Below are 72,089 nucleotides of genomic sequence, written 5' to 3'. Positions count from 1 at the left end.
ATATAAGTCAAGAAAGAATATCCAAGAATAACGCCACCTGTTATGACAGGTCTTTCTTTTTCCTACTTTTAAAACTACTTCAGGACATCTTTAATGCTTTCCTTAAATTCAGAACAGAACAGAATTAAGCTGCCCTGTTTAAGAGCAAACGGTGACAGCAGATTGCGAAGCCGTCCCGCAAGTCCTGACCGCTTGTGCTCAGCACCGAGGAAGGCTGCTCAGAGGCCGGATGAATAAGACCTTTTGTTATGCAGCCTCAGTGGTCTCAAAACTGCAGACTGAAACATATGGGTAGCATACCAGCACTGAAAATGGCAGGTCTGCAAATGTGCAGCATCCTCCTGATGGCCATTATTTCCCTATAAGCCCAGTTTTCATACATAAAAATCTGAAGATCTATTTTTATTGCCTTCGAGCTGGACATCGGAAATCAGTTTAATATTATAGAGCTATCAAATCTGCGTGTCTGAAAAGACCATGGTTCAATAAGGATTTGATACTAGTTCACAATTTCCCTGTATCATTTAAGCATCCACCTTCAGGGGATTTTGAGTCCCTTTTCCCCACAGTATACTTGTATTATTTCTCACAGAATCTTGGGAACTCATAGGAGATTTATATATGCATATCAAGATGAGAATAACCACTTTCAGGTAAGTAAAAATGGGATGTATTCTGAAAAGCTGTAAACATCAAGAGAGCTAAGTATTTCTGGGCTGCTTTAGGGCCTTGACTTTGCATTTATTAATATGTGTACCTCAAGAACATTCCTACTTTCTACACGTTGCTTGTATTAGTGGCACAATGCTGCACACTCCCAATTCCTTCAGTGCCATACTCTTGGACATTGAACAGTTTTTCAGGACGCAGAAATCGGGGACCTTCTTTAAAGGATTTCTTTTTAAAGCGTTCCTCCTAAAAGTTACAATTTTGTTGTGCTCAGGCCCATAAATACAGCTTAAGCCTTCAGAGTCTCCTAAATCTGAAATGATTCTGGTGCTCTTTTAAAGAGAAACTGTACAGTTTATTCAGAGTCGGTGATTACTGAACAAGATATTATTGCCACAGACTGAAGTGGTGCAGTACCAGGCCTTACAAAAGCAGACATTCCTGCCTCTTCTGTGACTTCTAAATTTGTATTATTTTACTGACATTTTTCTCATAAGAGTCTCATTTTTGCATGTTACAGAATGTTTACAATATTCAAAGCATTCATTAATGTAGTAATTAAGTATATCCTACAATGCTAATTTGTTTAGACACTATTTAAAAGACATAAGATCACAGTATTTTATGCTCAGTGCATATTTAAGCTGTCTATCCGAGACAAAAGTTTTTATAGACTGAAGTGATTATTCTTCTCATATATTATTTTGTTTTCTTTCTACATATGCAAATCTATACATCTATTTATCTCTTTCCTTTTCAGTGCAGCTTGAAACAACACAAAGAGCTGTGAATGGAAAGACATTCACAAAGGATAGACCAAACAGCAGCGTTAATTCTGAATCACAATCAACACCCCTGAAACAAGTTTTCCCTCTGCCCTACCCCTCATTGTTGAACGTTGGTTATAATTCCTGCAGCTGGCCAGAAAACATATCACACTGAACTCCTGCACATCTGTATCCCTGAAAGAAATTACAAACACGCTCACCATCTTGCTAACGCTCTTCCTTTGAGCCAAGGATATTCTCATGCAATAGTGATACACATATCAAACAAAACGATTAAATAACAAAAAAATAAATTAGTTGAATTCAAGACCGTACAAGTGCTCCGAGACTTTAAAGAAAATAAAATGAGCCATTTCCCCAGATAATGGAACTTTTAATTAATTTAGTCTTAGATACCATTCACTTACTGTGCAATGAATGACCTGCCGTAGACTTCTTTACACGTAATAAAAGAAAGAGTTAAACTTGTGAGTACCAGTACTTAAACAACCTTATAAACTTGTGCAAGACCGGCACGGCCATAAAAAAATCTGTTCATCACTAATAAATCAGTCCCTTTCTTTATTTTAAGAGCACTAGCATAAATCCAAATTATAACAGTTACTGTCTAGATTTACAGTGATGTAACTGAGGTCAGCACCTGGATCCATATGTTTTAGTGCATGGTTATTTCGATGCGTATTTAAAACTTTGGAACCATATAGAACTAATGAGGCCGCCAACAAAGGAGAGCAAAGTTTTGCTTATACTTTGTCTGTATGCCCGATACAGAGCATCTGTGCACAAAGAGAGAAATGGGTCTCTTTATAGCAGAGCTAGTTTGAACTTTATACTTGAAGGCATACATTGAGCAGGGGGAGAGTTGGCGCACAGTATAACAAGAACAGCAGTTTCACAAGATACCACCGAAGTGAATTTCACTCCTGTCCTGCTCCGTCCCTGCACAGGCAAGCGATCACTAGATTGCACAACCGAGAAAGATGTGCGCTTTCAAGAGGTCTATGGACCAGAAAGTAGAGGGCCCTCTAGCTCAGTTCCGGAAGGAACATGAAACAGTCATATTGAACACAGACCAATTCAATCAACACCACAAACTACAAAACGCCTTTGAACATGCACCAATCGATTGCAGAAATGCTATTGTTTCATTTAGCTGGGGCGGTGGAACTGACTATTTGCTGGAGCGCTGCATTTCACTTCACGTTGGACAGGGGAAAGGGGACAGGGAAAGGGAAGGAGACCAAAGTAGTCTTTCTGTCTGTACTCTCTGGTACGGAACAGGGGATGTGTTCTCTGCTGCTGACAGAGACAGTCAGATCACATGTCCTTGAAAAAGCTTCTGAAAAGATGCTTGTGTCTATAACTTATTTCACTGCCCAACATTGTACTGGAAAGCACGGCAGGACATGTAGGCAGAACTTAAAAAGATATTTGTCAATTTGGTTTCATTTAAGTGTTCTGTGTTAACTTAGTAGAATCATGCTGGTGTGCCACTGAGATGGTCCTTCTACCATGAGTTTGCTGTCCAGCTACAGTATTACAACCAACAAATGGGGTTGAAAATCACAATGAAGAACGTAACTGATTTTATGATCTCAGATCACCGGTTAGGTGGTAAGCTTGTTTTGATAGCATCTACTTTCTTTTCTGTGTCCACAAAGTATAGAAGGCACCAAAGCCTGGTGCATTTAATGGGATCCGAGACCACTCCTGGAAAGAAAGGAACGCACATAAAATTATGATTTCTGGAGCCCTTATTTTTGTAACCAAATCAAAACTTCTCTCTGCACCCTGTTCAAAGACATCTTGCCCCGAAGTTTCTTCACACATCTAGAAAAATCTCTGTAAACACAACTCTCGCATGTGGAATGTGTCAGGGAGCAGTGAGCATCAATTGTTTTCAAAAACATTTTTGAAGAAAGATAAATGCCATTTCTTTTGCTCTCAAGTTTACAGATAGGATCATCATATTTTCAGTAGGTTTTGTATGTCTCAGAGTACCACACCCCAGAGTCAAAACACTGCATAAAACACCTTTGACAAACGGCATTTCCACCTTTCTTCCCAAAATGCGTTTTGTTTATATGGGAAAACAAACCACCAAACTCCTAGCCCTTCAGTGCTCTCCTCACCAAGCTGACGTGCACCCTTCCACACCAGATTCTCACAAGCTGGAAGGATTCCAGAGAGCCTCCAAGGGCAAGCTTCAGAAGGAGGCCCTAGTTAAAAATATTGGCAGCACATAAATTTGTCTTTTTAATGGCAACCACTTTACATTGTTTAGCACATTTAGCGGGATTTAAAGATGAATCTAATATAGTCACAAACTCTCGGAAAAAGCCTGTGAGGTGGAGGGAAAAAAATGGTGAGAGATGAAATACATAGTCACTGCCAACAGGTCTTGAGCGAGCACTGCATGAGCAGGTGAAAAAAAATCTAGTGACTGTGAAGAGCTTGATGACAGCTCTGGGTCTGCTTCCCTTATTCAACTGTTTCCACTTATATTCACTTCTGCATCTGTTATATATTTAGGGGTGTTTTTATTAGTAGCTTTGGATCCATTGAAGCAGGTGAGCATGTGTTCAAAAGACAACTAAGAAAAATGAGAAGTTAAAAAGAAAACATGAAATGGTTCAGAGAAACATAGATGAACAAAGCATGCTCTCTGCAAATAGCCGCATCCACACTTTAATTGGGTCTATGCCATTTGAATGGAGACAAAATGAATAAAACAGCTTAATTTTAAAGTAAACCAGGGGAAAGTAATTTGATGCAAATAATCTCTCTTGGCAAGGACTGCCCAAGATGGATAACAGCAAATATACATACATACCGCATCTATCATACAATGATCTTGCTTCCTTAAGCAGTTTTCCCCCATCTTCCCACCCTTCTCCTTTAAGATATTATTTAAAACTCACTTGATAACATTAGCTGATTTCTTCTGTATTTATGTGTAGACCGAGGTCCCAAGTCAGGAAAGCACCTGGTATGCACTTGAGATCCAAGTGCATAGTGGTGGGGAGATCGGTTAATTCCCCACAACTGGAATTTTTCTTGGGGGGGAAGGTGGTGAGGAGGAGGGAGGGAAGTAATGGGCAGCCTTATCTCCAAAGTACTTCTTACCTTTTGGGTTATATGAAAAGATTTTGGTGGGTTTTTTTTACATATAACCTTGTTTTAATACCTTAATTGCTGGTTAGGACAATACACAGCCTTATGTTTGGGGCTATACGCAAAAGTATTAAAATAAATTACAACGATGAATTTCCTTTGTACTGCTGAGAGTACTTACCTCTGACAGGAACCACGAAGGATTCCACAGTCCAATAAATTACAATTTCACGTCTAAAAAGTTTAGAGGTGCTGCAGAACCGCTTAAGCGCTTGACCAGCTCCTCCCTCAAAGGAATACAAAGGCATCCAAACATCTGTATTAAGGTGTAGCTACATGATACATTGTCTTGTCTTCAGTCAGCAAAGCCAGTTTAAGATGTTCCCATGCCTTTCCTCCCCGACCTCAGCCACTCCTTCCTTCCTTTAAGCTGCTCCCTGAAATAAGCCAATTATAGAAAACTCATAAAAAAATAAAATCTTCTTGAGGGCTTAGGCGTTTTACACAGACTAAGATACCTCTTTCTATTTGGGATCACAGATAAAAACATGCTCCACATCACAAGTACCTACATACTATTGGAAGGGAGACAATTTTCTCTTTTAAAACACACATGGAGATGATGTTTATAAAGTAATCCAGAGGAAACTGTCTGGGCCACAAGGACATAAAACCCATGAAACTCTGGTCTAGCCATCAGGGCGCTCAGAGAGAGCCTTTTGCTTTTTCCAAGACTGCTTCCCTTATTACTTTATGTGTAATGCAATAACAAGTGAAAAATTATGTGAAGCAGAAAAAAAAAGAAAGCTCCTTGTGTGAACTATTCTACAGATTGGTGGTTAGGACAGTCCCTGAAAGTGGAGACACATATTTGCATTCCCACAGCTGAGGAAACTACTGCGTGTCCTAAGCCATAATACAAAAGGCAAGTCCTGTCACCAATCTTGCAAGCAGATCAGTGCAGCAGGTGGGCTCCACGGACATCTACCAGACCAAGCCCCCAGGGAAGTAAATGAGCTGCGTGGTTTTGGGTACTGACTGGGTGAAACGCTTCTCAGAACTGGTCAGGACTGCACACAAATGGATGTACAATTCTGTGGTGGTCTGGACTATCTGGATTTTTATTTTAATGTTTCTTTTGAATTCCGGTAGCCTTTCAGGGACAACTTAGGAATTCTAATTTAAGTTGATGCCAACTTACTTCATATTTAGTCTAATAGCTCCTTTGAATCTTCCTGTTACTCTAAATTATAAGACAATACCTTGATCATATCCCAAAAAGGAGATAAAACACATCTGATGTTACTAAAAAAAAAAGTAGATGGATGTTTTCTTAAAATAATAATCATATTGAAGAGAACATACCATGATCTAATTTAATCAATGAAAACAATTCAGTTCTTGAAAGATACACGAATAATAAACACATATGCCAAGAAGAGCAAAGCATCTATAAGTGCAGACTGTTTTTCTGAGAAATAGCAAAAAATACTTTTCTCTGAAAGTGTTTTATAACAGTCTGCAATCCCACAAATTAGGTAGTTGCTTGTTATTTTGTCCAAGCTACAGTCCCAGTGTAAAATTAAAAGTACAAACCATGATGAGATGATAGAGTACACATATGAAATTCACTTACCACTAACTGCATGCTAGCCTCACATGAACAACTGGATTTGTTTTCATTTGTTGTCACATATTTGGCAAATTTACAGATACCTCTGGAGTGTTAAATCCGTCACATTTAACAAAAACAACAGTTTACAAAGTGGATTCTTGGGACGGGGCTAGCACAGCTAAAACGTTCAAACTACTGATAGGTATTGAGCCTATGGGACAAGAATCAGGTCTAACCCAAGTCAAAAGATGCAAAGTATACACGTAGGGCACACTGAGTCCACATTACCAACTGTTTCACCTTAAAGATCTAGTCTTACTGTGCTGCAATGCTTACCAAGATAGACACAGCCTTATAAAAATCACCTCTTCCCTCATCACAGGATGTCATTTTTGCCATAACGTACTTTCTGAAACCCATTCACTTTTAATTTCTTGCCATTGCCCTGCACAATGCATCTATATTCATCTTACATGTTCCAGTTCTAGGCCAAGTGACCAGGTAAAAGTCACTGTAAGAGACTCGTATTAGGCACAAAATGAATTATCCTCCAATCCAGTATTAAATAATTATACAAAATTGAGTGTGAAATCATCCATAAGCATTACAACATAATCTTCAAATGGCACTACTGTGTGACAGTTGCACATCTATAAAAGAAAAGAACAACAAAAAAAGGCTTAGTGGGGAAAAAAAAAACCCCCACACTTCTCTCAACTGTGACCAAATGAAGCTTTTCAATAGGTTTGGTTTTGAATCAATGCCCCGAAGGGGGTAAAAATAGCCACTGAGGTTTTTTTAAACATAACAATACTTGAAGACTTACATATTATAAAAAGCATTTTAAAAAAAAATTTCCTCAGTGAATAAAATAAGGCTTAAAACATATATCAGTTCTTTAAGCTGGAAAGAGATTTTACGTCACGTTGGCTGCAAAAGAATAGGACCTATTCATAGTACAAACTGGACTAAGTGGAGAAAAGGATACAGGGAGGTGAGACGACAGAATGTATAAGTTTGCCCTGGGGTTTTATGCAGTAGAAAAGAAGAAAATACGGTCTATTTAGAGACAGATTTCTCAGCTTCTGTCAGTTCCCCCCAAAACTTGAAGAAATTTGATTTTCACCAGAACATATTTAGGGAGGCAGACAGAAATAATGCATCACAATATCATTATAAAAGTAAATGAAAGGTCAAATACATAATTTTCATTTATTTTGTAGCAATTTTTAACAGAAAAAGTTCTATCTCCTTCAAGAAAGTTACAAAAACAGCTTTTGCTGACAGTGTTAATAGAACTTGCTTGCCCCTTCTATGAAACCATAATTGATCACCTTCATTTTTATGTGCAAAATATTTCACACAGCTGTAGAAATACTGGAAACACTTGTTGCTTTCAGGTTCCTGAAGATATTTTAAACAAGTATATCTCAAAATCCCATTTCATAGAGAAAATAGCTTGGATAGAAGAGATTATCCCAAGACATACTTGCTTCTCATTCAGGAAGGAACCCACCTTTCTCAGTTAAAATATCCAAATACATTAATGGACACCTCTAAATGGCGCTGTTATGATTAAATCTTCAACATTCTGCTGCATGGAAAGACTAGCATTATATTCTTAACAGATGTAGTGTTGGGATGGTTTTATACTCTTCAGAGAAATTGCATAGTATGATTTATCACCCCAAGTGAAACGATACTGAACAGAGTGCTGTCAGTGATGAACGACAATTCCAGCTGATTGAAATTTAAAGAAAGCAAAAGTTGGCATCATTGCACTATTTTAAAGCTTGAAAAAGCAGCCTGGCTTGCTGAAATCCGCCAGAATTTCTATAACGAGTGGCCTTCCTCTATCTGCTTTAAGCAAGGGAATTACACGGTGTAGATTATGGGGCCTGAGGCCACACACAGTGTAATTTTCATCATCCAGAGGGAGAAGGATTTAAACATCAGTACAGCTTTATGCAGACACAAATTTTCCAACTGATAGAGCGTTACTGTACAAAAGCACTCAAAGTTAGATGTTTGCAAATCCTTGCAACTTGAAACCTAGATTTCCAACATATTGGGCCTGAATCTCTCTGCTACAATGAAAAGCTAAGCACAAGGTAACTTACAATAAGAGTAAGATATTTCAATTCTTTAAGAAATAAATAATTTTCCAAGTCTCTGAGTGGCATACATAATCTGTGAGGATTTAAAATCTGCACATACTTAATCCAGTGAAATAACTTTCAGGAGGACTTGAGGTCTTTATTTTTGATACCAGATCAACAGAAAATAAAGCAGCAAGCCTTGTTCACATTATTATAATGTCTCTCAAATGCCTTAAACTTGACTGTTGGCTGTTTTGGGTTTTTTTCAAAAGGAGAAAAAGTAATTTCATTCATTAAAGATCAAATCTTTAAATTTATTGACCCCCCCCCCTTTTTTAACATTTTAACATCAATATTTGGGGTTTGAAGTTCTAGTCAGCATTACGTAAACTGTTGCACTAACAAGTGTTAATGCAGTTCCTGCCTTTCCTCTAAAGAGCTATAAAAACACAGTGCTTTCAGAATTTAGGTAAGGATATAAATCTTGGCTCCAGGTGTTTCTGAACCACTTTCCATAATCTGAAATGAAACTTATCTTGACCAACTCTGAATAAAGTCTGAATGCAGTATAGGTTTGTACTAAGTTAAACTATCTTGAGTATGTAAAATAAACCAAAACTTACTGACATATTTACTTTCTGGAAGGCATGTTAAATGAACTTTAAAACCAGATTTGAAAATCCAGCTGTAAAAGGGGTATTGCAAAAGTGATAAATGAGCGCTGAACACCAACCAGATCACATACTTAGTTGTAAGAACTACAGTAAGCAAGTAAAAATTCCACCCTGAAGTAACAATTCAGTTTAAATTAGCATTTGTAGTTACTCTTCCAATTTAAGTCAACAGCTGTTCTGTCGTTGCCATATATCAGAAAAACACACTTAGTGAGAGTGTAAAACAGGTCAGCGTAACAAATATCAACTACGAACTTTTCAAACATCGTTCCCGAGTGCAGAGTGCAAAACTTCTTCTCTGCCAATCCTAACTCCTTCCAAGCCCGTACCCACTAATCATGTCTCTACTATCAATGAGGTTCTGAATGTCTCCCCTGTCCGTCTCCCCTACTCACTGGAAAATCCTCCTTCGTTATCTTGACTGATTGCTTTGATTAGCAAGCAACTCAGTCACTCACATTACGTTCTATGCTTCAATTCCAGGAAGGGAAAAAGGTTCAGTGATAAACTTCAGCATTGCTTAATTAGAAGGAAAATTAACTTGAATGCTCTATGGACACAGTGCTGGGATAGACTGCCTGAATATTGCTCATATACTGTTTGCATCAGCCAAGACCTTCTTTGATCACGAATTGTTTTCTCTAAGTATTTACAGACACATATATTTCTCTTTATATTTACCTCAGAACAACAGATGGGTAATGGAGATTTCCACTAGAAATGCTGGGAATTTAAGGTTTGGAGCCAGTAAAACATCCACTGTTAGGTAACTCATGGAATCAAACTGGCCCAGTTACTTGTAGAGTGATTATCTTCTGATCATTGTGATTTAGTCTTAATAGGTATTCAATGACACTTGCTTTAGTAAAACTAATGATTCTTCAAATTTTACTTTAAGTCCTTAAACACAAACACTGATTTGGACCTTTTTTCCCTTAAATTATATGAAATATTGTTTATGTTTTATCCACCAATGCACCTTTGTCAGTTACCACAGGTTCTATGCTGCGCTTAGCCTATCAAATTCCAAGTCTAGGGTTCAAATAATTTAATCACCCAGTTTTCTTACTGCTTTTCAGATTTTTATATTAGTTCAGGTTTCTTGGTGCTAGAAAATGGACTGGGTTGCATATGCGGATGTGAACAGGCAGCAGTACTTGCTGGAGTTTCCTCTTTCTTCACAATTCTGAAAACTAGTCAGCAAGACTGAGACCTGCTGTATGCTTGACACCTGTTATTCACATGATTTAATCACAGGAGCGTACCACAACGTGAATAATGTTTTCCAAATCTATGGTAAATATGTACACTACGCTCTTGAGAACTTAATAAGAAGTGTACTAAACATTAAAGGGAGAAAACATGTTGGAGTACTGCACACCAGTAATTTGGCTGGCTATTGCCAGCTATTTCTGAAGGGAAAAACAGAGGAGAAAAAAAAAAACCCAGGAAAAAGGATTTTGTGTTTGGGTTGGTTTGTTTTTTTTTAAATTGTACACAGGTAAATTACGTTAACATATTTCTCATAGCCAATTTTGGGTCTTCAATCTGTTCTGTATTTAGAAATGAATTTACACACCCCTCAGCAATTATCAGAAGTGGAACATTTTCAGTGAGAAAAATGTTTTATGTTGAAAAGTGTCATTTTTTCCATTGCTTAAAATATAATTCTATTAACATGTGTGAGGAAGATGACAAAACTTACATGTTACTAAACTTAGTTTGCATCAGCGAAGATATAACTGCACCATCTACAGGAACAGTCATTCAAAAAAGGAGTTTGCCAGATACGTCACAGTTTTCTGAATACAAGGGAGACTTGCAGTAGCTCTTATGTCATTAGGAAGTAGGTCAGTAAGTGTTAGCAAATTTTGAGTAACAACCCAGTGTAAGAAGAGGTCACTGTTAAAGTAAGGGTTGGAATAGTTCAAGCTACTTCACCAACAGGAGAACATTGCAAAGCCCCGCAGCAGCGCACAGAAGTACAATTCACGTGCAGTGTAAAGCTCATGTAGCTTTCAAGCATGAGCCATACAGAAAACCTAAGTGAAATTACAGTAAACCAAAAGTCTGCATAAAACCCATAGAGGTTTTTTAAATGCTTTTGGAGGTTTTTTTAACAAAAACTCTCATATGCCTTACAGTCTACCTCAGGTTTTTACGAGGAGTCAATACCACACATGCCAACAAGGGTCAGGGTACCCTAAAATGACATCTGGAGATATGAAAAAAAATGAATGTAGGGTTGGAAGCACTGAAGGAAAAAAAAAAAAATCATCTGTCTACACACAGTCAGTCAACAATTCCTAGGGTCACTTCCTCAGGGCCTCAGCATCGAGACCTGCTTGTAGCCAACACCTTCAAATTTGGAAGAAACATCTTAGTGTGGATATACATTAAAAAAAGATCCCTGGAATGGTCAGCGTTGTACAAGATTTTCCACATCAACTAACCACTCTCCACCAACAAAAATCTTTCTATACCTTCTTAAGTAAGATGACACTTTCATGTAGGACAGCTAATCCTGATCTTAGTTTCATCAGGATTTCTAACTATAAGGTTGAGAAATTAACGACTCTGGTTGTGTATACTCACTTTCCAAAAAATATCCTGCCTTGTGATACCATGAGAGAGACTCAGTCCTTAAGCAATTGGTATTTTAAACTATTCTCAACAGTTTCTAAATAGTGTTTGAAACAAAAAATCAGAGATCCTTACATGAAGGCTACAAAAGGGAAAATACAGTTTTTCCACAATGTAAGAAATCCATAAAAGTCAAATTTGAACAGTAAAATGAAGAGCAGTATAAAAAAAATCTTCAGCAATAGCTTTAATTATTAGGTATTTATTTTTAAGCTTCTCAACAGTAACACAACTCAAAAATAGAAAAAAAGAGACAAAGACTCTATTTTCTGTGGGATTCGGACTTTTTTTCCTCAAGACAACACTAAGCTTCAGGTTATTACTAGTAGAATGGTAGTAATTATAAGATGCTATCATGTACTATAAACAATTGTTAATGGACTTTCTCATGCTTTTTCCAAGTTAATTAATCTCCCATCTCTATTCAACAGCAGCAGTTAAACTCTCTACTGAAGTGACAATGATTATCCACTATTTTGTTAAAAACAGCCCTTCACCTTCCTTCTTTTACCCCATTTGGAAATGCAATGTGAAATCTTAGTTCTTCTTAGCTCTCAAGTTTTAGATCACCCTGAACTTTGAAAAGCCTCTGGAAGCATCTGAGTACCTAAAAAGAAGTTGAACCTAAAGGAAACAAACCCTTGCTAAAAGGTTGGAATAGCAAGTACGCGTATTAAGGTAAAGCAGACAAAGAATCACAGAATAATTGAGGTTGGAAAAGATCTTTAAGATCATCAAGTCCAACCATCAACCCAACACTACCATGCCCACTAAACCATGCCCTGAAGTGCCACGTCTACACATTTTTTGAACACTTCCAGCGATGGTGACTCCACCACCTCCCTGGGCAGCCTGTTCCAATGCCTGACCACCCTCTCAGTAAGAAGTCACAGGGGATATTATGGCTAAATAGTGGAATATTTACCATTTTAGAAAAGGGAGGGAGTGGGTTCTCCTGGCTTGCTACAGGACAGTGATATGGAAAGCAGATCAGAAGACTTCTGCTTTTCTCAGAAATTATGAAATAATTGCTTTACAAGTAAAAAGTAGCAGAGCAAGTTTAAGCAGTTTTAAAGAGGATTTTAAGAATCTGAAGATAAATAACAAAGTAGCCTAACAAGGAAAGTTAAACAGACTGCATAAATTATGTTGGACAGATTCTTTCTAGAAAATCTTATTGTCACAAATGTGACCTACCTATACATCAAAGAAGTGCTGAAGCCTCACGCAAGCAGAAGCAGTTTGGACCAGCTGTCCTTCATTATGGGTTTCTAGCTTAGCTGAGGGTTAGACCCTCAAGTCTCTGCTGACAGATGGTTGAGTAATACTTTATTTCGTTGCTTTTGCAAGAAGGGGCTGGAATGATTGCCTTTGCTGACAAGAATCTTAACAGTAACTTGAATTTGCAATGGTACCTGTTTCTCACAGGTCATCCAATGCAATTTTAGCTATGTAAGTAAGTAGCTTTGAATCTTCCTCAATTTCATCAGAGAGACTTCTGAGTAGCCTTAAGGTCTCAGGCAGACAAGTTGTTAGAGCTTAGTACCAGAGAGGACCTGAGAAACCCAAAAGAAAAATAATAAAATGCAAGTCTCTCATACTAAGCAGACACCACGGTTAAGTGAACTGAGTGGTCAGTTCAAAGGTGTTTATCTTTTTAATGGGAGTTTAAATGCAAAATAATTGTCCCTAAGTTAAAATTGTTATTAAGTACCAAGCAATAAGTTATGTTACACCACTGACAGTATGAAAATAAGCTCCATTTGAAGAGTGCAGCACTCAGTTTGAAGCTGCTGGTTCTGCAATTATGTGAGGTAGGCACATTCCTAAGAATCCATCAAGTTTATCCATGTTGTCTTTTTGCACTTTCTTGTGAAATATGTCCAATTTTCTTTACATCATATAAACATTAGATATGCAATACCCTCAAAGGGCTCAAAAGGAGAAGCAGAGCCTTCTTCAGCACCTTCATTTTAAAGGGATATTTAGGTGAGAATTTCTGTTTAATATTATGCTTCCAATATTCTCCATTAAGGATCACAGTTCATATAGAGCTAATGTGCCAAAAAGAACCCAATGTCTGACCTACAAAAGGAAAAAAGGAAGTGAAAAGATAAAATTTTTGGCCTGGATAAATCAGGGGAAACAGGTAAAGAAATAGAAATATATAGATATACAAGGCTGTAATTTAGAAAGGGTTCTGAAGATAACAGACATGCCTGAATTTTTGGAATTTTTATTTCAGACAATTCTCTGAAATGTCTAGAGTGACATTTTGTTAAGGGTCAGATACCATACTGACAGGCTCGCTGTTTTCCAGTAAAAGCTTAGAAAAGCTAGAAGGAAACAAAGTGTAAAAGACAACAAAAAACTGAAGTAAACTTATAAAAAGGCTGTTAGAACAAAAATTGTATGTGTACTATCCTTTTCACAGATTTAGCTGAGCAGCTCCCACTAGAAAGTAGAAATATCAAACCCAAATCTATTCATAACTGTTCTGGAAGAGGTGATTATCCTGTAATATGATAATTTTTGCTGATAATATTCAGGTTGTTAAGATGAGAAATAGTGAAAAAAATATTTACTGACAACACTACCCGAGTGAAAAAAATTGCCGACAAACTTCAATGCTGACACACATAGAAAAGATACACAACAACTCTAAGTTTGCAGTGACGGGTTCTCAGTTGATTTTCCCTATCCAAAAGTGAGATACTGGATGTACAGATGGGTCTAAGAGGCAAAATAGCCCCTCTTTAAAATAGCAGAGACATTACATTTTCCTATGAAGAATCCAGGTCTCAAACAGAAAATAGAAAACAGAAGATAGTAAGATCTATACAGAATCCCAGACTAGCACGCACTTCTTCAAATAACACTGGAAATACTCATGCTAGTTTCCAGCTGACCTGTTTGTGTTCTGCAAGCATTGTTTTCATACTTCAATTTTATTGCTATGTATTTTGTCTCTACTGTTTCTCTCCAGTCATGCAATTTATACAAATACAGTCACAATTTTACTAGTATGTATGGGTTTTTTTATTTTACTAGTATGTATACTAGTACAGCTTCCCTGGGATATTTCCCAGCATTACTTTTTCTAGACCGTCACCTCTCTCATGGTTCACCTTCTGCAAGAGCCTGCAGAAAGTCCACAGTGGTCTCCCTCTTCTGAAAAAGATCCTAAGTGACATCAAATCTCTACCAATACAACAGGACGAGGTAACAAGAGCAACGCTTTTGCCATGGTAGTTGACTGATCCTGTTTATTTATTATCTCTATTTCTTGTAGATACACCGGAACGCAAACCCCATCACAGTAGTAGCTGCCTCGTTCTCAACACAAGGCATAAAAGAAAGTACTGGCAAGCAAAATACTCACATATTCACCTGATACAGTAATAAACATCATTAATTTCTTCCCTACTGAAGGAGAGAAAAAAATGGATCAGCTTAAGCACAATGTTCTTATTCAAAGAAGAAAATGCAAGGGCTTAAAGTAATAGGTATGCTCAAAGCCGTATTAGAGTAATATTGCTGGAAACAGTATTTCTGGCATTTTTTAATGCTCTTGCTTTTGGATTCTTTTTGTTTCAAATAATCACAGAGTAAATGTCCATCCTAAAATATGGGCAGCGTTGATCTTTTTTCATTTTAACAGGAAATATGAAAATAGGACTAGAAAGGTGAATCAGCTTTACTACTGGGTGGCAGAAGCAACGAGCTTACGTGGGATTATGTATTGCATAATTGCATACGTGGGATTATGTATTGCAGACATTAAAATGCAACAAGCAGTTTCTGAAACACAAAAGCACAGCTTCAATTTGTAAAAGGAGGAAAACATTAGCAGGCTGGGTAGGAGGAAAGCAGAGGAATGGAAGAGAAAGAGGAGTAAAACCCCCTTTCAGCTACAAAAACAGTTCTAACTGAATTTACAATAAGGACTATGTGCCATACCTGCTAATAATAAGGGAGATGGAACTATCCAGGCCTATCCACCATTATGTGCAACCATGTATTCGTCAGTGGCATCAGGAAAATCTTTCTTATCGAGAGAGTGGATACACATTTAGAGGTGCAAGAAATATAAAACGGCAATTTCTACAGAGATTTTAAGATTTTTGTAAAATATTCTTCTTTTAAATCCTTAAATTAAATATCCTCCTTTTAACGGTTAGAATAAATTGAACAAATTATAGGGATTGTATCTGCAACAGAGGCTCAGTGTTACAAATAAGGGCCCACATGAAGCATAAAAAGTGAACATAACATCGAATTCGTCTTAAAAAAAATTGAAATATTCTCTTATTGCAGACAGCTTTATAATTTTAAAATTTAAGAAAAGCTTTTTATAATAAGCTGTATAATTTAACATGTTCATCTGAAGTTCATATTTCTAAGATATTGAGATTTTTTTATGTGGGGAAAAAAAAGGCTGATTTTGTCAGCTTATTGGGAAGTTCTTTAATCTTTTCCCAAACACAAAGGCCTTGCTGCGCACTCGCACCATCGCTCCATTATTCAAAGCTGTTCTTATCTTCTCTGTGACTTACAGAACTGCAGCTAACCTTTTTCCTGATAAGACAATGTTGGCTACTGTTATCTGGAAAAAAGCAGCAAATGTCAATCTTTTATGAAAAAAAACGTAGCTTGAAGACTAAACTGTTTATATTATAGCAGACACATCTGTCTACGTTTGCCAATAAACTACACTGACATAGAAAACACGTATCATAATTTATACGCTTTATTTAGATGAACATGCTATAGGTTCTATTTGCAGTAAGAGCCAACTTTTAAATTTGTATAACTAACACTGGAGCAACAAAAAAAGAATGACCCTCTAGTAAATTATCTGACTTAAAAGTTCAGATTCAAAAGCGATATTTTTGCATGAATAGCATGCTTACTTTATATGGAACAGGGTATTATTCCTTAAACCACTCCAAATACCGCTTCAGATTTTAACAGGAAAGCACTGCGCCTATTTTAAAATAGAAATCTTGAGTTAGGTAAGTTCAAGCTTAGCAAGAACTCGTTAGTTTTAAGGTGTTACGAAAAAACTCAAAGGTAAGCAAAGATTATTCCTTACTTGATTTTACCATTTCTGTTAAAAACTAATATTAAACTAAGTTATGCTTTTCTTTCTCCATATTTTTAAAGATATTTGTCCCTTTAATTCCCATAGGAATATACATAAAAGCACACATAGCAATCACTCTGGGATAGGCGGGATCTTACAGCTGCGTAACATGAACTACAGAGATTCAGATCCCACACTCCGTTAACCACGTATGTGCTGCTCTCCCAGCTGTTAAGACTAGAGTTCTCAAACTCGCCCGGTTATCAGCAAGAGCAGTGACAGGAGCACAGAGATCGGCGTGTTCTGGCCAACAAGCTTCCTGGGTCGCGTAGCCTGCGCTGACCTCAACCTTACAGCCCTGCTGACAAGTCAGGGCCTGAGCTACAAAATTGACTGATAACTTCGGTATGCTTCCACAGGCTACAGTTACAAGTTCATTTAAATGGACTTAGAGTGAGAGGACCAAAGATGACCTGAGCTAGCGTACTCTGCTGAGTACATCTGGGCTTTAAGTGTCCAGCTCGCTCAGGTAGACGACAACAAAACTCTGTTCCCCCCACCCCCCAAACATTAAATACATAAGTATAACAGAAATAAATAGTCTTGGCATATCTGATGTGACTCATACTGTGAGAAAAAACGCAGAAGACACTGCAAACAAAGAGCTAAATGAGTCATCAAGACAACTTAAACGAGGTGGATTGCTTTCAAGTTAGCTATGGGTGTGGGTGTGCTGCTGAGGGTCAGCACAGGTCTGAAAGGTCCATTACCTAAAGCCTGAAAACCCACGCTGATATCCATGCAATTTTACATAACCTGTCAAATTAAGTTGCCTTCTCTCATGTACAGGTCTGTGACTTGTACAAGGTTCAAGACAGGGACTGTCACATTCCATCCTCACATTGACTAAAGGTCTGTCTATGAATCATTTGCTGAAGCAATATTACTGTCCTAGCACTGGGACAGTACGGATTAAATAACTTGTAGCACTTTAAAAGCCTGCAAGAAATTACAGAAACAGACTTACTATACAGTAGATAAGGCTGGAGTAGCATGAAGTACACAAACAACGACCTCTGATAAGGACACACAACAGGCTCTCTGAGGAGCTGCAGCAGTGCAGTCTGACTGTCTAGTAAGCTGGTCCTGGTCCTGCCGCTTTTCTCGGGGAACTCCTGCCATTCCTGCGTAGGTGCTCGCTTTAATAGCTGCCTGCAGGGTCAAAACACCCATTTTAAAGACAAAACACAGGACTCTGGAAGAGTTCTCTTTAGATGAGAGAAGGCATAGGCGAGCGAGTGGAGGGGACTAGGGTCTTTAAGCGATACGTGTCCGTTACATCAGTTTAACCATATGGCGACAAGCACCTGAATAAGGAATGGCTGGAACTCCTTTTGCTGTATTTCAGAGGCTTGAAAAGAATTCATTTTGTGTACTAATCACTATTTTAGCAGCGAGCTTCTTACTGCACCAGTGTTTCGCTTACTTCTTTTTTACCCCATTACAAAAGAAAGCACTGGAAGATATTTAAAGATGAATGAAGGTGACCGAATGTTGCTAATTCACTGATCAAAGCAGAGTGTTTTCTGTGCTTTACAGAGCTAGGAACAACGACAGTGTTTATTAATTCTGTTACACTTACTACTACCATTTCTTATTATTACACACCCATGTAGTCAAGACTGTCTTTTCAAGAAAGGGAAAGAAAAATATACAGAACACAAAACTCCAGCTGGCCAGCAACACCTTAAAAAAAATAAAAAAACCAACAATGCTTTAGTTTTCATTGTATTCAAGGTGACTGTGATATCTGTGATGCTAGATCTGACCTCCTATATACCCTAAAATGTTACAGCACTCAAAAATCACCACAGCAGACCTAAAGAAGGTTGGGAAGAGCCTCTCTGAGGAGGTGCTATAATAGGAGACAAAGTACCAAAGTATTCACTCGCCTCATAAATCATAAAAGAGGCAAATTAACCCGTGTTAGTCCCCAGAAAACGGAGAGTGATGAGCAGTAAGTATTGTAACGCATCAATATCCCACCCTGTTATTGCCAAAGAGGATAATCACCCCAAGCTCTCTTCTGGGTACCCCCAACTGCTTAGTCCTGTCTTCTCCCTCTGGTGTTGCCTCGACTTTGTGCCTAGCCAGTTCAGTTTGACTGAAATCTGCCTCTCTCTTGCAGCTGGTCTCCTCCCGGCTGAACTGACCCAGTTCACACTGTTCCATGTGCACAGCATCCTGACGGATAAACCAGTTCATTAAGAGGGACAGGCACAGGGTCAGGGCAGAACCTCATGGGAAAGGCGGCGGCTGCCGGTTTTGGCTTATCAAAAATGATGTGCCTCCAAGAAGCTTCTGCAATGGTGGTTGTCTGATTAGCTGACATATGCCCGAATAAGGCTAGAAAGCAAAAACTGACTTCATGCAGAAGTAAAATACCTGAGATCTTTGACACTCTGTCTGTGAGTCAGAAGGGACCCTAACCCTAAATAGCTGTCCGTGTGGCTGTCAACAAAGGAGGAAAAACATAACAATAAAGAAATTATATTAAAATTTGCATTAAATGTGTCTTGAACAATTATCATAAATTAATATTAGCAATGAACATTGGACCATATTTTTTTAAAACAAACAAAAAAACCCCATTCCATCTCCCCCAACTCTCGATACACCTCACAAATCATGCATGCACTGGACAAATTCCCCCTTAAGCTTGCTTACTGTGTTCTGAAGCATGAAATTTTGATTTTTTTTTTTTAACACAGAGTTAAAAGTGTTCTGATGAAAACGTGGAGAATGCAGAGGGGACTCCCTTGATCCTGAAAGTGGAACAAAACAAAAAAAGGCTTTGAAAAGAAACACCAATTCAGATTCCAAGTCCAGCCACCTCCTCTTTTTCCACCTATCACTTTGAAGATTAAGTTGTAGTCATCATTTTGCCTTGGTCATGGAAAGAGCTATTCCATTGTATTGTCAGTATGATCATCGTATGTTTTAATTTCAAAAGGTTCTCAATATTAGTATACTTTTAATTAAATGCACCCCCTTTGTATTTCGTGTTTCTTGATTGTCAGGCACGTTACATTGTGAACCTAACTTTTTAAGCATTGTTTGAGTAAAATATGTCCTGCTGACATCTGCTTTTTGTTCATACACAGCATTTTTCCTGCTTCCCTTGTAGTTTCATTTTTATCTCATCCAGAAGAATCTCCTGCAACCAGGAAAGACCTCCATCTTCTGGGCATACATTTTTCAAGGCCATAAACATCTCTGTGAGTACTTCAGTTTGCTCTTTATTCCAGACAGCTTCTCTCTCCTTAAGCAAGAAGTGATTCATGATGATAATTATTCTAACTTGTTGCTAAGAAGAAACCGTACCTGTACAGCAAAGCTCACAAATCTTTCCAGAACACCTACAGATCATCGCAGCTTCTCGTAGTTCTAGATCAGTATTAGTTAGTACATATTTATGTCAATCTCTTAAGTTGGGGGCAAGACCATCAGAAAGCTCACTAAATCAAAATCCAAAAGTGTATGAAAGCCATACCTGTAACAAAAATACTTCCACTGAAGTCCAAGGTCATGAAATCAGCCATGAAATAACTAAAGACATTAATCTCTTTCAGTATCCTCCAAATCACTGGAACAATTACTTTTTTTTTTTTTTTTTCATGCTAAAATAATAATTATACCTTTACAGAGAGGAAGGGGTACAAGGATATTTTATACTGAAGATAATCTATGGTCAGTGCATCAACACAGTACTATGCAAGTCAAAGTCAGGTTCAAATGAAAAGTTTTAACAGGTTTTGGTATGACATTCAATCACAAAATACTTAAGAGCAATAAATTGTTTGCTGGTACATCTTCATGAAAAAGACTATATGTAATATACAGAATTCAGAAATGTTTCAACAGTGATGTATGAAAAAACCTACAGAAAACTTCAGCCACTGGTCTTAAATTGTTATATCACAGCTTAAAAAGGAATTTGATAAAGTATTCAGGCTAGCAATCTCCCATCATATCAGCACCTATTTTTCTGTAGTTCACAGAAAAGCACAACTACTTTATCTGAAATTATCACAGCTGTCAACTACTTTTATAACTACAAGAAGCTGGAGCTTAAGTTACTACTAATACATAAGCTCAGGTAAGTTCATGAACTTACCCTTTAGTTCCTTCCATAGGTTCCAATGGAATGGTTTCAATTAAGAGAACTCTTAAAACCAGACTACATTTTTTTCCATTAGCTTTTTTCCTAAGTAATCTTAAAGTGGGCATAAACAATGAACCAAACTGCATAATACTCTCAGGAGGAAAACAAGGGGAATCGCTTAATTTTACAGTTGGAGAAGCGGACATAAAGAAGTTACTGTAAATAACTTATGCAATGATACAGGGTTAAAGACTCCATGACATAAGTCAGTCTGATAGGGAAGGTATAGCACATTCAACTTGATCACCTATGAAAAAAACAAACATGCACTGCTAAAAAATAACTGGATAATCTTAATGTACATTAAAACTCATCTATATTGATGGTAATAAAATGCTTTCACCAACATTAATTATAATGTCTCTTACCACTTTACAGTTAAACTAAGGCTGAGAGGAGGATTTGTTTCATATGTTCATAATACAGTGTGATCATCTATATGAAATATTATTTCAAATGCCTTACATGTGCATACATGTTTATAACAATACAAAAGTTTTCCAAATATATTCCCTGAATATGGGGTTTGCATTTGCCAGTACATTTTATGGTCATTTTACATAGCAACACAGGAGAATGTTATTTTATTTTAGTTTTTTGTTTAAACACAATGAAAAATATGCCTCTAAATCCACAAAAATTGGATGGGGCGGGGCGGGGGGGAACAGAAGCAAATGTAATAAATAGAGCCATTTTAACACTTGAAAACTATCCCAATTCCAAAATGTAGATTCCCTTTAATCCTATTTTCCACGTTTTTTCAGACACACATTTGCCCTTTCATTCAGTCAATTCAAACATAAATTAAACAAATGTGCAATAAACAAGTTTTCATGAAGACGTACATTGGGACTTTGCAAAATAACTCCTTTACTTCTAGCTCGCTATGGGCTCAGAGGAAAAAAAATCCTTCAGCAGTAAAAGACTAACTTGACCCATTCCCCCTCCTGCTGCCCAGTTACTTGTTGCCAGCACAGCATGCTGCTCCAGCTGAAAGCTCAGACACAAATGTTTGTATGCGATGTCATAAGCTGGATCATAGAGCTGATGTGGATAGGGAAAAAAAACAACAAAAAAATCCAAACCAACCAATGTCCCTCACAACGCATTTTCAGAAGAGCATACTTAAGTCACATCAGTTACAAAATATAGTTCATAGCATAGTCAGATGGGAATGAGCAGCAGTGGGAGGAAATCCCTTAAGCTGCCAAAAATTTTAGCTTGGTGAAACTATTCTCAGCATTCATGGCAAGTATTCAAGGCTCTAACTGCAGTTCTCTTAATCCCAGTTCATATTTCAACATGCACTCAATGAAGTGCAGCAACACCAGGTAAGATGAGAACAGGCATACAGGCGTGAAAGTTTATGAAGACCTTGCAGTATGTTTTAAAAATATAATTGTGTCTTTGATGAAAATACCCTGAGGTATAATATTCTTTGATATTGCTTATGCTAAAAATTAATCATTATAAACCTAACATTGGCAAAATTATATTTCTGCCAATTCCAGAGCTTATCATCAAAAGTTATTTTGCTTTGCACCATCTTAAGTATCCTACAAAGAATACAAAACAGTCCTCTATCACACAGAAATCTGCCAAGATACCACAAAAGCAACATACTATCATTAAACAGTTTTTGCAGATTTAATATCTTTCCTGAAGAGGCGTATTTTGCTGTCTGAGGATTATAAGTGAACTACTTAGATTTTTTTTTTCACCACATAGAGTGAGAAAAAGATCCTAGAAAGAAAAGGAAAAGGAGCTTTAGGTGGCACAAAGTGTTTGGAAAGATAAGCATAATGCCAAATAAATAATTTTAAGGTGGAATATATTACAACTGAGACTGTTCAAAACAATGGCTAACTTCCAAAGTCAAAACAAGCAGCTGATAGAAAAAAGCTGTTTTAACCCCTGTTCACTGATGATTAGTAAAGAATTTTAAGCATCTCTAATAAAAATCAAGTAAATTCCACAAATACTAGCAGCTTCTCACATATTTTGATCAACTTCCTTTCCTCTTTCTCCAGAAAAACTAACCTTTGCAAGGCAAGAATGCACTTCTCAAACCTCAGTATGTCCATATCCTTGATTTTAGCTTTTCATTACTACAATAAAATAGAATAGTTCCACAGATCAAACAAAAAAAGCCAATGAGCAAGGGAAGGGGGTGGGGGGTGGAAAGGGAAAAAAATAGACATTAGAAAAAATTTGTGTTTAGTATGAGCAATAGGTTTATAGGCTGGTTATATCATAGGCTGCAATAGCAAATTGAACAACACATAAAATTTGCTGTGAAGCCATATGGGCACCAGACAGCTATCCCCTCAACTCAACACATACTCTTGTTTAAGAAATTAAAAAGAATAGCTCATCTGAAAGAACTATCACCTATCTGATCTTCCACAAGGAGAGAAGAAAACTGCCACTCTCATCAGGTGGAGTGAGTCCTGAAGTCTCTAAACTGAAGACTAAACTGAAGTCACAACACTACATGCTACCAAGCAGCTTGGTCATGGGTTAATATTTGCTGCATCAATCAGACGCCTTCAATGATAAATTCCAGTAACTCGAATCATTTATACTGACTAACTCTTCTCAACTTTGCCGTAACATCAACGAACAGTAAATCCATTGCTCTGGTTCCTACTACGAATATTATCAAATATCATACAGAAAAATTATCTTCTTTAACACAAAACCCTCTTCGAATCCAAGGCAAAGAGGAAATTTTAAAGAGCAGTACTATTTCAAAATATTTTATAATTACTGGTTTAAATCAATACCTTTAACTGTATAGGAATAGACTTTTTTCTACTTTGGCAGTTACGTTGTCTAAAGATTTCCACAAGATGGTGCTGCAGTCCTATATTAGAAAATACCACCTCTGTTGAATTACTCTAACATTCAGAAGAAAACCTCATTTCATTTCATTGCTAAGATAATGAACAGTGATTTGCAAGGTCTTCTTTAATTTAAGGGTCCAAAAGTTCACATCATTTAAGTTTCCCTTTTTTTTTTTTGAAAGAACTGGAAAAGTAAGTTCTGTTGCAAAAGTCCAAAAACCCTCAACTACAGTTTATTTAACATAATGGATCATTGTATGTTCTTCTGTTTGTACGTAAAATAAAGTCAATTTATATTCCATATGGCTATAGAAAAAATCATAATTATTGTTAAAACATATAAATCACTTCTTACAGTACAATGTCAAACACCTGCTTTCACCTACATTTGCAATGTCTGCCAAAAAAAATCCACTGGTTTCGTGATACCAAACTCCAAAAATCTTTTTAGGTGAAGTATCAGAGCACAAAGAAACGTTGATATGACACTACCAATTCACAAAGAGTAATAAATAAATACATAAATCTAATCAAACCTCACACATCTGTGGTTTGATTATATAATGTTTATGGAAGTCTTACATCTACTTATGTCTCTAAAGAGAAATTTTAATATGGCTTCGAATCATAAAAGTGTTGTGTATCTTTGTGTACTGGATGGTCTCCATCTGTGCTTCTGGTCTTAAAATGTGTTGGGTAAGAGCACTAAAACACTCAACACATCTTTTGCAGTCAAAGTCTGTGGACTTACTTGCACATTTTAGTGTTTAGGATCAAACTGACCCCCACTTTGTCAGTGTTAATGGAAGCCATAATGTGTTGGTGCTCTCCAGTTCAGCATGAAAATTTATATTTGAATAAAAAAAGAGAAAAGGTACATATTTAAAATTGTGTATTTAAGTTTTCATTAAGACTTATTCAACACTACAGATGGTAAGATGGTATGCAAGAAAGCCTCTTGGGTGCAATATGCAAGTCCCAGCTGGAATGTTTCCAACAGGATGTAAACCACGGTCCTCAAGCTTGCACTTTAAAAAACATATTACTTAGCAGACTGCTAACAAATGTCAACACAAAATACACCGCTATCATGACTTCACTTTAGAAAAACAGGGGGGGAAGCTATTTGAACAATTTTTAAAACCAAAAATCAGGGACAGAGGGATGGAAATCAATACACATATGCATTAGAAAATATTTATTCAAAGGAATAAAAGCACTGGTGACCATTACAAATTTGATATATTAAAAATTTAATGCTATACAAACATACATATTAGTTCTGATATCCGTAAGTCTACAGAGACCAAGTCTGACGACCTGTGCTTTCAGGTCTTCTCGGAGGTGTTGCTTGAGGTTTTCAACAATTCTGAGGTTTCTTCAATTCTGAAAATAAAATTTTGTTTACACACACACACTTATTAAAATGTGGTAAGAAATAACTGACTGGCCTTTAACTTTCTAATGAATCCAAAATACTAACAAGCAGAACGAAACCTTAAGTTTCCTCTCATCCCCCATTTTCCATTGCAATTGGTTTGTATTTTAAATGCCTATCAAATATCAATAAACCTTAAGTATACATAACGAAGGAAGTAACCCACACAGTAAAATTAAATTACAAAATAGGCTACAGCTTCAGTTTCAGGCACCTCTAGAATAGAAATCTCTTGCTAGAGAAACATTATACAGCAATACATTTCTTCAAGTGTAATAAAAACATTTCTTACAAAAAAAAAATTTCATAACAGATCTCAGTACTAGTATCAAATATACCTTAATACAGTCATCACAATGGTCAACCTGAAATTGGTTTTACTTTTCCTTAAATAAAAAAAGACTTACGATTTTGTAGTCATTTTTCAGGACGAAAAGTTGCAAGTACCAGGAAATTCCTATCAGAAGCTAAATAATATTCCTATTCCTTGTCAACTAGATTCTAAACACTCTTTAATCTCTAGTTAATACTATTAAGAATGCTTTCTATTGCTTTTTAGAAAACAAAACAGTTACTCATCCCACAAATACAGAACTGTAAGTGGATTTATTATCCAGTGGAGTCATAAGGAAATGCCACACCTGATGTAGAGACCTTTGAGGTTTGGAACACATATGTACTTTCTCTATATGCCTTAGTCCAGTACAACTCCCTCCCGGGAAATGAATTCCTGCTGCCCTTTCCTATTACTTACATTTTACTTATCCTTTCCATTCTTTGTCTTGTTGTCTCCTGCAATTTAAAAGCAACAAAGTTACTGAACTCTTCAAAGCTAACATTCTTCAGATGGACTTTCAACCTGAAAAATTCATAGAGAAAATGTGACTTTAAGCACTGTTTACATATCAAAAGGATTTTTATGAGACAGACCAAGATGTAGTTTTGCATAGTTTCCTTGTTTTTCACTAGTAGTATATACAACTAAAACGAATGCTTACTTGTTCCCTTGACCTCAGAAAGGAAATCAACTAAGCATTTGCCAGTTTTACTTACCTTTGAAATGTCTGTCAGACCACGAGAATTAATGGCCATGGCTTTGGGAGATGGGTCTGTGGATAATAGTGAACTGTATCCAGACGACTGATGAAGACTCTCTGGCATCTCCTCCTTCCTCTCTGTATCTATGGAGAAATACTCATTTTTACATCACCTTTGCCTTTTTGCTCTCTTATTGCAAGGTCAGCTATCAAATAGCTTGATTTACAGTATGTAATAACAGAAGAGAATGCATTGTTTAGAGATGGAAAAAGAAAAGCTACCCGTGAGGGTCCAAAATAGGTTTCTCATTTTCTTAAAACAAGGTCAGTGCAGTATACTATGTAGAACACACACAAGATAAATTCCACAAACATTACTACAAACATTACCTTTATCCTGATTACAGCGCAATCAACACTTAAGAAAGTCTAATTACTGGGTCAAACATTTAATAGTAGTTTCAGATAGTTTACATTATTTTTTTGTAAACTGCCTGTTCAAACACATCTTTATGCTAAGTAACCTGTCTTACAAGGAGCAGAAATATAAAGAAAAACATCACCTTCTCGTTTAGCTTAAAATATATATCTAGCTCTTGCTGTCTCCCTAGCTCTCCTCCCGTTGGGATAGGTTTAGCATCCATTCATCAGAAACAGACTTTTCTTTTCCACTAAGAAACCTTTGATAGTCTTTGCAATTTTAGAACACTATTGTCAGGGAAGTGAATTTGGTATTTAGAAAAAGAAAAAAAAGTGTTCCCATATCCTTGTTTTTAGTAAGGCCACCATCTATAGATCATACCTTTGAAACATGCTTAGCTACACTATTCTGTATTTCAAAAAAATCACATTAAATTCTTTTTAATCAATTAAAATTAAAAAGTATTTCTTCTGTACAACTGTGGCTCCTGAAGCGCACTCTCACCAAAAAGATTATCAAAGCATTCTGAGCACTGTACATCTCAGATGGAAGAGTTAAGACTGGCTGTGTAACTTACATGATTCAGTAAATTTTAGGCACACTTTAGCAAAAGAGGAATAACAAATTCAGAAGAATTCTAGAAGTCTGAAAATACGAAGATTCTCTTTTAAAGACCATCAGCCTGCTTGTGAAGTCCTCAAGTGCCAGTAACATACCATTAAACTTCTGAAAGGAAGTAAACTTGTTGCAAGCTTTCTAAGGTCCGTAAAAAGAAGGTGCCATTTCTGAAACTTCAAAATTAAAACAAACTTTGGCATAACCAAGAAACTTCCTTCCTAACATCCATGGAAATGGGATTACCGAGATTCCCCTTTAATTTCAATGCAACAGCCAAACACTGGACAAAAATGCCAAATAAGTGAGAATGGGAAATAGAATATCCTCCTTACTACTGCTGGTAAGAATATCAGCTGCCATAGGAGAAACAGGCCAAATTAATAGAGAATGATGCAAGGTAAGGGCTAAAGAGCTACCATTGAGGAAGAGAGAAGAATTACTGATGGCATGGGGAACGTTTTTAATTTCTTTCCACTTAAGGCTGTTTCATTTACTTCTTGTTTGTTATCAAAATTAAGTTAGAAATGGAAGAAAAAGATTTTGTCTTGCTCTTCAAATAAGAAAGTTTAGCAAAAATGCTTGTTGGCTAGCTGCTAACAGCTTCAAAAGGGATGAAACTGTAGAGAATGTTCAGCAGTGAGTTGAAAAACAACACGGATTATGAATGAAAAAGCCCTGATTTGTCCTGAGCCCCATTATAAAAGTAAAAAAAAAAGCATGATAAATGTGACACGTGCCAGCAAATATATTCCCTTTTGTGCTTACAAGTAGCTTCTTTTTAAAACAATATAACTTCTTCAAAGTGCAGCTTTAACTATAGCACCTTAATTAAAATTGCATCTTTGAGACTTTTAGTAGAGTTATTTGTAACTATTAATTACTATACTATATATTTTCATTAATGCTTTAAAAACTGTTTCAGTAAATAAAGCTTCTAAAGAATAAATTACAAACATGAAATGACTAGCAGGTTAATTTCTAATTTGCAGCATGCATTTAAATTCAGAGGTTACTAAATTGCAGTTGCCTACTTAAAAAACACTACTTTAGTCAAGGTCAGCGAGAAGTGTTTAGCATATGATGTTAATTAAAAAGAAAATCATTAATACTCACCAGGAGAAACTGGAGTCCTACTAGAAGTACATTCTTGGCTTATATTGCTGAACTCTATAGATAATTCTCTCTGAAATACAAGTTACTGTATTTTAGCCAGACACCCTGTTTAAATCATCTTTTGACTGAACAAAAGTATATGTAAGTACTAATTATGTATGCATTTGCTACACCATCCAGATAGTGTATGGTGTAGCAAAATATCTTTACACACCTAAAAAATCGAAAATTTCCATACATACTTTGCATTAAAAAACTAGTCTGTTTCAGGTGGGCTTTTTTAATACCAATATTGCTGTTCATAAACAGGTCCAAATATAGTACATATAACTTAGGTATGAGTAGAATGAACAATCATACTGTTCTAGGCCTGAGCTAACAATTACATCTTGATGTTGGCTACTGTTACCTTAACAAAAATAAGTGTACCTTCTACTTCTGGTTGATATTCAGAAATGAGGCTCCTTGGTCATAAAAAATTATCCTATAGATGAACTGAAATTCATTCCACTTAAATGCTTAGAACTCAAAACGCTATTTTAAGCTAGTTTCCCAGGCTCCTAAATGAGACACAGCTCTTTTAAGAAAGATTCTCAGCTGAACTCAATCTAGCTTAGAAAAGGTTGTTTATAGACAAGGAAACAAAATTAACATTGTACTAACAATGTTTGAGTGCAATTTTCTAATTTCAAAATAAAAAACCCAACACTCATAAACAACATCTAGACTTTTTCCACCAATGAGTTATCGTAATGATTTGAAATCTCAGCCTTTGATAAAGTATATAATTTTATATACTGGAGTAACTAAGTTCACAGAGGAATATTATACCCACATAAGTGAACGAGGGAGAAATAATAGGTACTGTGTGTGAAGAAGCTGAAAAAAACTGTAATAATGGATACCTCTTAAAAATTTTAAAAGAAAGAAACAAAAAGGGTATCTGCACTGACGACTACTGCTCAATTCCTTTCATTGAAATGGATTTGTAGCTTTCAGACTTTCCCAGAGCTAAATGCACAGCTGCTGCTACTTTGGCAGCAGTGCAAGACAGATCTTACTTAGAGTGTTCCTGCTATGTTGGCTAGATGCCAACAGTTCCCTGAAAAATGCAAGAGTAAGAAGAAAGGAGTAATTCTGAATTGCTTCTATATCTGTGAAGCACAACTTGGATGGAATTTCATGAAACAAAGAAGCAGCAATTCTCTGGCCCAAAGGATTATTTCTTGGCAGTTTTCAAACGCCTATTGCAAAAAAGTTAGGGTTTTGAAGACTTTTTTTTTTTTTAATATAAAAACCAGCTTCTTTTGCTTTGAAAAAAGTCAAGCAACAATGCCACACACAAACTAAATTCAAACTTGTTTCTGCAGATGACTTTTCAGAAACATGCAGTACAGAAATTTAATTATCTTACTGGAAATTTTTGAGTGATATTAATGTTATGTATTTTCCAAGTATTTTCCAAATACTATTCCAAACCTTTGAACAACTGCAATAAACATGTTACTGAAATAATAATAAACCAAATTTACAGAAATAAAAGAACAAGCCTAGTCTGAAACACAAGCTTTCCTGTGCTGCTACCATCATAAATGCAACAACTGTCTCTTGAAACAGGAGCAAAACACGTCACAACTGTAGCACTTTGACGCATTTAAAAATGCAATGAACATCATGGACAAGAAACAGAAAGAGGGGGAGAGGTGTGCAAAAAGGAGAAAGACCATCAATTAGGCTAGAAATTTCAAAGAGCCACAAACTAAGAATAGGACTGAAATAAGAATTAACTTTTCCATTAACCTTGTATTTTCCATCAAACGTGCCATCTATTTTTGTCAACATTAGTTATATAGAATAAAGACTTAATCTTCCAAAGAGGATATCTGTATCTGAGTAGAGTTCTGAGAATTAAAAAATAGATATTCAACTGTATCAACAGCAACATTTGCAGGCCAGTGTAAGAAATTCAGAATAATGCAGACCAGAATAAGAAAACACTTAAATGTGTCACTAGCATAATGACATTAAGCTTTCAAAGACAGCATAATTAAGAGTCTTCAAAAGCTTCCTTCTACATGTTTGCTAGGAAATAAGAACACACACAGACATTACTAATGAAAACAGGCTTAGCTACACCTGCTGTTCCTGCAAGGAAACAATTTCCAACGAAGAGCTTTGCTTCATAGAGCATGAGAAAACAACAGAACTTAACAGTTAAGAAAAAAATACCACCAACTCCATAAACAGCACTTCCATTCACATCATACCTTTAAAAACAGTGAAAAAACATGAAGAGCGGAAACCGGCTGACAACATTGTGTCTAGGCAGTTTTTGTTGTAGAAGAAATACAGAATTTAACATACCTTTTTGGATTGCAACAGCAGTTCTGTTTCAAGAAGCAAAACTCGACTCAACAAGTTATTCCAGTCCTTCTCATCTATGACCACCTTTCCCTTCAGTTTCTCTTCTAGAACACACAGTTTATTTTCCATCCCATCTAGCTTATGAAGCTTTTCCTGGCAATCAGAAAGCTGCCTCTTTAGGAACTCAATCTGAGAGTTACCTTCTACAACCTGAAAATATGGATAAGAACACATGTCCTCTAATTTCAAAACAGATATAATTCATTGTTTGATCAATGAAATTAAGTGGAATCTTCCTCAAGCTCAGTAACCACACTCTGCTACATTAGAAAATTATTTTTCTTTCAGAATTGCCATAATATGCCTATTCATGGAACTCAGCTTTTAAAGAAACTGTTGATAGAACTGGCTATTGAAAGGACAGTACAATTTAAGAGACTTTTTTTTTTTTTCAACATTTCCAGTATATTTATTATATATCTATTAGCTATACTTATGGAGTATCCAGCTATCTTTTTAAAACCTTTATCCCTTCAGAAAAGCCCTGTAAGAAAAGTTAAGAACACATGTGGACAACATCTTAAAAGAAAAGTTCTTACTTGTTCACATTGAATTTCCACATCATCATGATCTAGGTACAATTCTTCATTACCTCCCTGTGCTGGAAGGGGTAGTGGAAGAAGGTCACCACTAACTTCATTTCCTGAGTGCCGTTCTACTTGAGGCTTCTTTTGAACATGTTAAAAAAAAAAAAAAAAAAAAAAATCACTGGCGTTATTCATTACAAGAACATTTCAATTCATCAGCCAAGTAACTGACACAAAAGATCTATCCTTTTACTATTTGTTTATTTATTTAAATCTGACAATCTTATCCCAACTCATTGCAAAACACAGAAAGCAACTGCAGGCAGATTAATTTAAAAGATCATATAGACATGAAAGGACTGTAAAACAAATATGTGCAGACTTTACCATATGTACTGTGTACCTTGGTTCCCTTCCATAAACAGCAATGAAGGCAATGTCATCTCTTATTGGAAGTGTTGTCGTTGGACTAGGAGGTATGAATCTCACTGTATGTATTAACATATGTATAGACAGTTCCAACATCAAAACCACCACTCAAGCATTCAGGAAAAAAAGTTTAACTAGGAAGATTAGAACTCTCTCAAGTGTGAGCAAAATAGCTACTAGCTATTTCATTTCCTTTGAATGCTTCCCTTCGAGAGAACAAAATAAGAGACAAATTTTGCCTTTATTTCCAGGTAGGCCAAGTCCTATGATCAGATGCCACAAAACAAAACAAATTACCTAATGATTAAGAACCCACAATTACTAGTTTTGTGCAGCATCTTAACACTTATACATTCCTAGACGTTTTAGTGTAGCTCAAACTCTCCTCTTCTAGGGAATTCTTAACACACTCGCATATCTCTCCATTCAGTTCTACCATTCAACAACCAGAAGTGCCAGATAAGTCATTCCAAATATTTTCTTTGTGAAGTTTTCCTCACTGCTAAAAGCAGTATTTTCCTTCTAAATACAAATCACCAACATTTAATGGGCAGTCAAAGTCCTAAAAGTTTTGTACAGTTTTACTTTGCAGCCTTTCAGCAGATAATATTAGGAAAGCTGTCTCCTCCACCGGCCAAGAGTAGCGTAACGCGTAAGATCAAGGGTTACTCTTGTAAAACCAAAGCCAAGAGGAATGTTATACAAAGGAATCTTTGCTGCACAGAATCAGACAAAAGAGCAAAAAGTGTTTTGAAAGCTATGTTGAACACACTGCAATGTTAGGCCAAACACACTTCAATCTCCAAACAAGATGTATATTCTTTTTCCAACTGCATCTTCATTGTCATTGCTGTCCCTCCAATTTGATATAATTCAAATGGCAAACAACAGTACCAGATCACTACCATCAAGACTTTGAGATCAACTACTCAGTAAAAGAGAGAAGCAATACCCTCTATTTTTCAGCTATTATTTCAGTCAACCAAGCTTTTGGGGGAGTGGAAGGGGGGAACCAAAACCACACTGGTCTGGTCAAGCATTAAAACCTAAATGAAAGCACATATTCCAGAAAGAGCCTGACTTGCTACAAACAAGATTAACCTTCAGACATACAACATAAAAACTATTTTCATACCTGTTTGGAATTTGGAGCACTGCCACTGGGATCAGCAAGGATATTAACACAATTTGACCATACTTCACATTTAAAAGATCTGGCTTTTTTCCTCGTTTGGGATTTAACCTTCAAAGTGAAGAGGAAAAAATATTACACTTCTAACACAGGAATATTTTCCGGGGTGGGGGGTGTGACAAGGGGATGGGATGTCACACCCGATTTTCTGCCATCATTAAGAGGCAGAAATATTGCATGGCACCCACACAAACACGTTTAAACCTCTGCAATACAATAATGTCTAAAAAAAAAAAATTACATATGACACAAATTTGCAGAAAAAACAGAACTGGAAGTGAATGCCGTATTCATACTCTCATTAATGCCTATGTGAGGCTGCATCAAAGCTGGTCATAAATAGAAAACGTGCACCAGAGTTGAAAGACAAACAAATATGAAAAAAATGTAGTTATGCTCCCAAGGAGACAAATGAAGCATACAAAAGTCCTGAAGACTCTTATGAATTCAAAGGAAACAAAATCCTGTAAAATATGAAGATTGAAAATTCCTTTTATGAAAACACAGATTGATGCACAGCATACACTGATAAAAAATAATGCCTTAACAATGTAAACCAAATATGATTAATGAAAATAATCAGATTTGAGATGTATACCACTGAAACAAATAAAAGTGTCATCTTCTAATTAAGTATTACCAGAACTTCAACATATCAGATTTAAAAAAAAAGCAAAACCATCTACCTGCAAAGTCTATCAAGTTACACAAACATTCACTATGTCGAGAAGTGTTAAAAGAAAATATATCACTTACTGCAAAGATATCAAGTACTAGATTTATCTTCCTTCTAATATTTTTTGTTTATACTATGAAGCATTGGCAGTTTCATGACTGTTGTATACTCGATAGCACTTAAGCATCTTACAATGGAACTTCGTACTAATTTTTACCCTATTTTGACCATCAGCAATGCTGCATCTTCAAACTGGTCTTCAGCTTCTACCTGCAGCATCAAGCATATCAAAAGAAACTTATAATAAGGTTATCATTTAATCAGTACCTTATTTGAGTTACTTAATTCCTTATGTTTTTTCACCACACAGTTGATAATGTCACAAACAATCTGCATTTTTCTTTCCGCAAAGCCAAACTGAAGAAACTGCTGTTTTGTTAAAATTGGTTTATATTGAAATTGATCTCGAAGAAGCTGCAACAAAGTAAGACTTCACTTCACTTTCAAAATTACCATAAAATTTGTTGTAGGCATGCTCAGGTTCTTATTTTTCTACAATCTTTACTTTCATTCTGCACTTCAGCAGTTAAACCTTTCCTCATTTGGTTATTTATATAGTCTCAGCTGTTTCTTCTAACTAGACTTTCAACATCACTCGTCCAGAAACATTTCATTCACATCACTCCTGTAAAGTTTAACTCACAGTCTTAAGATTAATGAAATGATTGTAGACATTAATATTGAAAAAGTTAAACAAAAACTTCCCAAAATGAATGCACAATGAAAAGTTGTATTGATCTCAGCAAATGCGTCAGAGGGCTATGTAAGGCTCCCACAGAGCCCCTTTGTAAAGGAGTCTCTGTCCTCCTCAGATGGAAAACTAGTCTGAATAAGCTAGTATCAAGCCACCTTTTATAAAAATGTGCTTCTGCTTCTGGATATTTTTAAGAGTAGTTCAAAATTCTTTTCATTCAGTTAAGAATTTGATTCAAATTTATAAACTGTTAAGTATTGGACTTTATATATTAATATGGCATGGTGTTATAAAATAGCTGTATTTCTTAATTGTGCTTTCACTCACTACAATTCTTGAAGTTTGCTGTGATTTTTTGCTGGTTATGATTTCTTCTAAGGTCACTTCTATAAATCTTATTGTGTAATAAATATTTCAGTATTCTTCAAAACTAACGTAAAATAACAGTATTACTGTTTCTGCAATTGTCTCAAAATTGAGATTCGGCTAACAACATCCATCCTTATTTTCATTAAAATCTAAATATAAACTTGCTACATGGTGACTTACTACTCATCTTAAATCCTAACAGAATTACAGTTCACGCTCATTGACAAAAAAATTCTACTTTCTAGTAAAACTCATACTAGATGTTCAATTTTTATGAGGCCATACTCAAAACTGTGTCTCTTCTGTGAAGAACATGAAGAGAGATACCTTATAAATAGCTTCAATAAAACGCAAGTCACTCTTTGCTGTGAGTTCCACATCGCACTTTACCAAAAGCTCTGCTATGTAAGTTGAAAAAGATGTAAAAGAATAGCTGATGATAGGTAAAAATGCAGCTGGATCACCTTTTACTAACCTAGTGAGAAACAAAAGTATTTTACACAGCAGAAGATAACAAAAGCCTTTCATTACATGAATTCAAACATTTAACTTGAAAGGTGTTTTAATACAGGCAGCATGTTATACCCAAGTATCTCCTTCATTTCAAGGTTTTTTTCCACTTATATCTCATTCAGCAGTCTCTGCTGTTATCTGTAAAATGCTCAAAACAACATTTTTGTGACCCTCATATAATTTTAACATTGTCAAGTTTAAGCCCACTAGTATTTCCAGCTCAACATTCAACACTTTTTTTTTAATCTTTACAGTATGAAATTCCCGAAGAAAGTTTTGCTAGCACTTACAGTGAAATTATAAAGGTGAGAAAGAAAAGAAAAAAAAAGATAAAACCAGCAGAACAAAGAGCAAGATTGTGATATACTTCAAGATTATTCTAAGGATTGCTCAGAACAGCAAAATTGCATCCTTTTATCTTCCAGTTCACATGTATCAAACCCCAACTTCCCACAGACATATGCTCTGCTTACTCATCGCTGGGTGCAATGCTAATATTTATACATATCTTGTTTATGCATCTTGCTGTCAGGTATTAGTATAAATATATTCACACTGCCACTTACACTGTATAATCCACATCTCTTGGATAATTTAACAAGCGAAGTCCGTGTTCTATTTTTCTTAAACTTCCTTTTAGGTCTCCTGTTGCCATTATTCCAAATGCTATTCTTCTTTCAGATTATGAAATAAATGTAACATGGTACATTCGCCTCCTTAAAAAAAAAAGTACATAAAAATTACAAAATGCAACAGAATTATCACTGAAATGCAAAGATTTTTCTTCTCTTTTCTAGACACTATTTCCAAAGTGTTACAAAACAACACAGAGCTATGACTTGACACCAATTAATATCAGTCATTGTCTTCATTCATCCTAAATAGGATCAAGTAGTAATCCTCAATCTGATCAACTATCAAACATCTTTAAAGATGAAGACATCTGAAAGCATATTAAGAATTCAGGGCCAGCTAAATCCACTAAAAATGAGTGAAAACAAGTTTCTTCACTGTTTCAAAGGAGCAGAAACTCTACAACCAGTGAAAACCTTTTGCATTGTTCAGTTTAGAATGCTTCTTATTCTTTTGGACAGTGAGCTTGGGGCCAAATGAAGAAAAGAGCAATGTTTGGATGTGTAAACATCAGAAGGCAGGACTAGCAACTCACTAGAGGCAACACTTCTCTATTTAGACAACCCATTAAATACACTTAAAATTGTTTAGGGAGAAGAGGGTTACAGACTGCCTAGATATTTCAAAATAGTGGCAACCAAAAGGTCCCTGTTTAACTTCTACATTGTAACATACAAGTTGAGAACCCACTTTTAATTTATCATGGGCTTTTCACCACAGAAGAGAGAGACTTGTCTAAGGACTCGGTGCAAATTACAAAAAGGTGTCTTTCTCCCTGCATCACTATCCTGCAAGGAAACTGAAGACTTCAAGAAAGGGGGCATGGGTTTATGAGTATTATTTACTGCATATTGGAACTGTTTGTTCATAAGCAACCAATATTAGCTCTTCTCCAACACGAGACTTTAAAAGCATAGACTGGATGATAGCCCAGCTCTTAAGTCACAACTGAAAGCAAATGGTTTGCGTCTTAGCAATCTGGACAGACTGATAGAAGCTGAGAAAGTCTATTAGCAAAATGCCAAATTCTGTGGGTTTTGAATGGTTTAGAGAAAAAACAAGGAGGGGGGAAAAAGGAACGAAGTTAGTTAAAGTACAGAAACTTGACACCTCACAAAAAGTTCTCCTTCCTCACATCCTTGAGATCTGCTTGTGACTGGCTTAATCCTCTACAGTACTTCCCCCAAAAGCTTCAGTAAAGTAATTATTTCAGCTATAAAGCCTTAGAACAGAAACTTACTGTTCAGTTTTCTGCTAGAACCTGGGAGATAATTGCCTGCCACTGTCTTCACTGAATTTATTTTCTTGCCAGAAAACAAATACTTTGAAACCTACCAATCCAAGCAGTGAATAGGCATTGCCAGACAGCCTATACATGAAGAGATATTCTCAAGATACAGCATTTATATCATTTCTCTTGCTGACACACAAGATTCAGACCAGAAGACCAAACGCTCCAAAAAGGACTATGTCTACTTGTCAGAAATCAACTCCGACAGGTACTCCAGTTTGCAGCTTTGTTATTTGGTCCTACTCATCAAAGCAATGAGTCTTCTTGAAACGAACTTCTTGACCACACACTTCACTTTTAGTTACAAAAAAAAAAAAAATATACAGTTAAAGCTTGCACTCACAATGGTCTGGGTTTTGTTTGTTGTGTTGTTTTTTCTTTTTCCTTGTGCCTCTATGGTGTTTAAATCAGCAGTCTTCAAGAAGATGAAGATCTTCACGTGTTCTGCCCTTGTTAAAGTATTTTATTCTGTTTAATTATCAGGTTCTTCCTCATTAATCATTAGCTTCTGGGTTACTAGTTGTGCTAAATATAAGTACACAACACTCATTGTTAAAGGTTTGGGACACTTTAACCTCAAGTATTTTCTAACTGAGGAAGTTATTCTTCCTGCATTACCTTACAAAGTGATCCAGCCTATGGTTTTGCCAGTTTAACCAGATCAAGACAAGTCTCAAAGAGCCTGACATAAAACTGAAGCTCTGATCTTGCAATGCAAATACTCGTAGAAGACACTTTCACAGGACTTCATTTAATTATATAGGCTGTTTCCCAAAAGTATCAACCATCCCTTCTACACCGGACCTCTGGATGTAAAAACTGGCAAGTACCACCATTACAAACTGAATGACTCGAGAGATCATAAAAATAACAGTTAAATTGGTAGAAAAAACTTTAACATCTTGGGAAGGTGAACACTGTAAGAAGTGGCACATAGCTTTTGCCTGTAGGAATTCACAACAGGACAGTTATAGAACATTGGCTATCCAGAATAAAATCAGGTAAAACAAAGTTTTACGAGATTATAACATAGAACTGCAAGCGGTTTAAAGAACAACTCTCAAAATTGCACGTGGTATTCAAAGAACTAACAAATGCCAAAAAAAAAAACCAAAACAACCACCATACAAGTTACAAAGTATCTTAACATTGTAAATACTGTCTTTGAAACGTCTAACAAAAAATACTTTTGATTTCTTCTAATTGTATTTAGACTCTTCTGTTACACAGGACGAGGGAGGAGGGGGGCTGACACTCTTACGCAGAGATGCAAAAACGTCGAGGACAAATACCGCACTTCGCTGCCGTGCCAGCCGCAACAGACGCGCTCCGAGCACACAGGCACTTGCAAAGGAGGGAACCGCACAAGGAACTGGGCGGTGCGGGCCGGTTGCCCTGGCCGCCATGGAAACACCGGCGGAAAAAAAACAGCCCGACCCTGCCACGGGCAAGGCCGGCTGCGGTCCCGGGGCCGCGCCAGCGCGCTGAGGCGAACTCGCAAGAGCGGGACCCGCGGCCGGCTCCCCACCCGCCCTTCTTCGCCCCTGGACCAGCTGGAGGCCGGGGCTCCCCCGCTCCGCTACCCGAGGAGAGGGCGGGCCCTGGGCTCGGAGGCGTTCCGCGCCACCGGCCCCTAAGGGGGAACAGACCGGCGCTCGGAGACACGCTCACCCGCGCCAGCCACCGCCCCCGACTCCCCCGGCGGCTGCTCCCAGCCGGCGGCGGGCGCAGACCGAATCTGCCGCCGCGAGACGCAACGGCCGCTTCCGCTTCCCGCGCGTCCCTCCGCGGTGACATCACTTCCAGCAACAACAGCAAACGTCAAACCTGCCAGGCAAGGAAACGGGGCGGTGGCGGCTTCCCTGCGTGCCGGAAGGGCCTCCTTAGGTCCAACGCCTCTCCCCGCCGCCGGGGGCTGCTCAGCCTCTTCCTGCCCGGCGAGGCTCACGCACCGACTCGGGCCGGGCTCGTCGCGGCGGCGGTTGGGACCCGAGCTCGCACAGGTACGGGCCCCGCGGGTTTCTCTCAGCGGGGCGGGCGGGCGTGGATGGACGGGCGGCACATCCAATCGAGAACCGGGGCCCTTGGGGCGGCCCAATGGCGTGCGGGGGCGGAACCCGCGGAGCCAGGCTCGCCGCTGTCCGCCGGGAGGGGGGCGGCCGTCCCCCGGCCTGCCCCGGCCGCGGCACCGGCTCCCCTCGGCGGGGAGAAGCGTGACTCGGTGAGGTGCCGGGGAGGTGGCCAGCAGGGCGGCTGCGGAGCTCCTCGGGACGCGGGGCGGCGGGAGGGCAGCCGCGGCCCCTCGGCGGAGAGGCCTCCCCCGTCCGCTGGGGCGGCCTTGGGCGTGAGGGGCTGGCTGTGCCTCTGGAACCGCCCGCGTACTTGCCTGGAGTCCCGTCTGAAAGGCCCTCACGTTAGGGGGATCAGCAGGCCTCGGTTACCAGTGGGGCTCCGGTGATCGAAGCTTCAGCTTCGATGACATTGAAGGAAGGAGCATTTTCCTGTTGGGATAGTTGTGGTCGCAAAGCAGCAGCTGTAGGGCTCGGTCACCATAAAGTGGAGGGCGTTTATAGCGAGAACGTACGTTGTGTTTTGTCTAATAAAGCGGAGGCCAGTGCCAATGCGGAGTTAATCCAGCTTATATTTAGCTTTTAGTTTCCTGTCATGCTTTTCAACACTGCAAAATAATTTGTTGTGCAGTAACAAAGTAACATGAAGAAGACATGATTAAAATTGAAATCAGACTCTGATAGGTAGCAGGCAGAGCCAGAGAAGATCAGCAATTTATAAACAAGCTTGATGTTATTTTTATTGTGATCGTTATCACAGCCAAGCTATCAAGAGGTTTTAGTTATTAGATAAAGTTACGTAATTGGAAGCTTGGAAACATACATTTGAGTGGCCTATTGAATCTGGAGATTGAAAATGTATGTTCAAAATAATTTAAAAATCTAGTTCGGGACCCCAATACTTCAAGGGCTTTATAATAACAATGCCTCATTACTCATCTTGTTCTATGAATGAGTTCTCAAAGCGTGCATCCTGGATTATTACAAAGCTGAAAGTAGTTGCGTGGTGGGGAAAATAAGATGTGATCTAACAAATGGCATATAAGCTGCTGAATAGCTACACGCATATTAAAGCTTGTGGATTTCCAGCAGCATAGAATGGTTTAAATTATGTTTTACTGTTTCTTCTCTGAAATTTCTTCAGTTGGTAGTTAAAATAGAAAATTTTTTAATATAATTTTTTACGTTAAAAAAGACTTTAAAAATTATTTCTGCAGTGATATTTTCTGTATAAGTATGTGAGTTCATTATAAGCAGGCTAGTTTCTTGAATGACATAGTATACTTTTTTGTGTCTCGGAGCCACTTCTAGTGTTAAATAATTTAGAAGTTATTATGTTGTTGGTGATATATAGCAATTAGCTTTTGTGTGGGGAGAAAAGTCCTGTGAGCACCAAAAAGAACTGTTGATGTTCTTGTTAGCTCAGTATTCCTCAAAAGAATATATTTTGTGAGCAGGAACTTCTAGGTAAATATTGCAATAAAGATATTAAAGTAGCAACTAAAATGTGGAAGTTTGATTTAGTGCTAAGTAGGAGAACTTGGTCCTCTGTGACCACTACAGAATTCTTTACAAGTAGTGCATATAGAACAGGAAGATAATCTGAGGAGGCTGGAAAGCTATTATAAAACTGCCAGATGCTTACCTGATAGCATTAAATTCACTTGATAATTGACTGGGCACAGCCTTTCTATGAACTGTTTCTGATAATGCTGCTGGTCTTCCTCTCTTGTCTTTCTGGTTTATTACGATTATGAAACTTGTCACAGTACAATTCCTAATGATCTTCAGAGCCTTGAATTTCCTGCTACTCCTATTATTTTTTTTATTTAAGCTATGCCCAAAAATAATTAGTATTTTCATAAGATTTTTAACAGTTGAGAGTTAACAAATGTGTATAGAAATGTGGCTTTGTTATAATGATATAAATTAATGTGCGAAAAGATTGTAAAAATACTAGCAAAATAAATTCCTTAATTTGTCTTACAAAAAGTTACCTCAACAGATTTCTCCATTTAATAGAACTTTCCTTTCTCTCTACTTAACGTACACAGTTTACATAGAATAGGTTGTCTCATTTCAATCTTTTGTAAAATGAAAGGTTTAATATTGCAATGTTGTAATATTTTTTTCTCACTGATTTCTGTTGCTTTAGTGGTTGAAATAATGATGAGGAATTAGAAGCCCTCACTCCTGGTTTTCTCTGTCCATTAAACTAGCATTTTGCTATTCGGCTATTTTATAATTTTTTTTAGAGAGTCAATGCTATATTTTCAGGCAGATTTCATTTTTGTTTTTACATGAAGACCTACACTGAGAAAGTGTGCAGTTTATATTTGAGTTACATCTACATGTGTATCTATAAATTTACTTCTTTCAAAACCCTAGATTTTTTACATAATTGAAAGATCATTATTATTCAGTCATTCAGATCAACTGATATCTTCTGAGAGAACACAGCCTCTAAATTTGGCATCTGCATATTTGAAAGTGTAATGCCTTTTTGGCATATGAGTTCATACTCACAAGGCTAAGGACAAGAACTGGTTGAAGCCTCACAAGATATTTAGAGATATCTGTTTACTAAGTACTGTGCTTAAGTAATTAACAAGCTTATACGCAGTGCCTAGCAAAATGGGAACTATCTTAATTGAATCCTCTAGCGTGGTGATAGTAGCCCTTCTTGAAATCTTGTATTTGCTCAGAAATGTTCCTTATCTGCTCTTTTCATTCCTTAGGAAAGTCTTCCCTTGTCCTTCCAGCCCTTGGCTGTTAACTGCCTACCTGCAAAAACTGTTTTTTAGCTTGATTCATCACTGCACATGACTCTATGCTCCGCCTGCTCAGCAGGGGCAATAGCAGCAACAGCAGCTAGATTTTGGAGCGGCAGGCAACTTGATGGGTTTATGCTTGTAGTCCCAAACACCAGTTCTGGCACACTTACCACTGATTCAGTTAATAGCTCTTGATTTTATTGTACCAGTGCTTGGTGATCCTCCTTTGGGATAAAGGTTAGTAAATTCATTCTTGTTGGAGAGATTTAGTTGCTCAAAAACAGAAAAAGGTGTCACTGAGCAACTGCAGCTCTGGGAATGAAGTTGCTACCTCTTATTTTAATATAGCTAGGCAATGAAAAATAAATGCAGAGTTCTTCATCGTGTGAAGAAATGTTTTATTTACAGCTAGAAGTTTCATAAAGTAATTGCAAAAACCAGCATGAATTGCCAAGGCCCACTTCCATCAGACCTGTCATCTTTGTGTTGACACTTTTTAAATGGCAGATTGTGGTATAGCTTCCTCATGTAAAGCGACTGTACCGGTAGCCCTAAGGACTTTTAAAAATATTATGCTGGTTCAAGAAAATGAGAATATTTTCTTTGTGCATACATTCGTGCTGCCAATTGTATATCCTATTTATGGTCTGACTCAGTAAGCTTTTTTTTTTCCCCAAACTTGCCTGATAATTTATAGCAGTTGATCATGGTTTAAACTGCCTCTGTATAATAAAAAAAATAAGCCAAATACATAACTGTACAAAAAATGAGAATAAAAATAATGATTAATTAATGTAAAGCCTTGCATATTACTAAATTGAAACAGGTGACTACAGTTTCTCCACAACTGTGGCCTTATCTAGAAATGAATTCTTGAACTTCCCCTGAATGGATACTTATGTAGGTAACTGCTTCACCAGCCAGCTGAACCTGTCTTTTTTTCTACTTCCATCTTGGTTATGCTTTTTTTCTGTAATTTCTCTACTTTCTCCATTTCTTCTCCTGTAATCGCTCATCACATCCATGGCTTGTTTCTTTCTGCTTATGTAGAACAGTTTCCATTCGTGTCCAACCTTTAACAGTGTCAAATCCGCATTTTTAATCCCCCGTCCTAATAGAATATAAATAATTTCAAGTACATGTGAGGTCTTACCAGACCAGGCCACCAGTGTTTCTTTTTTTGAAAGTCAGCATCGGGAACCTGTAGGTTCCTAGTATGATCACTTTAGTGATCTGTCATTGTAGCAAAGGCTGAAAAACAAGATAGATCACCATATATATGCTACTTGTGATGGAATTAAGACAACACTCCCATACTGAATTAGAATGATTTATCAGACTTTAATTTCCCCTCTTGGTAAATACAGGTGGTTACTGAAATTTGAGTCGTGGCATTCAGAAATCTTGATAACTGACTAACATTCAGTATTTGTTCTTTTTATTACCATCTGCAGCAAAGTTTGACAAAAAATAGCAAACACAGTGATAAGTGGGATATAGAAGCCTTATGAAGTTTTTATCCTACTGTTTAAGAAAGCTTGAAAAGATATTCTGGGTGCTCAGAAACAAGGAACTGAATCTTTAATGCATTATCACGGAAGTCGTTAAGCTTTTTCTTAGTCACAGCCTAATTTTGTGTGCTACCTGCTACTCAGGACATTTTTGTTTCTCCTTATATTTTACAGCACTTCGTTGGCTCTAAATAAGCTATTTTTATTAAATTTTAAAGGAAGTCTGAAGACAGTAATTACAAATGTTCTGATGGTTAAGGCTTCTAATTTGCATAGGACAGATAATATTTGGTACTGTTTGCAGAAGCTTCGTGTAAATTTTGTAACTCTTCAAGCATAGAAATTTTTGGAAAAAAATCTGCTAGTTTTTTTATATTTTTTGTTTTCAAAATTTATTCAGTTGCTCCATTGGAGACAGGTTATACTGTCAGCATAACTTTGACAAAATCTCACTTTTTTTTCTATTCAGATCAGTCCTACATTTTTATTTTTCCTATGTGTTGACTCTGTCTTACATATATTTATAAATAGCTGTCAACATTTAATTTGGATTTTATGTCCAGCAGGCTCGCAGATGGGTCAGGGACTCTGGAGAGTTGCTAGGAACCAGCAACTGCAACACCAAGGATACAGTGGACAAGGCTATCTTACCAGAGAACATGGTAGGAGGATAACTACTAACAATGTTTCCAATACAAGCCATCGCAAACAGGCCCAAGGAGGCATTGACATCTACCACCTGTTGAAGACGAGAAAATCTAAAGAACAAGAAGGATTCATTAACCTGGAAATGCTGCCACCAGAGCTTAGTTTTACCATTTTGTCATACCTGAATGCAACTGATCTCTGTCTAGCTTCATGTGTCTGGCAGGATCTTGCTAATGATGAGCTTCTCTGGCAAGGGTAAGCAAAAAAAAAAAAAAAAAAAGGCATCACCCAGGCATAGTAAAAATAATTACTAGATTTTAAATTTGTCTCAACATGTGCTTTTTGTCATTCTAACCTTAGCAAAGGTTTCCTAAGTTAAATGAGATTTGACATAGGGAAAACATGAATATAGTTTAAAAATGTGTTATTCTGGATTTCTAATTACTATCAGGTGTTAGTGGAGATTACTGCATACACAAGTGTGCTTGGTACAAGTATAAGTGTGTATTACTACACAGGTGTTGTTTGATATATCATGGGGAAAAAACAAGGACTTGTCTTCACTTTTGCATTAGCTCAAGGCACATCTCAAATGTTTGTATTATTACTTCTCTGAACTTCAAACAAGTATCTAGCTTGAGCAAACAAACCTGAAGCTCCAGGTAGAAAGGGATGAGAACTCATCTACTGTACCTGTCTTAGAGCAACGTAAGTGTATGGTTTTTGGAAGTGATGGAAGGGGGAAAGAAAAGGTCAGTTCTGCAAATGTGTCAGGTAGAATTTCTGCAGTCTAACAGTTGAAACACATTTTATAACATATGCAGAGTTTGTATGTCCAGGAAATAAATAAAGGAACGTTCTATCAAATAAAAGAGTATAAGATCAAAATTTAATTAAAAATATTTTCTTTGATATTTGGTGTTTTACAACAGTAGGAAAGAGTCATGAAATCATACTTATCTTTAGAGTAGATGGTCAGCAAAACTTGCATCTTCTTTCACAACATGTTCTTATCCCTTAACAGACAGTAAGTAGTATTACTGTAACAGTTGGGTTGTTGTTCAGGTTGGTTTTTTTCCTTTCATTGTGCGCTTCATCTCTTTCTTCCTCATCTCTTTTTTTGCCCCTCTGCTTTTGAATTAATCAACTTCCCTTCCTATCATGCTTTATGAACTCAGCAATAGGATAATGCAATTATAGCTTGTTAGTCACAATTGTTCTGCTATTGGGGACTGTTATCTTGGCAGGAAACAAGGATTCTAGTGAAGATCCTGCTAAGCTTCTAAGCTTATATATATATCAAATAGCTTGGCAGCTCAGTAAGTATGCATTGCATTGTACTCGGTTCTTGGTATCAAAATCACACTAAATACAAATAAATTCCCTAGACCAAAGCTTGAAGATACTAGAGCTACTTAACTGTATGCAGTATATATTCTTAACATATGGGGATGGGGAGAAACCCATATTTTCCTCAGAGTTCATCCTGGGAAATAGCTCAATCATTTTTAGTGTAATCTTCCCAAATACTACTCAGTTTGAAGTATATACTTTGGTAGAGAAAATGTGTCCTGACTTAGCAAATTATGCCATCTCAAATGGCGTAATCTCTGTAGACATTTTAGAATTCAGTATTCTGCCTGTATTGGATATGTTTGAGTTTAGGCTTTGGCAAGTCCTGTGGTTGCAGTTCTGAACTCGGTCCCAATAAGACCCAGGTTCCTGAACTGAAAACAAAGTCTCTCCCGTGTCCTCAGTGGCTATCTGCTGGGTCCTAAGCATTGTGCCTAATTATTTACAAGACAGATGCGTTGAAGCAGAACCACCAGTTCAATAAGGAATCTAAATAACAATTGGAATGCCTAAAAAGTGAAAGTTCAAGGGAATTTCAGATGGTGTCATTGAGGAGACTGAGATGAGAGACAGAAACCGATGAAACTGAGATATGGAGTCAGGGTGGGATAGAAGGGAAAGAAACTGGTGGAAGAGAGAGAGGGATGGGCTTGGATCAAATATTAAGGAGTCTTCAAGACTGGAAAAAGGCCAGTCAGGTAGAAAAGGACAGATTGGGAAAGCAGTGAGTTAATGGCATAATTTTGTGCAGATGTAGTGTCCCACTCACTGCATACCCAGGGCACAAGAAAAGAAACAATTTTTTAAACTGTCATACTGCTGCAGCAGGTCAACTTGTCACAGTTATCCAGTGTTCAGATACCAGCAGTGCCAGAGGTCTCAGCTGTGTGGATGCCATTATGGTGCCACCTACTGGGATATGTTTTGAGATTGCACTCAAATACACCAAAACCCGTGTGAGAAGAAAACAGTAATAATATAAATGAAAACTTTGGCAACACACAAGGGAAAGGCTTCATAACTAAGTGTTACAAGCAACCTATTTCTAATTTTTCCTATAGTTTAAGTATTTGGCTTTGCAGTGTTGATTACATTTTGCTTCTGTAAAATACGTGAAATACAGAAAAGAATTTTGATAATAGACTAATTCTATTTTCATAGGTTGTGCAAATCCACTTGGGGTCACTGTTCTATATACAATAAGAATCCGCCTCTAGGATTTTCTTTTAGAAAATTGTATATGCAGCTAGATGAGGGCAGTCTCACCTTTAATGCCAACCCTGATGAGGTAAGTGAACTGTTGCTGGCAGTAATAAACAGTTAAAATAATTGTGATTGTTGTTTTATAAGCATGGCCATATTAAAAGCCAAGTTTTAATAGGTGCTTGTTTTACTGTAGGAGTGGTTAATAGTAAGTTACAGCCCTATGCTGATCTTTTTTTGTATATGGTACCTGTGTACATCGTTTACATGGCTTGCCTCTTAAGTGCTCTGTACAGCGGTCTGACCTATGGATACCAGAAATTCATAACCATGTATTGACTTAGGGATGAGGGAGACATTCTAACTGAAGTGACAATGGTGAATTTAAAAAGGATAATAATACACTTATATAAATTAAAATGCTAAAATTTGCTTGTGCAGAGTATGAGTTTGATCCCACCTCAGTTAAAGCAGGATGAGGTATAAAGTAACACCAATTACTTCTGTGACAATTATGGTTTCTTGTAAGGGATTTTTTCAATATTTCCACTATCGAGGAGCAAATTTTGAAATATTATGAAAAAGATGTACTGCTGAACTATCCTAAAGACCAGTTTCATTTGATTTCTGTGGATTTTTGTTATGCATAAACATAATCTTTCTTTATACTATACAACAACATATGTTTATTTTCAAAAAATACGCCATGTCAAACTAATGGGTTTCCATTTATTAATTCGTGTAACTAACTGGAAAAGTCAGTTTCTGCTTTCACTCTGTCACCTTTCAAAGAGGAAAAGAGTAGACAGCTTTTGCCTGGGAGATAGGCAGTTAATGCCCAAGTGACAGAGTGAGTCTTTCGTATACAAAACTAGACTCCTGTTTCATGTTTCCTAGGAAAAGAAGGTACACAAGGACTGAACAAAAAGTAGTATTAACTTCCTGCATATATTTATACGTACACAAGGAAGTGGTAATTGAATAAATCCAAAGTACGAAAAAGATTAAGAGTCATGAAAAGATACACTTCTAGTAGCCAGTAGTTCACTCTGCTGATACAATACAAAAAACATGAACTTGGGACCATGGGGTGAAATAAATAAAGCAGTCATATGAATCATTATAATAATGTGATTTTGTATAAATTCTTGTTCTATCTCATATTCTGTTTGATAAAGAAATCCACTACTTTTATTAGTCACAAATTACAGTATTTTGTAATTTCAGTGGTAGAGCTCTGCTTTGAACTGTCACAGGCAGTGCTCAGACATCGGCACCTTGCCACTTGAGTGATTAGCAATGATTTTCAGCAGGATTTTAGTGAATTTAGTAATATATGTAAAGCTTTTAAATGAAACGCAATATTTAGGTAACTTAAATGTGTTTTTAAGAATATATCAAGTTTTAATTGGTAACAGCTTTGTCCACCCAAATTTTTCTTTGTCTTTCAATTTGTTTTAACATAATTTTTCATTTACTACTTTAGTTTATAATATGCTGCTATATTCCAACCTAATGTAAAGTAATCTTGGTAGGTTTAAAGCATTTGGAGCCTTCACAAAAGGCACTGAAAAAAAATTTGTTATTTTTAAAGGAAATTGAGGCCTGCAAATTAGAGCTACCATGTAGTATACCTAAATTAGGTATTACATTTATTATGCTACACTTACTTCTTCTGGGTTCATTATGGTTATATTGTACAGTAGTAGCACAAACAGTCTGCTTCAGGCCTAGTGAGAGATGAGAACCTCAGGGAATCCCCTAAGGGCTTCTGTTTCTCTCTCCCTGTGGAGCACCATAGCCTGGTAGGAATCATTCAGGGCCTGAGTTTCAGGAGAATTCACAAATACTATTGCTTTTATTGTTTACGACTGTGATATTGGCAGAATTATTATTACAAGGACAGTGTGACTGGGATATATGATATGATGTTCCACTATTACAAATTGCGTCTCCGAATTTCCTGCCAAATTCTGCTTTACATTTGATAACAGACCTGATCAAATTACTATAAAAATAGGAATACTTACAGCCACAGGAGCAAGATTCTCCAAAGGACACCGCCCATGTCATGAAAATGGGTAACCAGGCTCCACAGCAACAGCTCCAGAGCTAGCGGTGGCTCACGGGGTAGGGAAGAGCATCTACACACTTTGTGGTAGGATTCTCTGGTTAGCCATTGTTGTGTGCATGGTGTTGTGATATCTGCTGTAATTTAATGTATTGATTGTGTGCATGAGCTTGCATAATTCATAGCAGGTGCTCACATTCTGCTGAAAGGATGCGCCTAATCACATTACACGTAATCTGGAAAAAAAACCCCAAAACTCCAGTGCATGTTTGGTTTCTCATTACTCTTTTTGTTTGTTGTTTTTGGTTTGGTTTTGGTTTTTTCTCACATGGCAGCACCACTGTAGCCAAGATTTTGGAACTTGATTTTTGTTTCTTTGGGGAGAGGGGGAGGTTTAGTGTTAATACCAAACACTTGAATATGAATATTATGTTGTTTACTCTGCCTACATGGTCTCTGCTCTATTTTATTCTAAAAAGTTTATGGTGTATGTGAAATATTTCTCATGCAGTGCTCATTTCATATCTCATATGCTTATGGCTCAGAATTTGTAAGCAACCAGAAGCTATTTCCTACTGTTTTGTATACTGTTTCTAACTCCCTAAAAAATATTTTGTTAAACTTACTACGTGGTGCTATGCCATGTAGTTAAATTGGAGCTGAAGGTGGAAAAGATAATCTTTGGTCAGGAAAGAAGATGTAATTTTTGTTTCATTCTTAATGATTCTAACTGATTCTATTTAATAGCATTTATTTTTATGGATCTACTGGAATCTGGACTGTACCAAAACTCTCAGACTTTAATGAGGTCAAGATTTCCTTCTTGTAGCATAATAACAATAAAGTACAGTAAGACAGAGCTTGTACTAAGCCTGGCTTTCCACTCTTCTGATTGTCTCATTTGTTACCAGCTGCCCTTAGTTTTTGCCAGGGAGGTCAGTTTTCTGACCTTTTCTTGTTTGTAAATGAATTGTTACCCACTTGCATAAAGCCACTTTACCTGACTTTTAATTATAGATAGTCTAGATGATGGAATATTCACTGTGCTGTGTATTTCTAACAAAATTTTTTTGAAACTTACCCTGTTTCATAGTGATCTACTAAGCAAGCCAATTCTGAGATGCATTGATTTAGCTGTCCTAAGAATATTAAAAGTATGTGTATGTTGTAGAGGGAAGAAGTTCTTTTGTGTGATTTATCTAAAAAGTTGGAATGGGCCAGACAGATGAAACCTTTTGAAAACTCTCCATTAAAGGCAGAGAACTTTAGTCTTCTAAATTATTATTTACAGATTCTGCGTAACATGAAAAATATTTCTATGTTCTACTTGTGATTTCTGCCGTCATAAGTGTGTATCACTGAGACTGTATTTTAAAGACATACAGTGAAAGAGACAGTGTTCGAAATGTATGTTCTATATTGTGTCCACATTTGTCACCAAATGACTTGATTCATAACTTAGAAAAAGAATCTTAAAAATGTCTATTAGAAAAATACAACATCAGTACTGTGCATTTTGTACCAGAAGATGCACCATATTAAGATATTGCATGTCCCTAGAAATATGGGAATAATAATACCATACATGCCTAATTATTACTTACTAATAGTGTTAATGTTACTTAGAAGCCCCTATTAGAAATTGAGGCCCTACTATAAGAGATACTGTATGTACAGAATGTAATGACAGTCACTGCCCCCAAAGAATTTATCTAAATAATTAAGCTAGTATTTAAACTTGAATTCCTATATTGCCTTAGGTTTTATTTAAGAATGTTTTAATTTGGTTGGTGATCAAAATTGTCTTTTTTTAATACAGTACAGACTAGAAAGAAATCAGCATTTTATGTTGATACTTATGAAATCCTACCAAAATGTAAAAGCATATAACTCGCAGAATTATAAATCACCTAAAAATTCTAATGGTAATATGCTACTAATGATTTCCGTAGTCACTTTTTAAAACTATTTAAGCTAAACAAGTAGAGCATGTGTACAACCATTTATGTGAAATTTGAAATTTCAAATAGTAAGTGAAATTTGTCTTTATTGACAAATGTATTTGTCATCTATTTTCCCGCACTACTTTTAAATGCACGTTAGGTTAAAAGCTTCGTTGTCTCCCAACTCTGACTTTGCTAACAATTCCATTTAAATATTAAAAAGAGAAATCATGTATATGTGTAGAAAAATATTGATTCCAAAATTTCTGTGCCATTAACTTAGAATATGTCTGGTTTCCTTTGTATGCATATCTAAACAGAGATGTCAAAGGAAACTACAAGATGTTTTAATGTTGACTGCTGTACGGAAATGTTCTGAAAGTACTCTTATTAGAGAAGAAAATCAATGCAAAAATGAAACCAATCCTGAAAAAGAAAACTTTTTGATTTTAGATACCCTCTATGGATATAAATGCATGGAAAGACTCTTGGGAATGAGTAGAAAGGAAGCTAGGAGTGTCAGTGCTGTAATGGAATAGGTTGGTAAAACAAGAATCCTGTGACTGGAAAAAAAAGGAGCAACTGTAAAAAATAACATATTGAAATAAAACAAATGGCTTTTGTTGTTACTATTAGTCTTTAGTTATGCTTGTTATTTGCATATATAATTTAAATCAATGCTCTCATACATTAAGATTTTATCCAAAGCTGTCTGAAATTCAGTGGTAACATTCTTGCCACAAAGGCAAGGCATCCTTAAAGTATCTTTCCTGATTCTCAAATGCTAAGAACATTATAGTGACAAGCAGGCTCCTCGTATAAGTTAGGCAGACATGGAGCTACTGGAAATCTGTGTTGTTGTACTCTTTGCCTAACTACTCTTCCACTAAATCAGAATTAGAAGAACATACTGTGTGTGCTCATCCTGCAGTGTTTCCTAAGTGTTAAAAAGACCTCTTCAGATCTGGTGGATAATGGCATAGATCAGCCTACCCAACTTAAGTCAAATGTTTCCTAAGAGAATCAACAGATGACTGATAAATAATCCTAGTGTAGATTTCAATAGTGTGTAGAACTACTTACTTCAGCTAGCATACCTGCCACAAGCAACCATTTTAGCTACTAAAAGTGATTTAAAAGTGATTTATCTGAAGTGTGGGTTCTGAGAGGAATTCAAGGCAGTGTTTACAGTGTTACAAAAAGCAGATTCAGTGATGTGCCGTAAATCTTGTAAATAAATTTCATTTGCGGTGAGCCCAAATTTAAGAACTTTAAAGAGAAATCAGGTTTCTATTGTTGCAAAGTATTTGTGGTTGCTTAGGAAGAAATAAAAAGCAACTAAAATGATGGCATGTGCTGAAGTACATTTTATTGAGACCCTGTTTATTTGTAAAGTAGATGAGGAAAATTAATAATGAAACTGTATTCACAGAGAAGGATATTGTCAAGGATTGGGGCGGGGCAGGGCAGAGAGAGGGAATTAAGAGACAGGGAATAAAAATGCTTTGCAAAGACTTGTTAGCTTATCAGGTGAAGATCCTACATTGAGTTGAAATCTAGTGCATGAAAGAAATCACTTGTGGCATTTACTGTCACAGAGAAACCAACTGAGAAACCCATTGCCTGTCTTCAAGAAGGTGTTATTTTCATCCTGCCTCATCTATGACATGCCAGGTATTTTCTGGATATGTTGCCAAAGTGTTTGTTAAATAATCGCAGCAGAAATACTACGAAGACTTCCTTGCCAGGCTTCAGTTTGTATTACCTTAAGCAAATACTTATTACTGAACGCATAGACCTTGTTAAGTCAGGATATATGTAAAGGAGATGTTCTGCTGCTAGTCTTGTATAAACTGCCAAAATACTTCAGGAATTAATGTGCAGTTGATGTTCATTTTGATCTCCCATTTTTAGTTTCCTCTTTACCTCTAATTCAAGAAAGTACTTAAACTTATGTTGTCCATCCATATTATAGACAAACCTAAATGTGATCTAATTTGGACTTAAATGCAAGCTTATAGTTCAATATATGTTTCATTACAGTCCTAGATTCTTCTTAAAATTAGGACCTAAAATTGATAGGATTTTTTTTTTCTTACCTGTATAAAACCTCTATTTTATAAAAAATTCTTTTAACCAAAAAAAAGTATTCTGATTAACTGCTATTTTCTAGAAATATATAAGCAATTGGCTTTTCACTTGTGTTATTGATGTCTTAAGCATGCATGCTAATTTCTTTTTTGCTTGATATAACTGAGACTTTGCTTTACTAATCCACTTCATAAAACTTTCCAAACCTGCACTCTGTCCTTGATTTCTTTTTTAAGCAAAATTGAAGAGCACTGGGAAGTTAGTTTATACACTGAATGACTGGTTGCCCCTACATCTTTATAGATGTAATGTAAACTAAAAGGGCAGACTTGCAAAATATTGTGAAGTCTGATATCAGAAGATTTATGAAAAAAGATTTCAGAAGTATTTTAAGGGTGATTTAGGTTGTGGCCTTGGTACATTATCCTATGCAGAAATGCACGGTCCTACGCATTTTCAACATTATTTAACATTATTGCATAGTCAAGAGATACTGTACTAAAGTATTGTAACACTTCTGTGTAACCCATGCTTAGAACCACTCCCAGCCCCTGCCAAATTGAATTGAAACTAGTTGGTTAGTTATTCTCAGGTTTAGATTGTTGTTGTTGAAAAATGTGAACATTTTTAAAATCCATTAGGTTGGTTTTGATTTCTAGGATCACAAGGAAAATAGTTTTATGCTTTGGGATATTTCAATGAACAGGAATAATCCAGAATATCACTGAAATATTTTGAAATTAAATTTGGCATTTGTATTTTACAAGAACTGTGTTCTTGGCAAAGTGTGGAAAATTCCGGAAATCATAATATACCATATACACAATTGTTCTATCTTTTTAATTGTTCTTATTTATGTGTATGCATATTTATATATGTTGATATTTACCTATGCTTTGAAATCAGCGTGCTTGTGTTTATTTGCATTATTACACATTTAAACAAATGCATTTAATGCATCTATTTGAATGTGATACATCATATACATGTGAGAACATTAATGTTTTAATGAAAGATATTACAGGCTAAACACATTATGGCTAAGATTTTCTTATTTACAAAAGTTATGAAATTAAAAGTTATGGTCCCCACAGCATTTTAAATACAAATACAAAACTATTTAAATACAATTACAAAAAAACAAAATACTAGTCTACACTGTAAAGAAATTATCAAAGAACTGTCATGCTCATAATGGGGTTCATAATTTTAAATTTCCTACTGTGAGTATATGTAAAATCTCAACCATAACAATAAATTGTTTCTTTGCATTTGATTTATAATTTTAGAGTGTATTGTGCATGTTGAAATGTGATTTAGAAGAAGAGGAATCATTCTGAAAAACAAACCAGCTAATCAGTAGGATTATGTTCCTACATTGCCAAGTACAATCCTTGTTCCTAAACAAGATTAAACATATTTATACATACATGTATTTTATCTCAGGGAGTCAACTACTTTATGTCCAAGGGCATACTAGACGATTCACCGAAAGAAATAGCTAAGTTTATCTTTTGCACAAGAACACTAAATTGGAAGAAGCTGAGAATCTACCTTGATGAAAGGTAATTTGAATTTCTCTTGAGACATTTCTTACACATTTTCAATGTACAGCACCATTCAACAAGACTTTGCTTGTATTGATGTAATTTTAAAGATTTGAAAATGCAACTATAATGCTGCTGCTAAATTTGAACAATTACTCAGTTCAAGTATTTATGTGACTGTAACAGTTTACAAGAACCCGTGAAAATACCACTTATAACTAGTAAAGCACATCCTGAGCTTTTTCTGCATTTTTTCAGTTCTGGGCACTAACTGTTTTGAAGTTACAGTGAGCATTTAAACTGCACAGGATAATCTTTGTGCTGTATGCCATTCAGATTTTATAGATATTTTGCTGCTTTTTTTGACTTGAGCTTTCTTTTTTCCTGTCTAGTATGGGTGTTAATCAGAAAAAGCAGTTACCACTTTACCAAGAGATGATAGCTTTTTAACGAATGTTGAATCATCTAACCATTATTTGGTTGTCTGATATTTCTCGAATGGCAGTCAAACCCACCTCCTAAGATGCAACAGAGGGAACATTCTCCCTGCTGTAGCATGCTCTTCTACCTCCAGAATGTGTTCTCTTGCCCTCCAGGATGCCTTCAGGTTGGGGTAGTGCAGTATCAGGAAAAAGCAGCACCAACATGTTCAAGCGAAGTTGAAGAAGGAGGAGACTAATAACTGGACCTAAATAGGAAGAGCAGAAGGGACAGCAGCGCTTGTAGCAACAATCCTCTCTTGCTTCTCATCCTCCCCAGCCTGTACCACTAAAGGAATAAAAGGAGGCATTCAGTAGTGTTGTCACTGCTGACAGTCCTGTGCTGTAAAACTTCAGATTATCAAATATTTGGCAATAGAAAAAATACAAAACCATTTAATGGATCAGATTGCAGGTTAATATTATCAATCCCTACCTACTGCCATTCATCTTCCCTTTTTAAACAGAGTATAATCAGGCACTAAAAATAAAAACTAGGTTTCTAAATGTTGAAACCCCCTCTTAGTACTGAAATGTTTAATAGAAAGGACCTGGTTCACTTCGAATTTGCTTCCAAATTTCTTTCAGATGTCTTTTGCACATCTGTTCATGTATGCTAGTCTGAATCCTTTAGATGTTTCTGTGTTCAGTGGAAAACACTTGAGAGCATCGCACCTTGATGGACTTAGACTTTAAAGGGGTTTTGTGAGCAAATTTTGTCTAACTTAAGCCTGGTTTTAACAAGATACTCCTGTAACAGCTTCTATTCAGGCACAAAATGTGTGACACACATGAATCTATTCCCTTTACTGCCTTTTTTAATGGCTTTGTCAGACAGTTTAAAGGAAGCAAAGCCTCTGTGATTGAATATGCATCTAAAGAAACTTTAAAATTCTGATTAATGTATATTTTTATATTATTTAGATACTACTGTAAGTGTCTGAAGAACATATGTTTATATTTATGCTGTTAGTGATAACTTAGTCTTTCAGCAAAGAACAAAGCTCATAAACTTTCTAAAACTTTCATTTTTATTTTTAAAACCTACACTTTCATACTTAGAGAAGTTTCTTCTAACTGTTTATGCGGGATTTTTTTCTACCAGGCGAGATGTTTTGGATGACCTTGTGACGCTGCACAACTTCAGAAATCAGTTCTTGCCAAATGCACTGAGAGAGTTCTTCAGACACATTCATGCTCCTGAGGAGCGTGGGGAGTACCTTGAGACTCTCATAACAAAGTTCTCTCACAGATTCTGTGCTTGTAACCCTGATTTGATGAGAGAGCTTGGCCTTAGCCCTGGTAAGCAAAAACGAGCTTTGAATCAGTGGATCAGTCGTTATATTTCTGGATGATGCTACTGTTTATGGTAGTTTTTAAATCATTACTTAAACAAGTATTTCTGAAAGTACAAACATGGTGTGGGAGGGTTCAGTATACACGCATCATCCCACTTGGGTTGAAAGAAAACAAAAATAACATACAGATTCTTTTCTTAGACCTAGCTGATAAGTGGGTTTTATTTTGATGTTATCTTTCCTTCACTTTCATCTGTGCTTAAGCTCTGTACTATCTCTAAGTTCCCTTTTCCAACGACTTACACTCTTAACATTTTACCTTGTGGATAGTCCCACAGAAATGAGAGGGAATTTGGGGCCTCACTCAAGCTAACAAGCATTTCTAATTGGTTGTGGGGGAGACAGTTTTCAGCAGTGGGACTGCTTATATATTTAAAGATAAGCTTTAGCAGGAGGTTGGCCTTAGTTTACAAAAACTTCCAAGAATCTGTTTAAATGAATGTGCATAAAGCCCTTACTGACTTTTGGATAATGTAGAAATATTAAGAGATTCATAAATGCTCATTTGGCAATGTGCTGATATTATTACTTTGAAAATTGCTGTATTAAATTTTATTTTACTGAGATACCCTTTTGAGTTGTTATATGTGTGTATGTATATATATAATTATAAGGCCCGATGACAAAGAACATAAGGTTGTTGGACAGGGAACCATATTTTAAATGATCACAGTTTCCTTTTTAAAATATATTTATTCTCTCCTGTCTAGATGCAGTTTATGTACTGTGTTACTCTTTGATTCTACTTTCCATTGACCTAACAAGCCCTCACGTGAAGAACAAAATGTCAAAGAGGGAATTCATCCGAAACACACGACGAGCTGCACAGAATATTAGTGAAGATTTTGTAGGGCACCTTTATGACAACATCTACCTTATTGGCCATGTGGCTGCCTAAAAGCACAACTTGCTAGCACTTAAAATTTGTAATTTTCAAAAACTACATCAACTCAAGAAATTAATTATTTTGTAGAGATGGGGGTTATTTTAGTGCTGGTCATTCTAACCTCTGTATGCAAATCGAAGTTTGTGTGTGTAAGTGTGTGTCTGTAAACTACCTTTTTTATCTATTTACCATGGAAACGGAAGGATTTGGAGATCTGTTTTTCATAATTTTTTTAGTTTTGCACAAAACAACGCCATTAGTCTGACACAGCCATTTACAAATGTTAAACTGACATCACAGTCTAAGCTGACAAAGTGGTGAATTTGTGCATTAGATCTGCTTAAAACTTTAATAAGTTCATTCTTTTTAGAATACCATGTAATGTGTATATATTTAACTAAAGAGATTTATAATCATAATTATTTTATTGTAAAATATTTTAACTAAAATTTCTTCTTTTATCTCTTAAAACAGTGTTGTAGTTCTTTGTTTTGTATTTTTTTACAATACTGGCTACCTCAGATACATAAGCTAGAGAAACACTGGGCTGAATACTACAACAAAGTTTATTCTAGGACATGACAGAACACTTGTAAAATATCTAGGCTGATATTTAATACTGTATTGACTAACTTAAATTAGCACATTGCCAATCTGCCATTCACAATTTTAAAGAAGATTACAACCTCTATTTTAGATGAACCCTGATGTCATACAGGGATAGCCTAGGGAAATCGTACAGTTTACAGAGGGAGACCCAACCTATATTGCAGACACTAGTTACTAGGGACATGGGGCAACTACAGTCATCTATTCGGCACAATAAGCAAGGAAAAATCTCAACAGGGAAAGTGTTAGGGGCGGCTAACGTGTTGCTGCTTTCAGCTGCTTCCCTCAGTCTGGAAGTGTCAATGATGGAAATGCCTGGGCAAATATACACCAGATGACTCATTGCTAAAGCTGTTAAAAACTGACTGTGCAAGATGAGAGCAGTGACTGTGCAGGTGTGGAAAGTCGTTTCAGACTCAGATACTGAATTACTCTTTCTAAGTCTGTCATGTAGCTAGATTTTGAATAGTTCTAGATTCATGAAAGTACTTCAAAAATGGTGTTGGTCAGATTGTCTTATGTTTTCTGAAGTTTGGAGAATATTAGCAGTGCAACTGCCATGCGTATGCAGGAACTGAATAAGGATTTGCCTGGTTTTTGTTCAGTAACTCATAGAGCAGAGCTTTTCTTAAACTCGCATAACATGTAGTTGAAATCAGAGCTGTTCCTGATTATGTTTGTTTACATAATATTCAGCTATCACTAGCATCTGGATTCATCATGGTAACAAGTAGACTTATCCTTTTTCCCTACCACACCATGAGGTGAGGTAAGAAGATATTCTTTGTTCTGTTTTACAGATTAATCTGATTTTTTTTTTTTTTTTTTTTTTAGGTAGGAAGCCTATGGCAGAGACAGAAATTGAATGCGTGTCATACACCTCGTAGGCACGTGCTTTGCCCACACTGCTGCCTTCTGTTTGGCACATAGGGAGTGTTACATCTGTCTTAGATATGAAAAGAGTGATGACAATGACAGTCCATATAAGGGCTACATAAATGACAGGGAGAAAAAAATTTAGGTACTGCTGCTATTTCAAGTGTTTTATATGCTGTGTTTAGAGCTCTGGTCCACATGCAAATATGCACCCAGAAAAAGTTGTATTTTTTTTTTATTACGTTACCGTTAATCAAGTATAAATGTTGTTTGTATTTGTGTAGCATACATAGCCAAAGCCAGCAGTATTGCAGCTATCTTCCAGACAGGTTTTACAATGTTACTCCCCTCTCTCAGGATAACTTCTCATTACTTCACCCTGTGTCATTTCAATATATTTCAGAAAGCCCAAGGAGGCATTCCACAGTAGTCAGTTAATCTATCTCAAACACAAATAAAGAGTATGTGGTACATTGGGGAGCTTTGTTTAAGGCACAGGTATCTGCTCCTGAAAAAAAAAAAAAAATTTAACATGATCTGTAAAACTAACAATAAAGGTTAAGTGTCTCTATGCTCCTTACAGTGATCTAACATGAAGACTTGCAGAATATGGCTTTCCAGAAAACACTCCTCAGAAGTTATAGACTTAAAAAGAAGAATTCAATAAATTTTGTAATTACAACAAATCTTATCAGGAAATGTTTTCTTCTCAGACCACAAATTAGGTCTAAAAAAAATTAGGCACAAAAGGCCTAATTCTCTTCTGACTAGTATTTATTTTGACATTAGCAATACTGGTTTTGATTTTGCACTTGATAGGAGAGTACAAAGTGTTAATCTGCATTTCTCTTAATTTCCAGTTACCCTCAGTTCCTATTCTCAGATACAGAACAAAGCCTCCAGACAGACAGAATGTGTTTCTTCTGGAATAGAGGAGTACAACTCCTATCTAAACAAGGTTTAGAAAGCTTCAAGACCAGTGTAACAGCCAAGAAGATAAATTAGAAACAGGATGATATGGTTAAAATTTCCATAAGACACAAGTCCAGGGGAAAAGAAAACCAAAACAAACCCCTAATCAGATACAGATAACAGCATCTGATCTTCACAATAGGATCTTGAACTGTGTTAAATGGTTAGCACCCAACTCTTGCTGTACATTATGTCACTAAGAGTGGAACAGAAAATGGCAAACGCATCATCCCAAGTGTGAATTCCCTTAGAGGTAAGCAAGAAACAAAAAATAACAGGAGACATTTCTTCTGTCCTTTTTTCTTTTGAAGTTTGACTCTTTGGCCAGAGTGGCAGAAGAGTAATTTTTTTTTACTTTAAGAATCTAGACTTTTCATGAAGTTGGGCAATTTTCTGTCTTAAAATAAAAAAAATCTTAGTAGATGCAACAATACTCTTACAAAGTGAGAAAGATAAAGTTTGAATTCTCTTAGTCATCCTCCAAAAGCCCTCTAAAAACTAAGTTTTGGGCAGCATTTTCTTCAATGCACTACTGGTGTCTCCACGAATGTTTTAAAAGAAAATAGTGATAGATACTTCATTGATCCAGGTGTCATTAATGACGTGATATCGGAAATAGCTACTTGATCAAGCACTTCAGGAGACTTAAGTAGAGGATCCCAAGCCTAATTACATGAGCATGGTCATGCTCATAACTGCAAAGCAATTCCTGAGCTATTGTGATTCCACCCCTGCATGTTCTTTGAACTTTGGCCACATGATGTTGCCTTCACACTAACTGTACACTGCACTGAAGGAAGAAATGAGCCTGCAGTCCATTCCCCTGCAAGCACCAGTTATTCTGGTCCTAAAAGACACTGAAGTTGTGTTCTGAATGGCCATTTCTGAAATTTTGCTAACTTTAGTATACACAGATGTGACAGAAGGACAACTGTTCTTTGTTCACGTAGGGGAAATGAGTGTACCTGTGTCCATGCAAAGTGTCACATAATACAGCTCATTTTTGCCTGTATTAAATTCTGAGGCTCTCACTGCATTTATTCAAGGAATATAGCGTATATTACGTATTCACCTGATTTAGTTACAGACAGTGTCTGATATTCTACATTTTCTCAAAACTCTTATTTCTGTCTTGAATACTTTCCATTCATACTCTAAACAACAGATTTATACAGCTTGGGCTTTTAAAAATAAAGCTGCTTCAACATACAAAAACCCAAACAATTCTAAGTTAGAGACACGTTTGTCAATTTTGACGTGGGCAAGAAATTTGCATTCAGGGAAAAAAAAAAATTCAATTTGTTCTTTTCAACCTTTCCCTCCCACCTCCCGCACTGGAAAAAGAAGAATTATAAACAGTTTCAAAATACAAATTTAGTAAATAAACTGTCTAGCTGGGCAAATAAATGTTACTATTTCCTCCTCAGTATACTGCAGTTTGTTGAAGTTCTTTACATAAAATTTATCAATGGGAATTGCTCTTTTTTGAAGTGGTAATGTTTTTGTTCTCTACGTAAGGTTGTCATTGTGCAATCTGATATTTTTTATAGTTCTGTTTTTAGAAAACAAGTATTAAATTAAGTACTTAAGCAAAATGGAGGTATACCTGCTTGATCATGTTAAAATGTCAAAATAACAATATTAAGTATTTAGAAAAGTCAGATTTACTTGCCTTACAGTGACTGGGATTTTTTTTCTTTCCACATATTTCATGTAAGTATCAAAACTAATAAACATTAAGGCTGATGACTTGTTCTCTGCCATTGTAAAACCTACCGCTGTAATCTCAAAAGCACTATTAAAATGGACAAAGGACAGACTTAAAGGATTTCCTGTGTCTCCCATAGACACATTATGGTTTCATTTTGCCTTAAAGAGAAAAAATATACAAACTTTTATAATCTATATATAATAGTGATTTTATTAAGATAAAATTTTATGTGATCTTCTAATATTATTTATCAAATGTCAGAAGTTAAGACTTACCATATGATGTGTGTAATTAAGTCATAACCAGATAGCTAGGATTAGTTACAGAAATGAATGTGTATGTAAAAAGCTTCAAAGAGATCACATTGCTCCTTCACCTCTTCGGTGCTTTTGCAGACAACGATGTTAGTACATTTGCAGTTTTCCTTTCTTATTCCTATAAACAAGCTTAGAGAAGAGATGGTTGAGAAGATGTTTACACACAATGCTTCCATTCCTTATGTGAAATTTTCTTGCGTTAAAAAAAGGACTTTCTGTATTTGCTTTATAATTTAAAAAAGCAAAAAACTACAATTCATTGAAAGAATGAAGAGGCTCTCATTTTCAGATATGTGGTTCATGCACAGCACCTAACACAGAAAAAGCAAAAAGCACTTTTCAGATTTCTAGCAATCCAACAACTGCATTACTTTTTAAGCTTAAAAATACTGCTTCTTGAGTATGTGTACACGACAGAAATCAAGCACATTTATGTGAAAGCAACATGGTCAGGATACCAGTTCTTTTCAGAGAGGGTATTCATTTGTAAAAGTTAGCTTTCTGCTTGGCAGTGTTGGAGAGGAATGTTGGATTTAATTTAAAATGATTAATGAGATTTTGTCAGACTCCCTGCCTTTACCACCACTGCAGTTTGTCAGCACAACAACCTGGGAAACCCGGACGCCACTCTGTCGCCCAAAACAGCTTTCCAGGAAAAAATAAACCTGAGTAACTAGTGCCAGGTACATGTCAATGGTATTGTCTTTCAGCTGTTGAAAGTTTAACTCCAAGTTGGGACATTTACACATTCTGAGGAAGTGAACCTCATTCGTTATTTCAATAGCCTGGTTTTGACAGTAGATACCAGTATAAACTTACATTTTCAGAGCAGGCATAGCCTTTATCATTAACCTTATGGAAAATCCTATAACCCATGCAGATGAGAAATTCTTTAAAAGCTGGGGGGGGGGGCAAATCAGAGCTTGTTCAGGTAAGTTTTTCTGGAGAAAGACCATCTATGCAACCTGTCTCATTTTTGGCTGTATTCAGTTAGGAGGACGTCATCCTCTGATCCCCGCGCACGTCGGTAGGCTGCCGAGGAATGCTGTTGGGCTCGAGGCAGACGGATCTGTGTGCACACTATGCTAACAGCCGAAACCCAGCACGTTCACAATACTTCTCATATGCAACCATAACATAGGAAAATGAGCGATTCTCTTGAAATGTAAGCTAGATGCTGAAAATGATTTGTCTTTTTCGCTTTCCTTGTGGAAATTTATTCTGTTGGGCTACAGCTTGAGCATTGTGTTCTCCTTTAGGCATGAAATACACAAAAACTGGAAAGACTACTTTAATTTCAAAAGCAGCCCTCCCCTTCCAAGAAAACATATGTCTGCCTGTGCTGCACAAGTCTTTCTGCAGCTCACGTAACCCTGCATCCACAAACTGACCTTTCATTCACTCCGGTGGACCCCGTTATACACCAGTTCTACCCACTAGCTCAGCAAGCCAAAAATCCCGTGAGGCTTCACGGGGATGTAGATGGTGAAAAAGGCTTAGTACTGCTCTGCTACACCCCGCAGAACATGCTGCTTATGGGGCACGATGCCACAGGTATTCTTTGCATGACTTTTATCTTAGGTATTTCTGATGTGTTAAAAAAAATGTTTTCACAGCTGCTGTTTCCCTGTCTTCACATCCAGAATTCAGACTAACTGTCGTAATTACAGGTAACACAATTGAATTGAAATATATTTTTATAACTTGAGAACTGCTTAAGCTTGCTTGCCTTCTGCAGCATTAATCACCTGCGTGACAAAACACGCGAGGAAATCAGAGAAATAACTGCTTGAGAAGTGCATCTCACGGTGTGCTGCTCAGTGACAATCAAGATCCTGCATTTTTTCACATTACATGTAACTTCTTTCTTCTATGTTCCACTTAGGAATTTAGATCAATAAATGTATTTGTTGCTGTTCCATGCTGTCTAAAGTCTGACAGTACCATTTCTGATTTGTGCTAGCAAAAGCTAGTTTTGTTGGTTTTATTTCTCCCCTGGCATCATAGCAGAATTTACAGCAGATACCTGATGTTCATCTATCACAGTAAACATATGATTAGAAAATGCTTGAATATTTTTTCCCTATATATAAGGTTTAGATATATAACAAAATACAAAGTAAGTCACATGATTAGTAATTAGCTTTTGTTAAAAGTTTTTTCAGCTTTTTAAAAAGAAATGTGTTGATATATTATTTCCCTTTTTTGGTATTAAGTGCTCACAGTGTATATTATGCTGCATAACATATACTGAAAATCACAGCACTTAAAGGCCTAATTTGAAGCTTTAAATGGTACATACATAGATAGACATTGCGCTGACTTCCTATATAAAGTAGATTTTATTTAAAATCATAAAGACCCGGAAATGTATTGAGAATTCTTTTAAATAAGTAATATTTCGTAATATTAAGTTAAATTGTTGAACATAAATCAAGATTTATGGTCTGAGTCTAAAGACACAAATCAGTAAAAGGGGAGGAAAGCCAAAAGGAAGACATCTTCTTTGATAAGACTTTTCATTAAAGGTTTTATTAAAACTAAAATTTTGTTAGTTTTAATGCTGATCGGGACAAATTTTTTGAAGAGGTGAGATTAGTGGTTTCTGTAAGAGGATACTTGGTCCCTGCCGTATTCGTGCCCCATCCTCCCTCTTTCCTGCGGTAACGGAACAGCCGTCCTGCCCTGTCCAGCAAGTCTGCTCCTCTCCACAGCTGCCCGCAGCCAGGCTGAGCAGAGTCTTCCTTTGCAGCCCACTCTTCTCTTCCTCCCCCCCACAAATTAGTAAATGGACTGTGTGTAATCCTGTTATTTTAAAAATATAAAGTGTTCTCTGTATTTCTTTACACTGGTTAAATAACAGAAAGAAAATAAACTAGCAGTTAAGATGTACTCTCAGTAAGCATTGATATTTTTTAAGTACAGACAGTTGATCTATTATACAAAAGAAATAGAAAAGGAAGCCCATGTTGCCAATCCTACAGCTTTATGTCAATAACTTCAATCTCATACTTATTCCAAAATTGTCCTCAAACTAATTCCACTAATTCTGATTAACAATCTTTAGTCTATTTCAGAAGTTGTTCACTGCATACTTGAACTAAGCAGAATTTTACATAGAATATGAGATAACACTTGGAGAGGCTCATCTGCATTTTCCTTACAACACACCTAACAAGATACACTCTAGTAAAATTCTGGCCCCACCACCGTCAAAAGTCAGTCAGTAACTCACGGGAGTAGAGTCAGGATGTCGTTTCGGTTTGGAAGAAGCAAAAGCTTAGAAGTATCTTTGATGCCTCACCTGCCGACAGACCTGTGGTCTTGGCACACTTTTTAAGCTGATAAATGTCACTGTGCTATCAATTGCGACACAGCACTATTCTCACATCTTTTTGGATAACCTAGTCTCAATAAAGAGGAGAAACAAAAGCAGGTTGACTCTCTGGAGGCTTTATGCTTACTACAAGTAGTGCAAGTAATACTGTTATTTAATGCAAGTAACGCTTTCGTCAAAAAGCATTTAGTCTCAGAGAAAAGAGAAGTAGTAAAATTCAATGCCCATGATGCATAGGAGATCTGTAGCAGAGTCCCCCATCTACAGGCTTAGCAGAATATTGGTCTAAAAGCAAAGGTATCTCAGTTTTAGTAAACTGTAATCTAATTTTCTCAAGCAGTAATGGAAGTGCCCTTTTGGTTTCACCCCCTTTGTAAGCCAGTTCTCAGGGTGCAGGTGTACCACATGATCTAGCAAAGGAAAGTTTGTGTGTTCATAGGGTGAAGAATAATCTGTTGGCTCTGGCTGGCACTTCTCACAAAGAGTCTTTGGTGAGTCAGTAGCATTGTCTTTAGAAGCAAGATCTTCCAGAAAGAGATTTGTCAGTTGCCATATCACAAGGTTTAGAAGGTATGCTCAAAGGCTGAAGAAAGCCAGGTTGGCTGGGTGGTTGGGTGGGGTTTTTATACTGTCAGGTATGTGTATTGTATACTTCTCTCCCCGCTTTCCTCCTTTTTCACTTTCTTCATTTCCAAAAAAAAAAAGCTTGTTTGTATCATTCTTAACAATCATTTATCTTGGGGGAAAAAAAAACCACACAACTTTGAATCTCTGAGGGTAAAAAAAAAAAACACGTGTGAGCTTTCACAGTCTTTCCTTAACGTTAAGATACCATTCCTGTGGTTGCCACGAATTTTTGTGAATAAAGATTGTGAACTTCATGTGAGCCCAAAGTGATGCACTGACATCTGAGAGCAGAAGAGAGTCGCCTTACAATAACCACCCCAGAGGGTTAGAACGTGGAATTGGTGTTACCGTGCTTACATCACTTGCATCAAAGTTATTAAATATTGACAGAATCTTCACGTACAATTTTAATTAGTATTATTTATTTCATGTACGTTTTTAACTGGAAATTCTCTATTAGTACTTTTACCCCCATTGTGTCAGTCTTATCTGACACAGATCAAGACAAGTTTCTGTGAAAGGACTCCGTAACACACTGCCATGGAAAATAATACATCGGTTTCACAAGAATAAAGCTTTGATTTATGAAGCTCTCACACGGTGATAAGTATAAACTGTTACATAAAAATAAAAACGGACTTTAAGCAAGCAAGTGATCCAATCCATTTTAAACACAAGTCCTTATGGGGGGGTGTCTTAGATGTAAGCAGATGAATAACCCAATCCCTATTCTGCTGACAATATACATCTTTAAACACATGCTTTTAAGTTTCTGAGAAACCAAGGAAACCAACTTCCCATACTATTTATGCCTGCGAGACCCAATCAGCTTGGAAGGGCAGCACCAAAAACCACTGTCCTGACATGAGCAGTATTTGGCTCAGGCTCCTTACACGATCTGTTTTAACAGATAACAACCATGGAGTGAAAGTGAGTTTAATATCAAGTTTATTCTTGACAGGAAAACTCGCACAAGAAATGCAGTAATTGCAACAAAATAAAAACATGCTTGACAATGGCTCCATAGAGGCAATACGGTCACAACGTCTTTCCTGAGCAAAACCAACACTATGGTCCCCAATTTTACAAGCTTGTTTGGCAGCTTTCACCAGCTGAGGAAAGCTCCCCCCGATACTCTCTGCCAAAGCACAGCTTCTGCTCTCTGACCATCATTCCCCCACCAGGCCAAAGCAGCCCAGGGCTCTGCGTGGTGCTCTCTGTCCAGAAGTGGCCACAGTTTGGGATCATGACAACATTAGGAACAACCACCCACCATTTCTGCAGCACCAGCAACTTCTTTGTTTCAGCAAAACTCCTGATTTACACCAGCTCAGAATCTGCCCTTCTCTTTTAAGTCCTGCAACTTGATTTTCTCCTACCTTGATACGTAACTATTCTCTCTGCATTACCGGGATGCTTCAGATCTCTCGTGCTCTTCATGCTATGGATTCCTTGTTCACACATGTCCTTCTGCAAGCAAAAGACTCGGTGTCAGAAAAAGAGGGCACAAACTCCATACCGTGCAGAGCTCTTATTATCAAACGATCATTAAAAAAAAAAAAAAAAATACAGTGCATTTGCAGAGACCTATCCCTGGATACAAATGTTTCAAATTAAAGTAAGACTAGAAATGACTGCAACATGAAGAATACTTTGCTGACTAGAAAATCTGGTAAACTCATGTCTTTTCCAGATATATCTATTGCATCGTATTTTAAAATGACCAGGTTTCATGTTTTTCAGCCGCATACTCTTGAAATTGTGTCCCTGACTGTAAGTATAGTAGGATTTTTTTTTAAGTCTTCAACTTGCTTAGGCACTTTTTTTCTTTCTCTTTTCTAACGTTTCCCTTGCTGGTATTAAAACATACAACATAGCATAATTTCCTAACAATACCTCCTACTTTTTAACTGTGATTTCCTGACTTTGTCGGGATCTTTCTAGATACAGTTTCTCTTAGACAGACTTATAGGGAAAAAAAAAAAAAAAAAAAAGGTGTAAATTCTACAAAGTTGACAGGGTTTATATGTATATATTTATGCCTTGTATATATCCTAGGCTCCTGCTCTGCTTGCTTGCCACTATGACTGATTGACTGCGTCCCGAAAGATGTTTATAAAAGCCGGCAGGTCCCTTGTTTGAACAGATCGGCAAACACCCAAAGACAAGCGATCGCGGTCGGCTCCATCCCTGCAGCCCCAGACGGGAGTATTGTTTCGGCGGTGGGTATAACCAATACAGCCGATGAGCTGCCCTTCCTCCTCCTCCTCATCACTCCCCCCCCGCCCCCCGCGGTGCTGAGCGGAGCCCCTGCAGCCGGAGGGATTTGCGCGGCCGCGGGTCGCGGCAAAGCGAAGCGGCCCCGGGGCCCTTGCCCGGGCTCCGTGGGGCGAGGGGCACGGCGGGGCCCGGCTTTCCCTCCCCCGTTTCAGGAGGGTGCCCTGTCACCACAGAGTGACCACCGGGCCGCTTTCCAGCTGCGTCGCTTAGGCGAAAAAAGTAAAATGAGAAAATGAAAAATAAGCTGCCCACAGATTCGGGAGCCTTACTCCCACGCTTTCGTTATTTTGAGGCCCCCACCCGAGACGTGCTCCGCCCCGCCGGGCTCCACCTGCCAGGGCGCAGGGCCGGGAGGATCACCCTGCCCTACTCCTCCCCGGGAGCCTTTTCCATGTGGATCCCATTATCATCATTTGCTCCTAGTATAAGGGGGATTAAAGCGATTAGAATGAAAATAATTAAATGATCTTTCCATTTACTCCTTCGTGCTGGTTGCAAGTAGAAAAGGAGCGGGGAACTCTACCTAGGGTAACGGAGGCAGGGCTCGTGATTTCTTTTTGAAGGGGTTTATTTTTAAAGGAAAGGAAGAAAAGAGAGGGGAGGGGGGAAATCCTCGCAACTGTCAACTGTTTTCCAAACACTAGATTAATGCTGGCCAGACCTTTGTCGTAACGTGACCCTACTGTTTTCAGATGTGTTTTCCAACCTGTAATCGTTTGTTAAGTCTCAGCGTTGAATAATGAAAGCAAAATAAAAACCAAAAATGCTCGGATGCTCTGGGGTTTTGTTGTTGTTTTGGAGAAGAAAATTGGGAATAAAATGGAGAAAAGGGGGAGAAAATGTTTTGGGGTTTTGTTTGTTTGGGTATTTTTCCCGCAGAATCCCTATATTTTGTCACTTAGAATAAAGCCATAATCTTGACGAAAGGATTTTAACGTTTTAAAGTAACAGGCGGATTTTAATCTGATGAAGGGATAACCGTTTCTTTAGCCTTTCTTATATTTTAAGGAAAGCGCCATAACTGCTTATATATATATATACACACACACGCACACACTCATGCTATAGCTACGCCTTCATTTATATATCTTTATAAATCCTTACCTCAATCTTTACTGTTTTCATCTGCGCGGGTAAAAGTAAGAGTTTAGAACCATATCCGAGAAAAGGTAAAAACTGAAAGGTTAGTTAGTCATGGGCAGCGTCGCTTTCTTTTTTGTTTTGTTTTGTTAAGTAACGTCATTAGAGAGAATATTAACACATTGGGGCCCACCTGGGGAAATTCGCGGGGTAGATTTGCAATGCCAAAAGCAGGGAGCCTTCCCAGAGGCGGTGGAAGCTGCGCTTACTGACCCCGCAGCCGATTATCCCGGCCCTGCCATTGGAGCGGGCCGGGAGGCGGTGGCAGGGTAGGGCAGGGCAGGGCAAGGGGCTGCCGCAGCGCTGCCTCTCAGCGAAACCCCCTCCTTGCCTCTGCCCACAGTCACGAAGTCACTGGAACCACTCTATTCGTTTTAAATGGGCAGAGGCGGCGACCCTAACCCACCCCTTCACAGCCCAGTAACACCCAACTGAACTCGAATTGTAAGGGATGAGCAGGAAAATGAGCCGGAGGCATTCGGAAAATGCGAAGCTTACGGCTGTAATGCCTCTGCCACCTGAAGGCACAGCGCCCGAGCGGGTAATCCCTTTTCCTAATTACCTCGTTTGACAACGAGCAGATCAAAAAGAAAATCTTGTAGGAAGAACTTCAGGGTCTGCAGGGGAGAACAACGTTTCTGTGCTCCCTGCATACGCGAAAACCCTCACGAAAATAGATGCGGGTGCTCAGCTCCCGAGGGCTCTGGGTGTACGCGCCTGCCCACAGGCAACGGCTGCGGTGCGGTTTGGTTTAAAAGATTCTTCTAAGGCTGAAAAATTGCCCTGCGGGGTGTCGTTATTTTTAAAATAGTAGATCTTTCAGGGGTGAAGTTTAAGTACAGAAGCTTCTTTGATTCAACGAGGAGGGAAAACCCCGTTTGTTGTCAGAAGTTAATTTTCGGCTACTAGAGAAGTTACTGACTTCAAATATTTTTCTTTCCTCTATAAAAGTTATTGGCGTGCTTTCATAGTTCCGAAAAAGTTTATCCGGCAAATCGAAGCCTAAACCCGGGAGTTCATTTGGCAGCAACTCCTTTAGTAAATAGGTGTTATTACCGCGCCGTGCCCCCTGCCCGGCGGGTCCCGCCCGCAAGCCAGGCAGTGTGATTTCTCCCCGCTGAAGCGGTCGTTAATGCCAAACCTGCGGCCGCGAGGCGCTTCTCAGTTACCAATAAAACCTTTACTGCGGCTCGACCCAAGGCGGCTTTTGGGGGCACGCCTTTGCGCCCCGTTCTGCCTAACACCGCCCTTCCCCCTCTCATTACCGCCCGCTCCCGTTTTACTCTTTTATTGACAGCAAAAGCTCGGGGCCGTGGGCGGCCGCGGGGCGCCACGCCATGCCGCCCAGGGCCGGGCTCTCCTCCGGGCAGGGCGCGGAGCAGGTGGTCTCTCCACGTAATTTTAATTTTTCCCGTCGTTTTAACGCAAAACAGGCAAACCGGCGGCTTCACCCCCAGCCCTTCCATTTCTTCACGGAAGAAACGCGAGGGACTTCGGAGAGAGAGAAGTCCCGGGGCCGGGCAGCGCTCCCTCCCGCCAGCAGCTCCGCCGGCGCGCAGCGGCCGCGGGGCGGGGGCCAAGCTGCGCGGAAGGAGGAAGGGAGGCGGAGAGGCCACGGGGCGAGCAAGCAGGGTCGGCGGGACCGAGCACTTCACGCCTCCGCTGTTGCCCCCGCCGGCGCGGTGTCTGTCTCCCGGCGTGGGACAGACAGACAGCTGCCGGGCAGCGGCACTCCGCAGGGTGCCAAAGCTGCCTTGTCCCCGGCAGGTCCGTGCTATTCGGAAAAAGCCGAGAGGAGGGGAAAAAGAGAAGAGGAAAAACACCCCACCCCAAACCCAAATAAGCAAACAAAAAACGCCCCAAGCACTCAAACCAAGCAAAAAAAGAAAACAAGCCACCACCACCAAAAAAAAAAAAAACCCTATAGCGGCCGAATCAGATTTACCTTTCGCGGCCGGGAGGGATGCCCTTACTCTCCCTCCTGGCAGGACGGGCTCTCCTCGGAGATCCCCCGTCTCCTCTGGCAGCCGCTCCCGCCGTCACCTGGAATAACACACAGTCGCGTGTGGCAAGCAGCAGCTCCCCCACGCACACGCTGTCCCACGGCTCGGGCTCGGCGCCTGGCAGCCGTGCCCGGGGCGCCCCCCCCCCGCCATATAAGGCGCTCCGGGAAAGCCCCGGAGGACCCGCCGGTGCCAAGCATCGTCCTCGACACTCCGGGTCACCGCCTCAGCCCCTCCAATATGGGGAAATCCTCCTTCTCCAACTCCAGTCTTCTCCTCCTTCTCCAATTAATCCCCCGATGGTTTTGGTGGTTTGTTTTGGGGTTTTTGTGTGTGTTTTGGGTTTTTTGTTTGGTTTGGTTTTTGGTTGTTTTGTTGTTTGGGGTTTTTTTAATGAGGGGATGTACTGAGGCTGGACTGACGTGCTGGGAAGAAGCCGCCCACCCAACTGGGGCTCCTCGGGCATGCCCCGGCGCCGCGGGGAGCCCAGCCCCGCCGAGGCGGGGGTGAGGGGCTCGGCCGGAGCACTCCTCTGCCCCCACAGCTCATTAAAACCTGCGCCGCCGCCCGCATGCTGCAGCCGGAGAGCCGCCTGCTCGTTTTAGGAGTCAGGCTGACTCCTATCCCTGACACGGATATTTGATTTAAAACTGCCTCCGGAGAAATACAAATAAATAACATTTTCGGGAGGAGGAAAAAAAAAAAACCCACACAAAAAACCAACAAAGCCAACCCCAAAGCTGACAGGAGCTACAAACACTTAAATGCGTGTAGGGACGGGAGAAAGAGCAAAAGTAAATAAATCTCGGTTACCTAATTGGAAGGCAGAAGCGAGCCCTTTGTGTACACAGTGCTTCAGGGAGAGGAAAACCAGAGCACGGGGGACGCGAGGGGAGCGGCGGGGCGCCCGGGGGCTCCCCATGCCCGTCCCGTCGGTTTGCCTTCGCCTTTAGCTCCAGCCCAGCCACCTCCCCCTCCCGAAGAAGAAAAAACAGACGAAGAAGAAAAAAAAAAAAAGAACAACAGTGTTAGGAGGAGTCCAGTGACATGGGAGAAAGGATGAGGGGCAGGGAAAGCTTCGCCAGCTGCG

The 72,089-nt window shown here is 37.8% G+C and overlaps 2 protein-coding genes across 2 annotated transcripts; one reads left to right on the top strand and one right to left on the bottom strand.

Moving 5' to 3' along the window:
* Nucleotides 1-25,087: 25,087 nt before the first annotated feature.
* CEP44 (centrosomal protein 44) lies at nt 25,088-35,925 on the bottom strand (the record flags this gene model as incomplete). Its single annotated transcript, XM_081999789.1, has 10 exons — nt 25,088-25,145; nt 25,952-25,989; nt 26,251-26,378; nt 28,387-28,456; nt 30,751-30,960; nt 31,350-31,478; nt 32,902-33,009; nt 33,962-34,108; nt 35,085-35,232; nt 35,837-35,925. The coding sequence occupies 10 exons, from the start codon at nt 35,923-35,925 to the stop codon at nt 25,088-25,090; spliced, it is 1,125 nt and encodes a 374-aa protein (XP_081855915.1).
* An 8,191-nt stretch (nt 35,926-44,116) lies between these two features.
* Nucleotides 44,117-57,139, top strand: FBXO8 (F-box protein 8; the record flags this gene model as incomplete). The annotated part of the gene is made up of 5 exons (XM_081999070.1): nt 44,117-44,451; nt 46,711-46,837; nt 54,304-54,422; nt 55,989-56,185; nt 56,952-57,139. The coding sequence occupies exons 1-5, from the start codon at nt 44,123-44,125 to the stop codon at nt 57,137-57,139; spliced, it is 960 nt and encodes a 319-aa protein (XP_081855196.1). The 5' UTR covers nt 44,117-44,122.
* Between the last annotated feature and the right edge of the window lie 14,950 nt (nt 57,140-72,089).

This window comes from Phaethon aethereus (assembly GCF_964289735.1).
Source record: "Phaethon aethereus genome assembly, chromosome: 4".
NCBI lineage: Eukaryota > Metazoa > Chordata > Aves > Phaethontiformes > Phaethontidae > Phaethon > Phaethon aethereus.
This window is presented reverse-complemented; position numbering and strand designations above follow the sequence as displayed.